The following is a 65,125-nucleotide window of genomic DNA, read 5'->3' on the forward strand; positions in this document are numbered from 1 at the left end:
TGGGGGGTGCTCCCTAATGGAGAGTGACCTGGGCGGCCATCCCCTGCCTCTCCCAGAGCACCGTCTTCCCCGCTGGCCACCCACCCACTCCACCCTCTTCATGCAGTGTGACTCCCCTTGGATTTGAAATCCACGTTCCTGCCACACGCCTCTCCCTCATCCTTCATGGATCCTGAGAGGTAAATTCTATTTCAAGCAAAAATGACATCAGAAAATCCATGTTTCAAAGAACAATCCTTCCATTCACTGTGAGTCTGGTTAGGTATCTGGAGCTCCCCGTCCCCCTCCAAAAGCAATTTGATTGAACAGAGTGGGTTAGGGCTGCGGCCCCACATGGGGGCCCTGGACCTTGCCCTGCACCCCCACAGTGGTGTCTGGGGAACAAGGGGAGCGTGGGTGTTGGCTTTACGGGTTGTGAATATTGTAACCCCTCGGGAACCAGCTCAGCTGGGGCAGGGGACACCTGCAGGTGCAGTGACCCCAGAAAAAAGCAAGGAACCCCTGCCTCTCCCTCTGTAGCTGGGGTAAGAGCCCAGCCCAGGCCTCTATCAGGAGGACACAGGAGGAAGGTCCAGACCAGGATGACCCAGGGCTAAGACCATGGCTCAGGCGTCCATGGAGAGGGGCTGGGCGCCATGGCAGCCACAGCCACAGGCCAGGATGGCATGTGATTGTTCACAAGAGCCAAACTTGGGGCCAGGGGGGGATGGCTCTGGCGGGAGGCCAAATGGTCCCTGATGAGAGCCACCTGTATAAAGAAGTCAAGAAAAAGACCAACGATGGGAGCCTTGGGCGAAAGAGTTGGTGAGCGAGAACAGGGAGGGTGCTGGGCCCGCGACAGGCACCGAGCGCTGGTAAGCATCAGGAAACGGCTGTTCGTATGCCTCGGCCACTGGGATGGGCTAAGCGTCAGAGCCGTCGCCAGGACCCAGTTCAGCTGAGCACATGGCCCACCATATGCCAGGCCACCCTGGGGACCCTGGAAGACCCGGTACAATGCTTACAGTGGTGTCTTCTCTAATAGCCAAAACTCAGGACGAGTTCACCAACAGCAGGAGGGAAAGACAGAAGAAGGCCTAGTCACACAGTAGGACACTACACAGCACCCAAAGCCATGCACCCCACAGAGGCTCCCACACAAGGCCAGGGAGACACAGTGCCTCTGAGATGCACCAGGCACATCCAGCTTCCTGAGCGGCATGTGGCTGCAGGGTGCACGTGGACATGGAAACACTGAGTGAAGAAGAGGACGTCACCCGGAGAAGCCAAGGCACCTCTCACCTGCCCGGGAGGGAAGGCACACGGGCAGGAGGCCAGGCCTGCTGCCTTGGCTGCTTATCGCACACTTAGAGCTGCACCTGCCCCAAGCAGGGTCTCACTGAGGATGCAGAGTGGGTGGGTGGTGAGTGGGTGAGTGGGAGAGAAAGTGGGTAAGTGAGCGGGTAGGTGAGTGGGTGGGTGGGTAGGTGAGTAGGTGGGTGAGTGAATAAGTGAGTGAGTAGGTGAGAGAGTGAGTGGGTGGGTGAGTGGGTGAGGAGTGAGTGAGTGGGAGAGAAAGTGGGTGAGTGGGTGGGTGGGAAGTGAATGAATTGTAGGTGGGTGGGTGAGTGGGCCTGACCTGAGGGCACACGGGAGGCCTCCGAGGCCCTGGACATGGCCCTCTGCCCTGGCCCACAGAGGCCAGACATAGCTCAGGGACACAGGTGTTGTTACGCTGGTCTGCATCTACTATATAGTTCACAGTGAGAAAGTATGATTGTTCTAGAAGACAATAGTGAGGGGAGAACATGTGAGAACATACCATAGACGTAGAATCACTAAAACATTGTGATTTTAGAGCAAAAATAGACAAATAAGTCAGAAAAAAATATTGCATACAGTCAGCTCAGGGGAGAGAGAGAGAACCATTATTTTTCCTTTTCTGAATCCCAAAAGAGCCCAAGCAACTGATCTGGACGGTTCTCCACTTCTTGGCAAGTATGGAGAGACGCCACGGCGTGCCAAGGCTGGCTGGCACACACACCCCCTCCACTCGGCGCCAAGTCCTCTGACCCGGCAGTGGCCGGGAGCCTTGCCCTGCAGAGTCCCTGGCAAGCCAAGCCTCCCACAGGGGCACAGAGCAGTGCGCTAATTAGCACAATTACCAAAGAGGTGGGGCGCCCCCGCTAACCCTGCTGCTCTGGAAGCAGGAGCGCGTGAGAGAGGGACTGTCCAGGCTGGGCACCTCAGCACACACACGCAGCTGCAGGACGCACAGTGGACCTCGGTGTCCCGGGAGCTCACCAGGGTCATGGTCGCAGAGTCGGTGACACACAGAGCCAGGCTGCCTGTCGGACTCCTCCCGGAGGCCCCGAGAAGGCAGCCTGTTGGCCACAGACGCTGCCCTTGTCACCAGAGCTGGCTGGGGAGGCTCGCCCACGGCCGGGGCAGGAAACAAATGAACAGGAAAGTCCTTTCCTTTCCTGTTAAGGCACCGTCCTTGCTTGTCCCTTTGTCATTCCTCTCGTTAGCCTACTCCAGAAGTCTGCTCCCTCCACTCCCTTCCTTCCTCTTTGAAAAGGTGCTGGTGGAGCCCACCCGCTGCTGGTGGGGTGCGCCCACGGCTCATGAAGCCCCCAACGTAAAGGCTTGGACTGCTTTGCTCCTGGTGTCCATGAACACGCTCCCCTGAGCCCACGGCGTGTGCACAGCTCTGCACACTGTGTGCACGCGTTCACAGCACGGTGTGTTCACAGTCACACACGTGTGCACATGCACTGCGCTGGCTTTTCCTGGAAATGAGTCCACGTCTTCGGATCACGTTTCAGAGGCATCCTTGACCCTCTGACCCCACCCCAGACCTTCACATCACAGATAAGAAACCGAGGTCTGAACTGAGGCAGAGGGCCCACCTCCCAAGTCCGGCCCAGTGGAGGGCGCAGCCCTGTGGCTCAGGAAGCCAGCGTCCCTGCCAATGTGTGCAGGAACTGCAGTGGCCGCCTCGTGACCCAGCACGGGAGGGGCCTGTTTGGTCTCCCCTAGAAACCTGCCCTTGTGTACACACTGCCTGGCAGGACAGGTCCCCAGGCTCTGACTCTTGAGCACTGCTACGGGCCCCAGGACTGGGCACTGCCTCACACGCCAGGTCCTGGCCATCCTGAAAGCACAGAGGAGCCTTGCCCGAGGCCCAACCAGGTTTGTTGTGGTCATTGCTCAGCCAGCAACTGTGCCACCATAGAAGACCCGACAGCAGGATGCACAGCGCCCCCAGGGGGCTGTGGATAATGGAGCTGCAGAATGGTGACGCTCAGGACAAGGCCAGGGAGTTCGAGGGCTTGCCCAGAGCCAGACTGCCACCTGAGGGTCCTCAGGCACAAGGACCCAGGCTTGGAGACGGCTCAAAAGCATGTCCATGTTTCAGCACGCCTCACAGAAAGCAGTGCTGGCGACCTGATCCCTGGGTGTCAGGTTGCCGGGGAAGCTGACCAGTGCCCAGCAGGGGGCAGAGCTCAGGGTCAGCCCAGTCCCAGCAGCCCTCTGGTTCCAGATCTCAAAACAGAAGCCCCTGTGCTGTGGATGGGATGGTGCCAATGACACCAGCCCCAGATGGCACCACCCCTCGCCAAGCTCAGTCAAGAGTTGTAACCCCTTGACCCTCTGCCCCTCCTCCACACAGGCCACTGGCGAGTGATACAGTAGGATCCCAGAATGACAGCAGCGGGCTCCAGAGCCAGGAGAAGTCCCCGGCTGCATGGCTGGGCTGACCTGTCTGTATCGACCTTATGGTACAGGCATCGCAGCACACAGCCACATCCACCACGAGACGCAGCTGGACACCCGTCTGACCAGCTGCTTCCACACCTCACGGGGGCTGAGGCATCTTCCTGTCCCAGGATGTCACCTTGCAGAAGCCACAAGCGTGCCCCTCACTGTAGGCAACACCTGCCACTCAAATCCTCACTCTCTGCCCAAGGTTCACTTCTTCTGAGGATGACTGGCTGGGCTAACACTGGTGGACATCTGAGAACCGTTCCCACTCACGGTCGGGCGGCTCTCCTCTACGGCTCCTATAAGAGTTCCACATTTGAGCATCTCCCAGGTCTGGGTGATTAACTTGTCCTCTTTTTCTATGTCTTCATTCTCTTTGCATTGATTAAAGCCTTTACAAAATTCCTTTATTACATCTATTTTGGAAGTTGCATATATATATATACATTTTTTTTTTAATTTCAGCATACACCGCTAATTTAAAGTCTGAATATTTTCCTCCTACTCCAGAATAACACAAGTGCCTGGTCCACTTGAAATCCCACCTGGCCCATATTGTAAAGCCACATTTTTTAAGAACCATCTAAAGAAGTCCTTAGGAGCCGGGCACCGTGGCATGAGCCTATAATTCCAGCAGCTTGGGAGGCTAAGGCAGGAGGATCATGACTTCAAAGCCAGCCTCAGCAACTTGGCGAGGCACTTAGCAACTCAGTGAGACGCTGTCTCTAAATAAAATATCAAGAGGCTGGGTGGACTGGGGATGTGGCTCAGTGCTTAACTGTCCCTGGGTTCAATCCTCAGTATAAATAAGTCCTTAGGGAGAGTCTGGTAGACTCTTGGTTTTGTGTATCTTAAATGTCTTTATTTTGTGAGCACTCTCAGTGACAGTTTAGCTGGGTATTTAGGTTCAAGGCTTTTTCTCTCCACAGTTGAACATAGTATGTTTCTGTCTTCTGCCTGTATAACTAACGACGACTATTTCAGGACATAGGTTTCCTTTTCAATAAAAAGCCCCAGCACCCCACCCGGGTTCCCCTAACTCCTAGGACTGAGCTGTGAACTTACTCTCCTCGGCACTGGCCAATGCCAGAATGTCTGCTCAGCTCTGAGTGGCTCTCCCCAGAGTTTCTGGAGTCCTGTCCGGCACATGCATATTTTAGGGACAAGCCAAGAATTCCGGGGAGTTTCGCTAGATCCAGGGCTCCCCCTAGCTATGTCTCCCTCTTTTCCGGACTTTCTCCCTAAATTTCCAGATATTCTGGTAGCCCTGACCTCTGACCTCTGCACACAAGACTGTTGTGTTTCTTGTCTGCAGCCCCCTTGGGCTGTCTCAGGAGGGCCCTGGGAAGAAAGTCAGGTGGGTGGCTCCCTTATCTCATGGCTCATGACCCAAAGTTTCGTTTCGTTTTTGTTTTCTTTTTGGTGGTGGTGGGGGAGTTTCATGTTTTATGTCACTTTTCTTTTTTTTTTTTTAATTTTTAATATTTATTTTTTAGTTTTCGGCGGACACAACATCTTTGTCTGTATGTGGTGCTGAGGATCGAACCCGGGCCGCACGCATGCCAGGAGAGCACGCTACCGCTTGAGCCACATCCCCAGCCCTTATGTCACTTTTCAATCAGTGCCTTTAAATAACTGTTTCTCTTTTGTCTGGAGTTTATAATCAGCAGACAAAAATATTGGGGGGAAACAAAGTGCCTGGTCAAGTTCATTAAACCTGAAATGGAACCACCAGTTACCTCCAGGCCCCAGTGAAGCTTCCCTCTCCTTAGCCAATGCTTGAAGAGAACAGTTCATCGCCCAGAAAATGCAAACAGCATTTGATGTAAAGAAAGCAAGACCCATGAGACACAGAGCTGCTAAGGTGTGTTCCCCCTTGACACCTCAGGGAGCTTCCAGCAACACCCGACCCTGCCCAGGTCAGAGACGTGGCACTTGGCCCCATGTACGCAGGGCCACAGGAGCCCAGAGCCAGTGGCCATGGGGCTCAGGTGCACGTGCAAGGCTGGTCTCTGAAGGAGCAGAAGATGGCATCAGTGTGCTGGCTTCTTTCTCCTCGTCCAGGACTTGGGGTCCAGTCTCCCCAGGCTTCCAGCTCCCAAGCTGTCTCTTGGCTGTACAGAGAACGTGACCTCTCCACCCCAGCAGGGCCTCGGAGGACAACTACAAGCGCCAGGCTCTTGAAGGCAGGACGTGCACCTCAGCAGGGAGGTGAACTTTGTGACTGGTGTTGCCGTTCCTTCCACCTCTTCTCATGAGCTGCTAGACACACAGGACAATGAGGTGGTCCCGTGTGCGTCTTAACTAGCTGCACTGAGTTTATGTAAGTTTCCACCTTTCGGTTCCACCCCAGCAAACTCAGGTTTCTTGAATTCAGTCCAACCCTCCACCAGCAAGATGGTTGACCTCGCCCATCCCCGTGGCCCGGCTTGTGACAGGCACACAGGTGCAGGCCGAGGCCCACAGGGTCACCACCTGATGGCCATGAGTCACAAGTGTGAGTCACAGATGCTAGCTCAGTTCTGAAATCAGAGGCAGATAGTGATGCCACCGCATGCAGACTGGCCACTGTCCAACGAGGCCTCCAGACACCAGGACACCTTCCTGCTGCTCAGCCATTCAGAGAGCACAGCTGAAGGCTCCTCCCGATGGCACAGCTCGCAGCTGGCAGCCTTAAGAGAAAGTGTGAGAAGGACCCAGACCAAAAGCCTTCATCTGGCAGAGGAATCGAGAAAAATTCACGAGGACCCACGGGGAAAGGGCACCCTTGGTGCTGAGGAGGCAAGGGCCCAGAGGGCAGGCAGCATGGGGCAGCTCCTCACCTGACCCCCCAGGCCTGCCTTTGACCTTGACTGCACAGTAGGTCATAACCTCTGGGCAAGGAGATGGAGGCCTGCTGCCTGCATCCCAGCTCCTTGTACATGAGGCCACATGCCTGGCCTCATGTCTCCTTGCTTCTTTCCTGGTTCACCCCCCTCCCCCATCCCCCCTCCCCCCTCCCCCCTCCCCCCCATGTGGTCTGTCACTGGCACTGACACCAAACCACCATCCAGCACAACTCTCAGCTGTCAGACATCGCCAAGCAGCGCCACACAAACAGAACTCGAGGACCCACAAGACGGTGACGGTGACACAGATTCAGGGGCCTTCGTGGCTTCATGGCAAGCTCAGCCAAACTGACCCACCCCTGCCCACTTAAGACATTAGGGTTCTATAACTGTCCTAGGTCAGTGGAGGCTGCCCAGGTACATCCACAGCCTTAGATGGACGAGCCGTCAACTCTGTGCCCACCCAGTGGTGGGAAACCAGCAGGGACGCCCTCTCCTGGCTTGCTCAGGCAGGCTCAGAAACGAGAAAATGGAGCTGAAATAATTCCCCCTTTAGAAACGCACTGCGGAGAGCCCACCGCGAGAGCCGACTGCCTGGCTCATGAGTCAGGCGAGAGCTCCCTCCGAGGACCTCCCCTCCACCCTGTGCGTGCTAATTTGCAGAAAGCTCCAACTGTATTTGCATGTTTTCCATGTAATTTAGCCTGATCACAATTGAGAGCAGGTGCAGCTCCAGCAGGCGACTTGAGCAATCAGCCAGGCCCAGCGGGCTGCGCAGGAGCCCACTTAAAGGGCCCCTGCCAGCCTGGGGTTGGCACGAAGGCACCGCAAACCCAGCTCACACATGAGGAGCCAGAACATACACTGCATGGCTGTCCCCAGTGCCACCTCCAACTCAGTGGCCAGCGACCCCCAAGAAGCTACAAAGGTGCCAAGGGATGCCCTCTGCCCTCTATGTGCTCAGGTCCAGGCACCCGGATGCTACTGCTGGCCACTAAGCTATGGGCCCTATGTGCTGGCTGACCAGGGCCCTGGAGCCCCCAGCAGCCAGCCCTGAAGGAGACGGGGGCGAGCTGGAAGTTCAGTGAGCCCCTTGAAGCCCCTCACTCCCACCTGCCCTGTATCTAACCTAGGTGGCATTGTCCAGTGGCCACACCTGATGGAGGCCCCAAGCCACACCCCTCCCCAATGCTTCTCCAAGCCACCCTTCCCTAAGGCCATCCTCCTTGGGCACCAAGGTCAAGAGCACTAGAAAGGTGGGCAGGGCTGGGAACCTGTGGGCTGGCAATGGGAGCATTCCACCTCACAGCCCTGAGGGAGGTTCCAGACGCTCACGCCCAGGGCACGGTGTGGGACAGGGGGCCTGGTGAGAGCCTGTGTGCATGGGAGTGAAGACAAGGGCCTGCTTCTAGGCGTGGGAGTGTGTGCAGGAGCCAGAGCCTGCATCCAGGTGTATGAGTGTCAGTGCACGTGTGTTATGCATGTGAGTGTGTGTGTGCGCGCGTATGAGTGAGCACCTGGGCAGGGTAGGGCTGTGGGCTTGGGCAGCATAAGGTCCCTCTCCCCAGTACCCTACCTGAGAGGGACAGGAGCGGGGAGAGAGGGGAGGGGGAGGTGAGGGGAGGGAGGGGAAGGGAGGGGGAGGGAGGGGGAAGGGAGGGGGAAGGGAGGGGGAGGGAAGGGAGGGGGAAGGGAGGGGGAGGGAAGGGAAGGAGGAGGGGGAGGGGAGGGGGAGGGGCGCATACCCGAGGAGCAGACTGCAGCGAGGACTCTGCAGCAACACTCCTGTGTAAGTAAGCCTGTGCTTCCCTGCACCATCCCTTGCCTTGAAGCAGCTCTGGGGCAGCACCTGCGTCCGAGATGGAGAGCCCCCTTGAGTGCTGGGCCCTGGGTGGTGTCCCTCAGCAGTCCCCATTCACAGAGGAGGAGCCGGGCTTGGGGGTTCAGTAACAGCTTGGTGGGGCCAATCTTGGTGGACCTCTCCAGGCAAGGTGCTCAGCCCTTCTGTCCTACCCCAGAGGGTAGGTAGCCTTGTGGCCGGAGGCTCCCCACTCACTAGCCCAGGACCTCAGGCCCCACGTGTCTATTCGTCCCCAGCTCTTCTGTGCAGGGTCTCAGGAAGTTGGCCCTGCACGGAGGAAGGGGCTTTTCAGGGAGGCCCAGTCCAGGGAGGACAGGCTGCCGGCCACAGGCCTGATGCTGTCCAGGAGCCATCCTGAGACAGGTAGGCCCTGTGCCAAGACAGAACTCCATCCCACACTGATGAGGGTCTGCCCTCAGAGGAGGCTGCAGCTGGCCCACAGCTCCCCACTGAGACCTCTGGGAAACCTCAGCAGCACCCAGTGAGGCCCTCAGGTCAAATCTCCCTCTCAAAACTGACCAGCTCATACCGCCAATCTTCAAGAACATCCCTGAGCTCAAGACCCTCACTGAAAGTCACAGTGACACTCTCCTCCCAGGGCTCTGGGGACACAAGGCAACACAGCCCAGGACCCTGCACCACACCAGACAGGAACAGGGCTTGGCAGCTCCGTGTCCTCCTTTCTTCACTCCCAGAAATGCCAGAGCGGCTGCAGGGGACCCAGGAGCTGTGGTGCTCCACACGAAAATTCAGCTAAGCCACTCTCGGCACAGCTCCCACGTTCTGCATTGCTGCCCATGGGCTGTGCACACACGTGTGGGATCACAGCTGCAGAGATGCACACAGCGCATGCACACTCGTGCATGAATGTGTATGCGTTGAGAGTGACACACATGTACACACACACGCTCAGGATCCCCATCACCAGGGACTGCACGCAGTAGCCAGCAGGTGCATGTGTCCGTGGCTGTGGGTCCCTCTCACCCCCTGCTTTGTTGAGCCAAAGGCAGACCTGTGAGGACTCTGCAGAGCTACCCTCAGCAAGGACTTGGAACCTGGGGCTCAGGCCAGCGGGATGGCCCTCCTTTACATCCTCCACACGCAGTGAGCGTGGCATGCTCCTCATCTGGTTGTGCTGGCAGAAGGGGGAGGACAGGGCACAGGTGGAGAGACGGAGTTTGCACCTGTGGGAATGGGTCCTGACTGTGCACTCTCTCTTGGGCCTTGAATTATATGCATCTACACTTTGGGGGGGACAGGGAGTGGCAGGGACAGGGTGTCCTAGGACATGTGCAGGACAAAGCAGGAAAGGCCACACAAGTTACGCCACATCCACTCCTCTAAATGTCCCCTTGTCTGTCTGCACTCCTCCCCTTTCCTCTTCTGGGAGGACATGGGAATACCCACCCCCCCTTCTTAGTTGATCACTAGCAGCCGGTTGAGTCCCATCTGGTCCCCAACAGTCCTACAGTTGGGTTCTGTAACTCCTGATAGACAAGAAACCCGAGCACCTAGGCAACTTGGCCTGGTCCCAGCCAGGGGAGGGGGAGGGGAAATGAAGTCACCTATCCTTGAACCGGAGTTATTCATGTCCGTGTCACATGACATTCCACCGCTCACGTTTGAGTCACAGCGTGGGCACTGAAGAGCTGCGGGTGCGGTCGGGAGCGCCCCTTCTCCAGGGTGGGGTCGTGACCTTACCCAGGAGGGGGACCAGGCCAAACGGGGAAGGGGCTGTTTTCCTCCTGGTGGTCGCAGAGATCCCAGGGAAGGGGAAGAGGTGGAGAGGCTCTAGATACGGGGCGCCGGGAATCGCACTGGACTGGGTTCCGGAGGGTGGTGCCACCATCGCGAGAACTGACAGATGGTCGCGCCCTGCTACCTTCCTCTCTCCTCCCCTCCCCTCCCAGGCTGCGGGATGGGTCGGTCGTGGGCACCTGGCGCCTCCCCAGCCGCGGCCCACCTTCGTGCGTAAGCCCCAGCTCGGCTGACGCCCGCCGCCGCCCGCGCTCCCGGCGGGGAGGGGGGAGTCGGGGAGCCCGCCTGGCTCCCGGGGGGGAACGGGGCAGGAGGGTAGAAGGCGCCCCCTCTCGGCGGCGCGAAGTAGGCCGCGGTGCAACAGGGGCAGCGGCCGCCGTGGCGCGGCAGGGAGCGCTGGACTAACCGAACCAGCGCCGTGCGCGCCCCCGCCGCGCCCCCGCCCCGCCCGCGCCCCGCCCCGCCCGCGCCCCTTTGCAGGCCCCCATCGCTGCCTTCCCTGGGCCCGCGCTGCTGGGTTCCCATCTGAGCCTGTTCGCTGGGCTGTGAAATGGTAAGATGTCCACTCTACTCTGCCTCTCCGAGCTGTCTGAGGCTGCTTAGGCCCGCCATGGGTGCACACCTGAAATTGCAGCCACTGGAGAGGCCAAGGCAGGCCGGTCTCAAAGTCCAGGCCAGTCTTAGCAATTTAAGGAGGCCCTGTTTCAAAATTAAAAAAAAAAAAAAAAAAAAAAAAAATCAAAAGTCCTGGGGATGTGGGTCAGTGGCGGGGCACCCCTGGGTTGAAGCTGGGGCTCACCAGGATGAGCACATTCCCTCCCCCACACCTCACATTGCTCCTGCCATATGGGCACGGAGCCTTCTGTCCTGGACCAGGGGACCCAGTCAGCATCCATCACAGTGATCTGCATCTGCACCCTGGGGACTCCATTCCAGCCCTGTCTTGTGCTGGCCTGGCATCCCAGTCCTCAGTTGGAGGACCTTAATGACTGAGGACCCGGCAGCCCTCTGCTGTGGACAGGGAGGAGATGGAGCAGACCTCACTGGCTGGAAGGCTTTCTCCTCTGCCTCGGAGGGGCCAGAAGGGGTGACCCCGCTCAGGCTGGGCAGGACTCAGTGATTCCTTTAACAGACTTGCACAGCATCTGCAGATTCCAAGAGCTCTCCTGCACCCCGACCTGGGTTGGGGTCTTCTAGGCATGATGGGTTCCAGGGGCTTCACCCCTGGTTTCCAAAGTGGAACTTTGCTAGCTCCTGAGGACCCGTCCACCACTGGGTGAAGGATGCTCTTCAAGGTCAGTGGTCAGCCCCCATTTTACAGATGTGGAAACAAGTTACACCCCCAAATCTCCAACCTGGAACTCTAGCCAGGCCCCTGAAAGCCACCACACTTCCCAGCAGGGACCCTGGCTCTCCTGCTTCTCTGTGTCCTCACTGTGGAGCCCCAGCCCTGCCTCCAGACCCCTCCTCTCCTTCTGAAGGGCAAAGACTGACCCAGCCACCAACCACCCTGACCCACTCAGGGGCAGATGAGGAGCCCACACGAAGCCGCTGGCTCAGGGTCCCCCTTTGCCACCCACAGGGCACAAAGTTCAGTTGCATGGACATGAGGTCAGGGGGAGAAGGGGAGTCTGGAGAGTGTGGCTGCCCGCCACAGGAAGTGCGCTGGCTGCTGTGTGGCGGTCCTCCCCCAGGTCAAGGAGATTACGGACAGCACCCTTTCTGGCAGTTTCCCTCGTGGGACAGGCACTGGGGAGGAAGATGCCAGAGGTCAGAGGAAGCAGAGCTCCCAGCCCTGGCCAGTCACTCCAGCTCCAGTGTGTCCTTGGACTTTTCCTAGCTGGCAGCCCTGGGAGGACTCAGGCCATTCCCTCACTGTGGGCAAGTAGCTCCCGTATGCAGGGCAAGCCTGGCCTGCCACCAACACGGGGCGGGGCCTCAAGAGATCTCTCTCCAAGGCCAGCCGAGGCCATGTAGCAGCACCCTGTTCAAAGAGGGCAAGATCTGGCTGGGGTTGTGGCTCTGTGGTAGAGCGCTCTCCTAGCACGGGAGATACTGAGGTCAAGTCTCAGCACCACGTAAAATGACTAAATAAATAAGTAAAGGTGTCGTGTCCACCTATAAATAAAACTAAAATTGTTGAAAAAAAAAAAAAAGAGGGTAAGACCCACACGGTAGGGTGGGCCCAGGGCAGGAAGGTGGCAGGAACCTCATGGTCTTCAACACAGGTGCAGAAATGGGCCCAGGGCAACTAGGGCTAGAGACTGGCAGGGGAGACCAGGTCTGCCTGTCCCTCCACAGGCCTGAGGGCTGCCAGTCAGCCCAGCAGAACACTGTCCTAGCTGCCTCTGTGTCACCCATGGCGGTGTGTCCCCAGGAGCTGGCTGGAAAGAGGGTCACCTGCCACTCCCCTGCCAACTGGGTCCAAACCCAGAGTCAGGGAAGACCCCCATGACTCACACGGAGGGCAGGTCCAGGCATGTGGACGAGGAAGAGAAGAGACAGGAAGAGCAGAGCTGCAGCCCAGGTCAGGGCACGGCCTGGACTTGGTGGCTATGTCCAGGCCCCTCTGGCCACTCAGAGAGGCAGGTCCCTCCCCAGGCTCAAACCCAGCCTGGTGCAGTGGGGACAGCCATAGGGGAGGTGTGGAGGTGGTAGCCATGGCGCTGCCCGCCATCTGTGCCTGGGCCTTCCCCAGGCTGGCACAGCTGTCCGGGGGAGGAGATGGCGCTGGTGGGTGCTGCTGGGGCTCAGGCTGGCGTTGCTCTCAACACTGCCTTTGTGCCAGCTCTGTGCATCTCCCACCCAGGACACCACAGGGGCTCTGGCTGTATTTTTTCCATCCCTGTCACCTGCAAAACTCAAGGACACCTGTCCCTATGCTAGAAGTAGGAGCCTGTGTCCCTGTGCCACCTGTGGGGTCGAGACTGGCAGAGCCTCGGGTGGAAGGCTCAGGAGTCCTTCACTCATGCGCCGTGTGGGCCCCTGTTCAGCTGCCCCCCGCCCAGCCGCAGGGAACCTGGCTCCGTGCCCTCACTTTCCCCATTGGCTGCCTGCCTGCAGGGCACCCTGTGGAGGAGGCGTGGCTCTGGGTAAGGGTGTGCACTCTTGTGGAATAAGCTGGACATCCTCCTGCGAGAGCCTCCGACTCCAGGGACCTCGTGGCTGGCCCTACATTGCCACTCTTCTTGAGTGGGAGAGGTGTTCCAGCAGGTGTCCTTTGGATGGAGGGAGGGGTTGGGGCTGGAGCTTAGCAAGAAGGGCCCTGGGCAACCTTGAGGAAGGAGACCCCTCTGCCCAGTGGTGTGGGCCCTGGGGTGTGGACAGGCTGTGAACAGGCACCCCATGCCCCAGCAAAGTCCTCACATCAGCACAGAGACCCTCTGGGGCCCTTCTCAGACCCCCACTCCCCACCCCACACAGCTACCCCCAGGCCAGTCAGTCCTGATCTTGGGGTGGGACCCAGGCCAGACCATGTAGTGGCTCAGGGTGCTGCAGCGCACAGCGAGGGGCAGGAGGACAGGAAGGGAAAGGACCCTGGGGGAAGGAGGGAGGGTGGTCCTAATCTCCCACCAAGAGGAGGCCGTGAGCCTCACTCCGGGTCTCCCCCCTCTGCTGGCAGCACCAGGCCTGCTGACTCACAGCTGGCCCTCGGAGCAGCTGGGCTGCTGTGGCCCTGAGCCCGGTTCTTTCTGCTGCAGCGTGTTCTGTTCCCTGAGGGGTCTGTCACCCCATCAGTGGATCGCCCCCTGACTTCAGTGCCTGGGGCCTCACAATAGGGGTGGAGCAGATTTAAGGGGCACTTGTGCCCATTTGGGCAGCTCCTCCCATTTCCCCCTAACTGCGGACTCCATGGAGTCCACATGTGTCACACAGACTCAGCAGGAACCAGACACCTCGTGGGCTCCCCAGCACACCTCCCTCCCCCTTCTCCCCTCCAGCCCCAGGTCCTTATCTCAAACTCACCCTCCCCCTGTGCCCAGGGCCCTCCCAAGGCTCCTCTACACATGGCTTTGGGGCAGAGGCCCTGTGTGAGGTTTGAGGTCCTGATGTCTTCCTGGCAGAGCCGGACCTGACCCATGACGCAGTGGCTCTGTCCCCCAGGAGGCTCCCGCGTCGTTTCCCGGTTCCAAGCACAAGTGTTTGGGGCCCTGAGAGTGGTAGCACCCTGGCCGGGGTCAGCGACTGCCCCCAGAGCCTGTTAATGGGTGACTCATTGATGGACACTAGCAGGGGTCATCTGTGGGCAGGCACCATAGATTGCCATAGAAACATCTAGAACAAAAACACAGACTTTCAAACATTAGAATGCAGGCTCAGCACTCAGGAGTCAGAAGTGGGTGGCCCTTCCATGACAGCCTCCAATGGCTGTGTCCACACCCAGCTCTCAAAGGGAGTGGGGGAGGGCAGGCTGCAGTGCTTTCTGTGGGTTGGTTGCTTTGTAGGTTTGGTTTTCATCCAATGTTTTACAAGCCATTCATTTTAATTTATCGAAAATCAATTAATCATAGACTTTCTCCTGAAGGACCTTAGGAAACTTGCCCTTCCAGTCAAGGGTCTTGGTGCCTGCCCGCTTGTTCAGCTGGTGTCTGAGCCAGGGCTGTCCCCAGGCCTCCTGCCTCTGGCTCTACACATTTCTGGGCCTCAGTTTCTCCATCTGCCCCACCTCAGGGGTTTCTTGGGCCGAAGGTGCACAGTGGTGTACATGAGCCGTCCCTAAGGCAGGGTCAGGATAACTGGGGATGTCCTCAGTACTCGCTGTGGGTGGTCCAGGGTCCCCAAGACACATCTAGTTCTAAACTTCAGAGCCTGGAAGGTAACTGCATCTGGAAAAAGAGTTGTTGCTGACATAATTAATGAGGGGGTGAGATCACCTTGGATTAGGGCAAGCCCTTCATCCAGTGACTGAGTCCTAATAAGAGAGAACTCTGCAGCCAGGGAGAAAGGCTTGTGAGCAGGAGACCCCCGAGGAAGGCAAGCATATGGAGCCAAGCTTGGAGCCCTGCTTCCACAAACCCAGGCCTGCCCCGGGCCGCCGGGACCTGGGAGAAGCAGGAAGACACCCTGGTCCTTCTGGAGGGAACAGAGCCCTGCAGGCAACTTGATTTTGGAATTCTGGTCTCTTGGTGAATTTCTGTTGTTTTAAGCCACCCAGCTTGTGGGCGCTTGTCATGGCAGCCCCAGGACACTGGTGGCACTGCAGGACCCAGGCTGGCCCATCACAGACACACATCTCACAGCAGCGAGGGCAGGGCAGGTGGAGAGAGGGAGTAGGGGGTCTCGGAGGAGATGGCTGGAGTTCTTCCCCTGCACCTGCAAAGGCCCTGCGTCCTCAGGTCTCACACTTCAATGGGGAACAGGAGAGAACAGCAGCGCCTGGGAGGGTCTCCTCTGTGCCCCCGAGCATAGGCACAGCCCTGAACACTAACACCCCCCAAATTTGGCCACTCTTGCTGGTGACAGCCATAAGCCACCCTGGAGTGCCTCCAAGAATGGCCATTCCTCTCACCACCATCTGGAAGATCGCGGGGCCACCATGGCACCCCTGGCTCCCTGCAGACTGCAGATGGAGTTTGGGACATCTGGTCTCCCGCCTGGTCTGACTTCCCCTCCCTCGAGGGTGCTCCCCACCCCTTCAGTCTGAAATGCTGTGGAAGCTGCAGGCAGAGGCCACAGGCAGAAGCCACTGACTCAAGTTTTTTGCAAAGTTGCGCTCTGAGGCAGACACTTTTAAACCAGTTGCCCGCTCCTGGGGGCGGCCAGGCAAGGTGCTCCTAGGCTCAGGCAGAGAACAGGGAGCCACCCTGCTCCTCACCGCCCTGCTTCCTGGTGCCCTTGGGGTGCCCTTGAATGTGAGGCAGAGATTTTTCCTCAAGGTGGAGAAGCAGGAGGCTAGAGTGTGTGTGGCTGTCTTTCAAGACAGGGCAGCCAGCGCAGTGCAGGGCAGGGACCACCCGAGCTGGGCTGGGCCCACTGTGGGGGTGTGCGTGGGCATGTGCACAGGTGCAGTACGTGCACAGGCTCCTGTGTGTTGTTTGGGTGCGTGTGTGTGCCCATGCTCACATGCTGTGCACGTACGCTGGGTTGTGTGTGCTGTGTGCACGGGTACATCCATCTTTTGTTCTGCTCTGCTAATGACGGCAGCTGCACGCTGGTTGGGGCCTGCCTGCCTCTTGTGCGAGCTCAGTCTGTGGCCAGGGGTCTTTGAGGAAATCCCGGTCGCGGGGATCCCTGCTGTCAGCCGCAACGCTAACACTGAGGAAGGCTTCAGGGCAGCTGCGGCCTCTGGCCAAACCACCCCTTCCCTGCACCACCAGCCTGGGGGGGACTCCCCTTTCCAAGTGCCCACTCCCACCCTGAAGGCAAGGAGCGTTCTGGGGGATGGGTGCTACCCTGCAGAGAAGGCTGTCTGCCCTCGGAGCATGTCCTGTCCCCAACCTCCATGGCTCCCTGGCTGCCCTTTTTTTTCCTTCAAACTGGGGCCCTCTGACAAGGGAGCACAAGTCCCCATGGCACCTGCCTGCCAGGGCCCCTCCCTGCTCCCCCCAGGCCTCCGTGACTGGCAGGCAGGAAGACGCTACACTAAGTGGCTGCCAGTCTTCCTAGGAAGAGCCTGACCCTCTGGGACCCTACCGGACTGACATCACTGTGTCTGGGAGGAGCCCCACCAGGGCCTGGCCTAGCTCAGCACTGACCTGCAGCCTTTCCCAAATGATTTGGCAAACAAGCAAATGAAACTAAAAAATGCTTATTGTTGAGAAACACCACTGGTTTCTCACGGCTTTCCTGTGTCCCTGGTTGGGCTCCCCAGGGTCAGGGTGGGTCTCCTACAGCCCCACGTCACACAGCCCAGAGGCTCCCAGAGCCAGGCCCCTGCAGATGTTTGTTGCGGCTGCTTCCCTGTTGTCTAGACCGGTGAAGGTGACCTCTAAGGCTGATGCTCTGCCAGTCTCCTGCCCACCAAGGTCTTGGCGCCCAGGCAAGACCTCTGCTGCCACCTGGTGGAAATTCTGAGATGTGCTGTGGTCAATGGAAAGAATCTGATATTTATTTGGTCCACCACCTTCCCTTAACGGGTAAGGATGCAAACTAATGCTCAGAGAGGCTGATAAATCTGCCCATGGTCACACAGAAGATACCAGGAGAACAGGCTTCGCATCTCTCTTCATCAGAGCCTCCCAGCTTTCAGGGTACATGTGACACTGTAATACTCTTACACCTAGGATTGAGTCCTGGTTTTGAGGTCAAACAGACAGGTGTGGCCTCCAGCCAAAGCCCTCACCTGCTGGGGGCCTCAGACAAGGGACTCCAAGCCAGATTCCTCCATCTAATGGAACTCGGGTTACAGGATGCTGTGCAGGTGACATAAAGACTCTCAGTCACCCATGTGTCTGGCATTATGCCTGACACTGTAGGCACTTTAATGTTTTTGCCACTGTTGCTGCTGTTGATGATGACAGTGGTGATGGTGATGGTGACTGTGGTGGTAATGATGGTGATGGTGACAGTGGTGATGGTAACAGTGACAGTGGTGATGGTGATGATGGTGGTGGTGATAATGATGGTGGTGACAGTGATGATGGTGGTGATGGTGATGATGGTGGTGGTGGTCATGTAATGGTGATGATGGTGATGGTGATGATGATGGTGGTGGTGGTGACAGTGGTGATGATGATGATGACAATGACAGTGGTGGTGATGGTGGTGGTGGTGGTCATGTGATGGTGATGATGATGATGGTGACAGTGGTGATGGTAACAGTGACAGTGGTGATGGTGATGATGGTGGTGGTGATAATGATGGTGGTGACAGTGATGATGGTGGTGATGGTGATGATGGTGGTGGTGGTCATGTAATGGTGATGATGGTGGTAATGGTGACAGTGGTGATGATGATGGTGACGATGACAGTGGTGGTGATGGTGGTGGTGGTGGTCATGTGATGGTGATGATGATGATGGTGATAGTGGTGATGGTGATGATGATGATGACTGTGGTGGTGGTGGTGACAGTGGTGATGGTGATGATGGTGATGACTGTGGTGATGGTGGTGGTGGTGGTGACAGTGGTGATGGTGATGATGGTGATGACAGTGGTGGTGATGGTGGTGGTGGTGGTCATGTGATGGTGGTCATGTGATGGTGCTGCTGGCGGTGATGGTGGTGACGGGGAGCTGAGTCTGGGCCCATTGAGAAGATACAGGGCCAGAGGTTTCAAGGCTTTGCCACTTGATGTACCAGGGCCTTGCTGCATCTCTGATGAGCCTGTGTCTTGTGTGGACAGTGGGTGACAACACTGCCCTCCAAGCCTTCTTTAAGACAGTGTCAGCCTGGTGTCTGTGGGAGTCTTGTGACCTTGGCCCCACAGTAGCCGTGGTGGCAGTGAGGCCACGAGGGGCCAGTGTAGGAAGACTGTTGATGCGCAAGCCCTTGGTGAGGAGGAGAATGGGCTGCAACCAGCCTAGACGGGAAGGGACATCCAGAGTCTCAGGGCTGGTGCTCCTTGGCCGAGGAGGGGACCCCCAAGGCCTCTCTGAAGGGTCCCGGTGGGCCTACCCTGCTCCAGAATCCCAGACATCGCTAAAACAGCTTTTGTGTCCCCAAGTTTAAGAAACAGGGAGCATCGGAGGCCCGGTGGGGAGGGCCAGTCACACAGCCACATCTCGGGAGGCCTGAGAGGGGCCTGCCTACCCTGCCTGAGCCTCTGGGCTGAAAGAGCACCTGTGGGAGCAAGGGCTCGGGGAAGCCTGCACCCGCCTGAGGTCTGCCGGCTCCCGGGCCTCGCTCTCTGCCTGAAGACCTAGCCCAAGGGGTCTCGGGGCCAGAGCCTCCTGGGGCCTCCCTCCTTGGCTTGCAGGTGCTGTCTTCCCCCCAGGTCCCACAGGTCACCCTCTGTGTGTCTGTGTCCTGATCTTCTGGTGAGGACCCAGCCATGCCAGATCAGGGCCACCCTGGTGACCTCATGCTGCAGAGCCTGTCTCTGTGCAGTGACATTCTGAGGGGCTGGGGGTTAGGACTTCAGCACCAAGTGTGGAGGGTCACAGTGTCACCTATAGCAAGACCCGCAGGGGTGCAGCCAGACCCAGCAGGCTATTACCTGCCAGAGCTCAGGAGGAACCAGTGTCCTACAAGGGTGCACTTGGGGGCTCAAGTTCATAGGCTTAACCAGGGGAGCAGGGGTTCCAGAGCTTAGATTTTCTAGCCCAAGTCCCAAAGTGTGGTAGCCATTTTGCACCTACCACAGGGCACCCGCTTCATGCAGAGGTGGGCTAACCGGCAGAACAGCCGGGGTGCTTGGGAAGGGCAGGAAGGAGGGTCTTGGGCATCTCTTCCAGGGGAGCCATTCTGTACATGAGGCCAGGCCAGAGCACAGGACACACATGTCCAGGAGGTGAGGGGTGTGTGTGTGGTGTGGTGTGCTTGTGTGTATGTGCCTGTGGTGTGGGGGGCCTGTGTGTGAGATGTGGGATGTGTGTATTGTGTTTGTGTGTGAAGTGCGTGTGTGATGTGTGTCAGGTAGATGTGTGTGTGTGTGTGGGTGTGTGTGGTGTGAGGGGTGTGATGTTGGCATCTGAGATCTCTGGTGCCTGTGAGTGTGTGGTGTGTGTGTGAGAATATGCTGTGCTTGCTACTATTTGTGGGGCATGTGTGCATGTGTGTGGGTGTGTGCAGTGCACACCGGGCTCTGTGTGTGGGTGTGGTGTCTGGTGCCTGCCTGTGGGGTGTGTTTGTCACTACTTTGCAGTGGCAGTGCGCTCTCCTGTCTGCCTGGGGAGCAGTGGTCACTCAGACACACCCCTCTCCTCCCAGGAGGAAGGTGCTGGCACCATCACATGGCCAGCCTGCTGGGCGCCATCATGGTCCCAGAGCCCTGTGGCCTCTGCCCCCCCCCCCCCCCCGCGTGACTGGAGTGCTCAGGCCCTGGTGGCCCTGGCACAGCTTCTCGAGGACTCCACCTGACCTCTGGCCTCACTGTCGGCAGCCCCCTAGAAGCCCCTGACCTATGCCACTCCCCGTGGAGTCTGAGGCTCTCCAGAGAGTCCCCTCCCCACCTTGGGGTCAGGGCAGAGAGCAGGGCCAAGCTGCTCTGGGTGGAGGGTGGAGGTGCTGCCGGACACTGCTGGTCCCTAGGACCCCTGAGGGCTGGTGAATGCCCTGGGGATGGGGAGGCTGAGCAAGCCACGCCTCTAATGCAGGACCAGGGCCTGCTGCCCACTGGAAGTGGGCTGTGCACCCCACGAGGTGATGAGGTGACGGGAGAAGCCCGGGGAGGCAGGCCGGAGAGGGGCCATCTCCCACTCCTGCTCCCGCAGAGCCCGCTGAAGAGAGGCCCTGGACACAGGACAGAGGAAGGGACACTGGAGGCCCTTGGCAGAGCCAGCAGGAGCAGAGGCCACCCATTCCTCCCTCTGGGTGCTGACCCCCCGGCCCTCAGGGTTGCCCAATGCAGACAGCATGACCACCAGACGGCAAATTGCTGTGCCACCTGCTCTTTATTGGCTGCCATGGGCTGCGTTCTCGTGGGTGACCGGAGTCCCCAGGAGAGGAACTACACAGAGGAAGGGTGCAGGAAGACGGTCTGAGAGGAGCAGGCTGCAGAGCCAGGGGCCCGCAGCACCCCCGGCACCACAGGGAAGTGGGCTGGGCCGCCGAGGGGGCCGCCGAGGAGGCCACCGGTGTCCGGATCCATCCAGAGGGCTGGGCAAGGGCACCCTTGGGGCTGGTCACCCCCTCCTGCCCTCTGAGCAGAGCTGATGTCCCTCGGGAGAACAAGGTCCCATCTAGAGAAGTGTGTGATGCAATCACTCCCCTGGCGGGCAGGTGTTGGGCCTGGGACACCCTGAGGTCACGGCTCCAAGCTCCCGGCCACTCTCTCAAACCCTCATTCCTCTGAGAAGACGGGGGATGAAGGAAAGGAAAGGAAGGGAAGGCAGAGGCCTTTTCTGTGGTCCCCCCAGCTGGAGGGGTCAGGGGCCGAGGGGGGCAGCCGAGGCCGAGGCCTGCTTAGGACGAGGGTGCCGAGCTGGGCTTCTCCTCCCGCGACACGGGAATGGCTCTCTCGCTGTGGCCAGCGTCCAGGCCAGACTGGACCTTGGGGCCTGAGAACGTCAGCATGCCGTCTGCAGACAGGGAGCAGGACAGGGCCGACTGGTCCACGTTGGAGGGCAGGCGGTAGCGGCGGTGGAACTCCCGGGAAATGTAGCCATGGTCATCCTGGGAAGAGGCCGGGGAGGGGCGGTCAGAAGCAGCAGGGCAGCTGCCATCCCCCACGCTGAGAAGGGCCCTCCCAGACCCCCTGAGGCAGCCGGGCTGGGGTGTCCTCACAGGGGCTGAGCTGAAGAACTGGAGTGCCGCTGTCCAGACCTCCAGAGATGTATGGACTCATGTCCAGACTCTCTCCAGCCCTGGAATCTCGGCCCAGCCTGTCGGCCCCCTGACCTCCGAGAGAGACCTTTGACGAGAGCAGAGCACAGCAGCTGGGACTGCCCAGGGCCCTCTCTGGCCTGGCGTTGGCCCCCAACGGGATGCCTCATGCCACTGGCCCGGCCTCTCCATCGGCTTTTCCCCTGAGGGTGACCCAGGAGGACTGCTCAGGCCGGGTCTCTCACTCCCACCTGACCGGGTCGGAAGCCGCGGGGGCAGAAGGCCTTTGCTTCTGGATGCCCTGACCCCAGATTCAGCTCCTGGGCCCTGCTTCCTCCTCCAGGTGCAAAGACCTGAGAGCTGGGAACTGGACGAAGAGGGACTGGACAGGGAGGGGGCCTCCCCTAGCCAGGGCAGGGGGGGCAGCAGACAGGGAGCCCCCAGGGTCTCCATATGACCAGGAGTGGGCGCAGGGTGGTGACTGCAGGGGAGAAGCCCCCACTGCCCCCTGTACTAGCCACGGGACCCGGCAGGCAGGGGACCTCCTCAGGCTCTGGCCCTACCCTGGTTACCCTGAGATACTAAGTACAATGTTGAAAAGGGCCCCGGAGAGGTGACTCAGTGAACGTCCCTAAAGGCCAGCTGTACTGTCCTCACGGGCTCGCCCTCCAAAGAGAGGTTGTGAAAACACGTGTTGGCTCAGAGGTGCCCACCACAGGCACTGCCCTTTCCCGGGTCCTTTCTAATCCCATCCTGTCGTGAAGACCCAGAGCAGCCCCGACAGCCGGGAGCAGCACCCAAGGCAAGGACTCAAGATGGAGCCGCAGGCCACATTCACGCCGCTGCCCCGCCTGCTGGGCTCAGGGGGACAGTGCCCAGGGTCCCGGAGGCCTGCTGTGGGCAGGTGGAGGTGCCGTCCCGGGCGCGGAGCTCACCTGCCGCTCGTTGTGCTTGCCATGGATCTCCACGAAGTCCTCCAGCACCTTCACCGTCAGGTCCTCGGGAGAGAAGTGCTTCACATCCAGGAGGATGACAAACTTGTCCCGGTCGGATCGGACCTGAAACCCAGACCCGCATGTGGAGCTCCCCAGAGGGCCACCAGCTCCAGGATGGAGCGGACACACCACCCAGAGCGATTGGCAGCTCTGGCACCGGCCACCGGAGCTGGCACCAGCCACCGGAGCTGGCACTGTGCTGGCCTCCTCCTCACAGGCCAGCAGAACGGAGTGCACAGGAGCCGGACTGCAGCACCCGGGCCAAGGGCAGCTGCGCCACTGACCCCAGACCTGGGGGTAGGAGTGTTTGACCACTGCTGGGCGATAGGTGGGCTGGCTGGTCCCTGGGACATCACCGGGGGGTGTGGGTCCAGGTGAGCTAACTGGCTGTGGCTAATTGGCATGGCTGGCTGGCTGGTACACAAGTCTGCTGGCTGGTGATGGTCAGGGTGGCTGGTCACGGGCTGAATGGTTGTTTGGTGAGGGTCGGGGGCTCTTTAGGTTGGAACGCTGGTTGCTCACGAGTTGGCATTTGGAATAAGGTGGCTGCCCCAGCTTCATCTGGGCTCCGTAAGCAGCCACCGGGGCCCATCTTCCAGGTCCACCTGCTGCTGCAGCCTGCGCAGCACTCTGTCCGGCTCACAAAGCCCTCTGTCCCTTGCTCTCCCCTCCCTGCCCTGGCTCCTCGGCTCCCTCTGGCCACTCTGCTCCCGGGCGTGGTTGGTAGTGCCTGGCCTCTGGGAGCCTCCTCCTTTAGGAGGCCTCTGGGCCTGGACCTGCCCCAGCTCAGCAGGGAGAGGGAAGTGGCCTCAGGCCTTTCCTGGGCATGGCTGCGCACCGGTCAGCTGGGTGAGAGCCCAGTCTCTGAGCTTTGCCAGCAGCAAAAGGCAGCTGCTCTGCTGAAGTAACCCTCTCTCTGGGCCTCAGGCAGCACACCCTCCCGCACCTGCAGGGCCAGCGGGAGGACAGCCCGCCCCGGGAAGCTCACACCACCCTCCGACTTGCCTTGGCGGGGTTGTTCTTGGGGTTTCCAGCATGTGGTTGGTGCATTACAACCACATGGGTCAAGAGCTGATGGGAGGAAAAGACAGCAGTTGGGCCTGGGTTGGCTTCCTACTCCAACCCTCCCCAGGGGCGCCTCTGAAGGTGACGAGGCTGGGGGAGGCAGGACGGTGGCCTACAGCCACCACCTGCTCCGGGGAACAAGATGAGTGCACCAGGGGCAGCAGGTGGCCCCTGAGGAATCCCTAGCTGTCCTCTGCCCAGGCCGGGCCCTCCTCTAACCAGCCAGGAGAAGCCAGAGGCCCCAGGACCTTACCTCAGAGATGCCAGAGTCCAGCACTGTGCGGAAGAGGGACTGGCGGTAGTAGGGGCTGATGGTGGAAGACAGGAAGGGCAACAGGTCATACTCGAAGAGGCCCTCACCGAAGAACTGGTCGAACAGCCGGCTGGGGTAGAAGGGTCCCAGCGCACGCTTGAACCAGGGGTGCTGGATGGTGACGTCCATGTTCTGCTTCGGCACTGCGGGGACTGGAGGCTGGCGACAGGGCAGGGCAGAGGCCTCTGGGCAGCGCAGTGGGGAGCTGGGTGGCCAGCCCTCCCTATATACGCCTGGACAGAATGGAGGCATTAAAGGATTTCTCTGGAAATGCCTGAGCTCAGGAGGAAGGTTGCAGAGTCAGCAGAGCCCCGCGGGGCCCCACGCCTGCTACCCCAACCCCAGAGGCACACGCTGCCCCAGCCCCAGAGCCCAGGCCTGAGCTGTCTGGGCACCTTGGGGCCACCAGGAGGACAGGTGCCCCCATGTTCACCACGGGGAGACCGTGGAAAGGTCATCTGTATGGGTCAGGGGCAGCACTGATTCTTGGCACACCTCTGTCCTGACTGTTCCTCATGGTGGCCCTTGGAGGGGAAGCTCATCGCTCTGCTTCACAGACAAGGAAACTGAGGCACAGAGGTTAGACAAGCTGTCCCCAAATCTCAGCTCCCAGGTGACAGCACGTTTCTCCAAAGCAGAATTACCTCTGTTGCTTCTTACTGGTCACAAAGATGAGGCCTCCTCACATAAAGCTCAGGAAGACAGGAAATAGAACAAGCCAGCCGAGATTTGGGGTGCCTGCAGGAGCCCTGTTCAGCCTCAGGCTCACTCCAAAGACTGTGGGCTTCCTGCAGGGGCCTGATTGAGCGTGTGGAGAGGGGACCTGCGTTCCAGGCCCTCCATGTGGCTCACCCTCCATGGACATGGCCCCCTGCAAAGCCTGGAGCCTCAGCATGACCACACTGTGGTTGTAAACTGACCACCCATCACCAGGGTCACTGGCCACAGGGTCCTGCTGTTGGCAAGGCCTGGTGAGTACTCTGCTCCTGCCCGTGGCCCTCTCCAGTGACTCCCACTTTAAATGCTTCTAGAAGTTTCTTGACCTTGGGCAGCATTATACTTCTGCTTCCTACACCCCTACAGCAGAGGACAAAGCCCTGCTCCCACAACCCGGGCTACCTTTTGGCACGCGTGACCCAGACCGTGAGAAGCTGCCGGTTCCCCTTTGTGCCTCCTGCTTCCTGGCCCAGCTTCTAATCAGCGTCCAGTCCATGTTTGTGGAACAAACTCTAGCCCCAGGGCTCTCAGGATCTTTGCAAACTCTCTGGCCCACGGACTCAGAAGGTCATCAGAGAATAGACACCCGGCCATCAGGATGGTACATCCAGGACAAAATTGGTGTTGCCAGTGGGGACCCAGGGCCTTTGCCATGCAGTGTGAACAGGTGGGGGCTTCAGTGAAGGGGGCCTCAGGTGGCCTGTTGGGCTGGGGTCACACCTGAGCGGTGGCAGGGGTATGGACAGGGTGGGGTGCCAGCTGCCTGTTCCTGGTGCAGAGGGTGGGGTGTGGGGGGCAGATGGAAACCTAGTGAGTCCTCCAGGGAGTGGCCAGTGGGGCCAGGCCCCAGGTCATGGCTGGGCGGAGCCGTCCTGTAGTCCCAGGCAAGGACAGAAGCGTTCTTTCTGTCTCCACTTAAACTCTGCTCAACACAGATGTTCTGTGCTCGTTTTGATTTTTTTCACGTTGCCTTTAGATACGACTCACCTCGGCAGCTACGGTGCTTGGCACCTCCCTGGCCCTGGGCACAGAGAGAAGCATGTTGCTCTGCCAGCCTGCGCTGGCTCTGCCTGTGGGCGGTCAACAGCTGGGGCCCTCAGCAGGGATGGAGACAAGTGCCCCCTGATGCTGGCCTGAGCCTCGTCCCAAGGGCCACATGGCTCAGCTGCCGAGGGTAAGGCCAGGTCCTCTGGTCTCAGGTGCTCACACTCCTGTACCCCCACCCCTGTGGGCCGAGAGTCCCGGGGGCCCTGGGGCATGGAGGGCCAGGCAGAGTCTTCAGGGTGAGCCAGGCCTGGGTCTGTACAACTGAACCAGGAAGATTGAGACGGGGGGCTACAGCGCCAGGGCCCTCAGGGCCACGTCACACCTGCGTTCGGGGCCCTGTGTGAGTGTGCTGTAGCTGCCCTAGGAGGCGTCACAGACTTGGTAGCTTAAAACACACTAATGCATCATCTTGAGGTTCTGGAGGCCAGAAGTCTGCACTGGGTCTCGCTGAGCTAAAGCCAAGGAGAGCCCGGTGGTGCCTGTGCTGGACTTAGAACAGGTGGGGGCTTCAGTGAAGCTGCCCTCCAGCTTCCTCTGACTGGCGGCTCTTCTCCCACCTTCAAGGGAGGCGTGGGTGGTCCGGTCTCCCATCACCCCTCTGGCTGTCGCTCTCCTGCCCCTGACCCTGGATGAGCCAGGATCATCTCCCTGAGGCCAGCAATCCAGGGAAAGCAGCCTTCTTCCCTCTGCCAGGTAAGCAATAGACCAGCTCTGGGAACTGGGGCAGGGAGGCCTTGTTTCTCCTGCTAGCAAGGGGAGAGCGTGAGGTGTGGCCCAGGGCTGCCCTGGCCCTGTGTCCCTGGAGCACAGACTGGTGGGCTACTATACCACTAACCAAGAGGACCCAGGCCCACAGAAAGGCCAGTGGTGAGGGTCAACTCGGAGCCTCTGACTGTACTCAACCTGAACCTCAGTTGGCTATCATCAGGGGCTCCTGTTTCTTCTCCAGCCCACTGGCCTGGGTCCTGCAGGCCTCCGTCTGCTGCTTGAGAGCACCTTCATTCCTGCACAGACTCTAGCTGAGCCCTGTCCACACTATACACTGTCAGGCAAAGCCTGCTCTGTGGAGCCGATGGTCTAGAGGGTGAGACAAAGAAGCAGGTGGCATCCAGGGCTCAGCAGGGACAGAGCAGGACCAGGGGGGAGACCCTGGGGCTCTTCCAGCAGACACGCTTGCAGTGTCCCCACCCACCCTGGGTCTGGGCCAGGCCCCTGGCTGTGGGCCTGGGTTCCTTCTAGAAATCATGGTGAAGATGCCCACTACAGTTGGGGTGTCAAATGTCCCCCAAGGCCCCTGTGTCTTCAGGGAGGCCCTCCTGCGAGACGGTGGAGCCGTGGCGGGGGGTCTTTAGGTCACTGACAGTGCCCCTGAAGAGGACTGTGGAACCGTGTCCTTTCCTCTCTCTCCTGCTTCCTGGATCATGAGGTGGGCTCCACCATGCACCCGCCATGGTGTGCTGCCCCCGCCAGAGACCCAAAGCTATGAGGCCACCTGTCCTGGACTGGACCCTCCAGAACCACGGGCCCAAATAAACCTTTCCCAAGTTACCTGCCTGATGCTTGTTGCTCTAGTGACAGAAAGCCACCTAACAAACACTACTTCAAAGCCATCAAGTATAGCGGCAGGTCCAGCCACGAAGGTGCCGTGTCTGGGAACTGAAGGTCAGGTTCTTCTCATTACTCCACGTCCTGCCCATCTAAACCGCACAGACCAGCCCTCGCCGTCGGGGGCCTAAGTTGTACACATCACACACACAGCAGGCGACCCTCACGATTGGAGCACATCCTCTGGGGTGCTGTGAACACCGACTGAGCAAATACAGCAGAGACTCAGCCCCTGCCACAGGGGAAAGCCGAGGTCACGCTCCTGCGAGGCCCTGACCCACCAAGACAGAGCCTAGCTTCGTGTGTCTCTGATGACACCTGATTTCTTATGTGTCGCTGATCCATGAATATTGACTGCTCCGACAGCACCAGGAGGCAGCCTGACTGAGACTTCTTTACGCATGCGTTTTCTCCATAAGAAACGTCACCGCTTCCTCGTGTGCAGGACAAGGATAGCACTTCAGCGCTGTACTTAGGGCACTGAAACAGCAAAATCACCAAAAACAAACAAACACACACAAAAATGCAGAACACATAGCACTAAAGACACCTCAAAAGGACACAAGCTGACTTGTCAGCCTCAGCTGGGAACACGCGTCCTGCGGGGAGACTCGGCCACTCGGCACCGATCTTGGAGGGCAGGTACACTTGAGCAAGTGTGTGTGACTGTGAGAGCAAGCAGGCACCGTGGACTGAACTGGATCGTCCTCGCCCCAGGGCCTCTGAAGGTGACTTATTTGGAGACGGGACTTTGAATTGAGGTAAGACGGGGTCATGTGGTGGAGCTCACTCCAATCTGTGTCCTCACAGTGGAAGTCTGGACACAAGAGAGACACCAGGAATGCAGGAACGCAGGGAAAGACCACGTGGGGACTCAGCAACAAGACGCCCTGCCAGCCATGCGGAGCGGCCTCGCGAGGAACCTGCCCTCTCACGTCTTCACCTTGGACTTTTAGCCTTCAGAAGAATAAAAAATAAAGTTCTGCTTAAGCCAACCGCTCTGTGGCACCCTGGGCCCCTCATCTGAGGTTGGGCTTTCTGTCATTTCAACTGCTTGCAGTCAGTCATGGTCCAAAAATATTAAATGAAAAATTCCAGAAATAAGCAATTCATGAGTGAAAAATGCACACTGTTCTGGGCAGCATGAGGAAACCTCTCGCCTGCTCCATCTGCTCCCTCCTGACCCAGGGTGGAGGAGGCGCCAAAGGCCCAGGGACCAGGCAGGGGTTGTCGGTGTCAGGGAAGGACCCCACTGATGTGGGTGGGTGGTGTGTGTCTATGGCGTGTGCATGCTTTGTGCATCTGTGTGTGGCATGTGTGGTGTGTGTATGGGGTGTGTGGTGTCATGTGTCTGTGTTGTATGCGGTAGTGTGTGCATATCTGTGCACGTGGCATACGTGGCGCATGTGTATAGTGTGTGTGTCTGTGATGTGTGTGTCTGATGTGTGATTGTGTGTGTCGCACGTGCTGGGTGTGTGACTGTGTGCATGTGGTGTGTATATTGTGTGCATGTCATGTGTGTGCATGTGGTGTGTGTTTTGTGTGTGTGGTTGTGTGTGACGGTGTCTGATGGAGGACAGCCGTGACCTCGGGGTCTTTTCTCTGCTATCCAGAGACCTGTGGCCCTGCCCAGGCAGGCGGGCGCTAAGTGCTGCTGTGGTCCCTGCATTGTCCCCACGGTTTTCTCCTGTCCTCAGCATTCGCGCTTCCTGCGCCCGCTCGGCGCCAGGCCCCCCCACACACACACACAAAGGCCACACTGACTTAGGCAGAGGATTCCCAGAGCCAGCAGTCTGCCGCGCGGCCACAAAGCCCCAGCACTCCGATTTTCCACTCCAGGGCCCCCGGCTCACGCTCAAATCCCCGCCCCCGCCCAGGGTGAGGGGCATTGTTGTGATCAGCAGGAATGCGCCCAGCTAAGCCCTGGCCCCAGCTCCTCCCGGTCAGCGGGTCAGACAGGACCTGGGATGTCGGCTGCAGACCCCACCACACCCCAGAAAGGAGCAAGGGGCCCATTCACTTCAGCCCCTCAGGAATGCGGCCTCTGGGCTGGGTGCAAGGGGAGACCCCACAGAGCTCTGAAGGTGGCACCAGGTGATGTGGCCCTGTTTGGGATTCAGAGACAAAGCCCATCCCTGCCAACACACGAGGTCACAAAAAACACGCCGCTTCCAGCCCTCCCTCCTGCTTGCCTACACCTAGTGTCGTGGACAGTTTGGCCACGGAAGTGAAGAGCTGTCTTGTCAGGCTTATTTTCATTACAAAAGTGCTCACACAGTCTCCAAAGTAGAAAGAAACAACAGTACAGGAGGCATCTACAGGTTCAACCATCAGGATGATTCGGCCCCCATTGCTGCTCTCCACCCAGGATTGAAGTGTTTTAAAGCAAAGTGCAGACAAAGCCCTTGCCCCCCACAGATTTGAGGTTCTTCTCTGAACAAGAGGCACAAATTCCACTTCCCAGTTGGCAAGATCTATGAGAACTTGACACCCTCTCAACCCTAGACACTACCTAAATCTCCCTCCTCATTTCAAATGCATCCTTTTTCAATTTTTAGAATCATGACCCCCCACAAAAAACTCCGTTCACGGCTATCACTGCTCCGCAGACCCCCCCTCAGGCTTCTCTGCATTACTGAAAGGCTGCCCGTGGTTCCTTCCACCCGCAGATGGAGCACAGGGCACGAATTGATTCTCTCACGGGAGACAGATCTTGCATCAAGGCAACCAGCCCAGCTTAATGGTTGTCTTAGTCTAGGCTGTCCCCAAACTGAGCCTGGAACAAGGCTCAGGTGTTGCCCTTCACTGGGAGGTTGGCAGCTGACCCGAGGGTAGAGTTAACTGAGGAGGCTAAGGGTGCAAGGACTCAGTGGTGCCGCGCGCTGCCCGCCACTCCAGAGCACTGCTGGCTGCCACTTCCTCCCACAGCCAGACCTGGGTCACAGCCACCGAGCAATGACCTCCCCAGCTTTCTGATTCTCCCCTGGGGTCCAGAACCCTCTGGATCAGACAGGTCAGCCTGAGGCTGAGGCTCTGCTGGGCCGGTGGGTGTTTGGTGGACAGTGGGCACAGCGGGTTCTGGGTGCTCAGGAGTTTGCCCCTGAGCTCCGGCATGTTGTGCAGAGCTGAGCAGTGGCCCCACACAGGGGCTGCGACTCTGCCCAGTCAACACTTCAGCTGACAGCATGGAGCGAGGCTGACTGAAGGTTCATCATGTTTGTCCCCACCCAAGAGGTTGCAGTGCTCAGGGCCTGGGCTTCTTCGACTTTCAAAGGCACCAACAATTCCTGAGGAAATGATCTAAAGGAGTTTGAGGACCTTCAGAAAACTGCACACCAAGTGAAGCAGGCACCCCTAGTTCAGGTAGTCTCCTACCTGGAGTGTGCACTGGGGACATGCCTGACAACACATGTCCCCAAGGTTGCTGCTGTTCCAGAAATGGACCTGCTTCTCCCCACAAAGCTCCCCAGTCAGGTCAGCTAGGGGCCAGTATGTAGGGGCAGCAGCTAAGGCTCCACAGGAGCAATGGCAGGACATTCCTGGAACCACAGGTGGAGCACGGGGGCCCATCCCAGCACCTGACGTCCTGCCCACGGTCTCAGCGTGCCTTCCTGCAAAAACTGCCTGCTGCCAGTCCCGTGAGTGAGATCTGCAGGCCCTGGCCCGCCCACCTCTGGCTTCTCCTCAGGCATCGCAGAGAGCCACCTTGGTTATAGCAGCCTGGAAGCATTGGTCCCCAGGCTAAGGGCCAAGCCTGGCAGTGGACCATGTATGCACGCCGATGCCGGGTGTTGGTGACAGAGGAAACACACCCAGGGACAGGTGTGCAAAGTTCCCCGGACTCAACAGCTGGCTTGCTGTCAAGGCTGGATGGACAGCTCCCAGGGTGAGGAAGCGCTGGCTTGCCTTGGCACACTTCTCAAGCTGCTGGCCCAGCTTTTTCTGCTAGCACCCGCTGGGAAGCTGCCTGAAGGAGGGCTGGGCTAAGGTCTGCCCTCCAGGAGCCGCAGCTGCCTGCTGTGCCCACCTGGCATTTTGGCTCCAGCTCTGGCCGGCCATGTCCTTGTCCCCAGGGCTCCTGATTGCTGCAACGGGAGGACCCCAAGAATCCATGATGGTTCTTGGCAAAAGGCTGAACCCAAAGGTATACAAAACTCCAGCTAGACTCCACAGGAAATGCTGCAGCGGGGAGAGGATCGAGGGGCCCGGGGAGCCAGCAGAGACAGCCAGAATGGCAGCCGGCCTCTGTCGGTGCCTCAGAATCCCAGGGGATCCCCTTAAAATGCAGCCCTTGAGTCAGGGGCTCCGGGTCAGGCTGAGATTCTGTGTCCAAAAAGCCCTCAGGAGATCCTAATCCTGGGGTCAGTTGAGCACCATGCTCAGAAAGGGCCAGTGGGAAAACCGACCCAAATCCAATGAGTTCTGGGTGTGGGGAGAGAAAGGAGAAGGCTCCTGCAAAGGCTTCAAGACCTACTACCAATGCCAGCTGTGGGCCTCCTCACTGGGAAAAGGTTTTTCTTAAACAACTGGAAAAATCTGGACACAGACACACACACACACACACACACACACACAGACACACACTTTTTCTTTGTAAGTTACCGCTGGTTTTGTCAGCTATGGTGATGGCAGAGTTGTATAGATGATCCTGTAAGAAAATTTACTTTCTAGACGAATATCTGAGGCAGGTTGGGGTGGAATGGCATGGTGTCCAGAGTTTAAAGTGCTTCGGGGGGCAGTAAGGTAACAGGATAGCTGCTGTGAATACAGGTCTTTTGATGACCACTGAATGTGCATGGTGGCTGGACAGGGCATCACTGTGCTATCTGCTCCTCATGGAATTGGGTTTTGGTCTCCAAAGATGAGGCTGCTCCATACAAGACATTTACAAACAGCCTCTTTTACATCCCTCTCCGTTTCCTGAATGTCAGTGCGTGGGCCTCTGTGTCCCTCCAGGCCCACTGGATTAGACAACAAAATAGATATGCCACTGCTTCATGTATGTTTTAAAGAAACTGCCAGTAGCAGACCGTGATCCTGGTTCTGTGGCACCTACGATGTCAGGCTTGAGTGAGAGGTGTCAGCCTGACTGGGACATCAGGACTTGGAATCTGCAGGTCCGCTACGTCTGACTTCCATTCTAGTTCTCTTGACCTCTTGGGAAGCCTGGGCTCACCCTGGGAGAAGTGCTGAATAATTACCTCCCGGCTGCAGGAGGGAGGGACTGGCCTGTCATCGTGCCACCTCAAAACAGGAGCTTCACGCCCCCTAGTGTCCACTGCCACAGCAAGTGGGGGCTTCTGGTTCCAGGATGAAAGACAGTTCTTTCAAAAATGTAACCCCAGAGACGGTAAAAGTCTGAAATTTGCAAATTCTAACCACAACTATTGCTTCACAAATACTCGCACTGCTCCTAAGAGTTGGCATATCTGAAACCAGGTTTCAACAGCCACGGAACTAAAGTGATGTCAGGACACAGGGTTACCAGACTACAACAGCACAGCCCACTTGAGGCAGCAGCTCCGCTTCTGGAAATGTATCTCGCAAGTACATGGTGCAGGTAACGGCAGAAGGCTGCTTACAGGAGCTGTGCTGGTGTTCGCAGACAGCAGACACTATCAGGATACGTGGGTGGTTTGGATATGAGGTGTCCCCAGAGTCCCCATGTTAATGCCAGCATGGTCAGGTGGAATGTTAGATTATGAGACTGTGAACTGTTAGTTCATCCGAGTTTGAATAGACTGACTGGGTGGTAATTGTAGGGGCATGGCTGGAGGAGGGGGTCACTCCCTGCAACCTGCAACCCCTTCCCCTTCTCTGTTTCCCAACTGTCATATCCTGAGCAGCATTCTTCTGCCATGTCTTGGTCAGCCTCATCTTGGGCCCAGAGTAAGGGGGTCAGCCAACCATGAACCGAACCTCTGAAAATACGAACCCCAAATAAACTTCCTCCGCTAAGTTGTCCTGGGCAGGTCTTTTGATCATAGCAACAAAAAGCTGACTAACATAAAGTGTTGGGGGCTTTGGGCTTTTTCACATCCGAAGCATAACATTCCACCTGTGGCCCATAAGAGCTCATGCCCATCTCACGATACCAAATGCATTTAGTCCATCTCCACGAGTACCCATGGTCTTAACAGTCCCAGCATTGCCCAAAAGTCCAAGTCCAAAGGCAAAGACTCAAGGCAAGCTCTTACTTGTGAGACCCTGTAAAAATTTTAAGAATTCCACGTATCCAAAATGCAATGACACAGAGTACACATTCGCTATCCAGAGAGAAGGAAAGGGGCCTAGAGAGGGGATGGGACCAAAGCAAGACTGAAGCCCAGCCACGCAAACAAGTCCTATACCTCCGCATTTGGCATCTGGGGTTCATGGCACCCAGGTATAATCTCCAAAGGGCCTGGGCAGTCCTGCCCCTTTGCCCTTGCTAGTTGCAGCCCACGTGGCCTCTCTCTCAGCCTGGCCGCTGACGTGGGCAGGCAGTCCATGATATGGCATCTCCTTATCCTGGGGGTCTCCACTAGAGCTTTGGCTTCCTTCCCACAGCCTCACACATTGCCCTCGCAGGGGCAGCCCATAGGGATTCCAACCGCATTATACTTTGTCTGGACTCCCAGGCCTTCCTTTGAAACATTGGTGGAAGATTCCATGGCCCCCTAAATCCAGCATCTTGCATTTCTGCAGAACTAGCATTACATGAATGATGCTAAGTTCTGTCACCAGCTCGAGCAGTAGCCAGGCCCCCTTGGACCATGGCTGCAGCAGCCTCTGAATGCCCCAGCAGCTGAGCATGGTGAGACAAATCCTGGGGAAGCGGCTTCCTAGCACCCTTGTGCAAACAGGGTGCCACCATGGTCTGTTAGAGGAATTTTCATTTTACACGCTAGAGCCTGCAATGGATATCAACTTTCAAATTCTTGAGCTGCCTCACGACATCTTTTTTTTTTTTTTTTTTAAAGAAAATACTTTATTACGTCATGAAAAAAGGCATCGATCAACTAGATTCATACTTGTTTGAAAAAAAAATGAAAATTTTATTAATTAGACAGTATGTGGGCATCCTGTTCCACATGGGAATGAAAAGATGCAATAGGTTCTCAAAGTATTGCACAGTCTGAAAAAAACACCAACAAAAAAAAAGGGGAAGGGGTGGGAAAAAAAAATCACATGATATTGGGAGCCATCTCACATTATGAATAATCTACCAAGAAACATTTAAAAAAGAAAACCCTTTGTTTCTACAGTAGCTTTGAGTTTATAGTTCTTGGAATGACTGTATTCCATTGAAGACATCTCAGTAACAGGAAGCTTCATTTTAGCAATCCCATGTGCAAATATTAATAAAAAAATATATAAAATAACGCAATTCATCTCTTGCCATCACCACCCCCCTTGGCAATCATGACATTTTTGAGAACTGTTTTGCTTGAAAGGGGGGTGTTAAGCTGTAAGTTTTGCCTGAAGCTCCATCTCTGCAGCCCGTTTGAGTGCAACATCCACTAGAAGCTGAAATCCACTAAAATCCTGGTTGAGGTCCGGTGGAGTAGGGGGAGGAGTGTTGAAAAGACCGCTCTGAGTATTTGTACTCAGTCCAGACTTACATGTGTCCTCCGGATACATGAGAGAGGTGTCTGTAAAGTTGCTGGCTGCCATTTGCTGTATATCTGTGGTTTGTCCCATACCAACCGACTGGCAGAGAGGGAAAGGCACATCTTTCAATGCAGTCACAGTGGTATGGCAGATCACTGATGGACGAGGCAAAATTGATCCCGGGGACGATGGCTTGGGAGACAGGGGCCTCCCTAGGGTTGGGTTTGGTCCAGCTGTGCAGGAATGAAACGGGCTCGCCTCTACAGCTGGCATGAAGTTTTTGATACCTATTGCAGCCTCCATAGAGCTAGCTTCAGAAACCTTGGCCCCACGGCGGGAAATTGTGAACTGATTTGGATCTTTGCCATCCTTTCTCAGCATGTCAGGGAGGAGCCTGCGTCGGGCGTTGATGAACCAGTTACAGACCTGTAGTGTGGACAGGTGAGTTTGCTGGGACAGTAATGCTTTTTCTTGCTCTGAGGGATAGGCATTGTACCGGTGCTCATACAGCCAATCCCGCAGAATCTGAACAGACTCCTTGGGTAGGTTACCCCTTCTCCGTCTCTTGCCTGAGCCAGCTGAAGAGGAAAGGTCCAGGGGTATGTCCATGCTGTCCTCATCCTCCGTCTCACTGCCAGATGCTGCAACAACACCTTTCTTGCTCTTCATTCTGTAACTCCCCTCCCAGCGGAAGGCAATGCTGGGGTCTCGAGGGGCCAGGAGCCGGGACACAGCGGGCAAGCCGTCGTCCTCCTTCACTGCAGACTCTCCAGCAACTTATAGGACGTGCTCCAGCCGTTATTGCTAAACAAGGCGCTTGGATCCCAGGCGCCTGCTCCTTTCAGCGGGGGTGGACTGGACCGAGCAGCGCGGCCGCTCTGACCTGGCCACTGTCACCCGTCCCTCACAGGGGTGGCGGACCCTAGAAACACTATCACGCCTGCCTGCTGCGCGTGCACCGCCTGCATCCCTCGCCCGGCGGCGGAGACACCAGCTGAGCGTTCCGGGTTTTTCCTTTGGGCCTTTCTTCCTGAGGCCTCTTGTTTTTGACAGCTGCCCCACACTCCTCAGTCCCTGCTTGAGCCGCACAAGACAGCCGCTTCTCTCACGACATCTTTTCTATTGCCTCTGTGAAAACTACCTAGCTTCTCTTCAGTGGTAGTAAACTTCAAAAGCTATAACTTCCTTGGCCCTGATTTTACATATGCTTCTCTGGCCAAACCATACACTTTTTCAATCCTTTCTTTCTGCTTTCTGCTCCTGATTCTAACAGTAAACCTGGCTAAGAGCTGGCAGTCATACCCATGCCACCATCTGAATGCTGCGTAGCCTTGGGATTTCCTCTGCCAGAATAAGTCCGTCACCTTTAAATTTGGCCTCACACCATTCTCAGCACATGGGAAGAATGTAGACAAGCACTTTGCCAGAATGTAATACTTATGCCCTCTAGCCCAATTCCAAGTTGTTCCCTCTGAGACCTCATGAGCACAGTCTTTACTGTCCACATTCCCCACATTCCACATTCTTGTCTTCTAAACTTCTGCCAGAATTGCCAATAAGCTCTGCTTACGACATTCTAAGACGTATCTAGCCCATACCTCCAAACTTTCCAATTTCCTCCCACAGACCAGTTCCAAAGGCTTCTGAATCACATAGTTGGGTAGTCATAGCAATGGTCTCACTTCTGGTATCAATTTCTGTTAGTCAGTTTTTTCGTTTCTGTGACTAAAATACCGAACAAGAACAACTTTGAGGAGAAAAAAATTGATTTTGATTCATGGTTTCAGAGGTCTCAGTTCATGGTCAGTCAATTCTTGGCCTGAGGTGAGGCGGTCCCTCATGGCAGAAGAGTGTGGCAGAGCTGGTCAGTTCTTGGTGGCCAGGAAGCAGACAGAGAGTGGGAGGAGCCAGGCAAAAAACATAGTCCCCAAGGCATGCCCCCAGTGACCCACTTCCTGGGCCACATCTCACCTGCCTATATAGTTACCCCCAGTAATCCATTCAGGTGATTAATCCATCAAGTGAATCAATCCACTGATTAGGTTACAGCTCTCATAATCTGATCATTTTACCTCCTGCATTTGGGGAGGACACCTCATATCCCAACCACAACACTAGGTGTGCATCATCAGTAAAGATAAGGGCACTAGATTCTGCTGCATGGAATATTCTTCAACCACTTAAAGACAAAGTCCACAAATTCATGTTCAAAACATCATTATTCACAGGAACCAAAAGATTGAAATTATCCAAATGTCAATCAATGGTATAAACCAAATGTGGTCTACGCAAACAGTGGAATACTATTTAACCTTGAAAACAAGGAAATCATGACACGGGTACAACATGAATGAAGCTTAAGGACATTTTCCTTAGTGAAATCAGCCAGACACAAATAGACACACACTGTAAAACTCCCCTTATATGAGGAATTTAAAAGAATTCAAATCAATAGAGACAAAAATTAAAATGGTGATTGCCAGGGGCTGGGGGAAACTGTGAGTTAGTGTTTATTGGGGACAGAGTTTCAGTTTTGCAAAATGAAATAAGTCCCAGAGATGAAGGTGGTGATGGCTGCACAACAGTGTGAATGTGCTTGCTACCTCTGAACTGTGCATCTGGAAAGTGCTAGTACTATGCTGAGCTGGTGATACACACACATGACCCCACCCACTAGGGAAGCAAGTTCAAGGCTAGCCCCAGCAACTTTAGTGAGACCTTGTCTCAAAAATAAAAAGGACTGGGGATGTCGCTCAGTGACTATGCACCCCTGGGTTCAATCTTCAGTATCCCACCCCCAAAAGTTGTGAGTTTTGCAAATTTTAGGTTATATATATCTTTTTTTCCACAATAAAAAGTGAGGACATTCTTCACATTGTGATATACATTACATAAAACTAATGTAGAGAATAATGTGTATGGTATGCTAACATGACCAAACATAAAACCTACAATCAACTGTTTATAAGTACATAAAATGACTCTGGGTCCCCCATGAAACTGGCAGTACTGGCCACTCTTCCTGGGGACTGCAGGAGGCTGGATACAGAGCTGGCAGGGGATTTCTCCATTTTGAATTTCAACCCATGAGTATGTACTAACCACATGTAAAATAAGACATTAAAATAAAAACACAAAGCGTAAGAACACACACACACACACAAAGCCTAACCACCTTTATAGAAAGCTGTAATGTGGGTCACCTGTGTGTGCTGACCACGCTGCCTGCTGGAATAGAGCCACTGATCAATCCCATTCTTCACATGGATGTCCATCAGTGTCTTAGCCCATTTTCTGCAGCTATAACAGAATTTCAGAGATTGGGTGATTTATAAAGAACACAGATTTGTTTGGCCCACCATTCATTCTTAAGGTTGGAAGTATAAGAGAACAGTGGTAGTATCTGATGAGGGCCTTGGTGCTGCCTCATCCCATGGTGGAAGGCAGATGGGCAAGAGAGGGTGAGAGTGAGACAGAAAGCAAGAGAGGGCCAATCTTGCTTCCATCAGGGCATTTATCCCATGACGACTAGCCCACTCCCAGGATAACAGTGTTCATCCATTTACAAGGCAGTGTCCTAGTGATCTACTCAACTCTGAAGGGCCTCTCCTCCAACACACTGCACTGGGGACTCTGCTTTAATTCATGGGACTTTGTACATTAAGACCACAGCAACTAACCAAGTGCAGTGGTGCACACCTATAATCCCTGTGACTTGGGAGACTGAGGCAGGAGGATCGCAAGTTCAAAGCCAGCCTTAACAATTAGGCGAAGCCCTAAGCAATTTAGTGAGACCCTGATCAAAACAGAAACATTTTTTAAAGGGTTAAGTGTAGGGAGCCAGTCTGAATGATTCACATTCTCTTTCCCTGAGCCAGAGAGGCTCTGACCACCACTACATAGTGACCTGGACATTGCCCTGGTCCCGGAGATTGAGGATGCATCTACAGATGTAGGCGTGTTGCCCCATGGATTGAGCTATACTCACCTGTTCCTTTGTGATATTACCCCCTTGCCCTGTTTGGGATAGAATGTTCCATGGAAACTCCCTTTGTGTGTCCCCTTCTCTTGCTCTGCCTTTGGGTGTGGCCTTCCTAGATGTCAGTCAACCTGCTGACAGCGGACATCATGAAGCTAGACTCAGCCCCCTGAAACCTGACCCCTGGCCTCATTTAATGGCTTCTTCTCAATAAAAAGGGTCAGCACACACTCGCTCTCTCTTTTTCTGTGGACCCTTAAGGTCAGAGGAGCCATCACAGGAACCCCAAAAAAGGTATCTCTGTCTTTTGTGTGGTTATTTCGTGCAGCCCAGTTCCCCCGGAGTGACCCTGAGTGTTGACAGCTAAGGATGTGGCTCAGTAGTTAAGTACCTCTGTACCAAAAAAGAAAAAAATCCCAGCAACTAGCTTACACCAGCCCCAAAACCTAACAAGGAACCGCCACCAGACCACCTTGGCTGCTGAGGTCCTCTGAGTGCCCAGGTCCTCTGCACAGCTCTCAGCGTAGCCTGAGCTCAGCTCATTCCAATTCCTGCTTGTCTTTGCTCCTCTCTTGGACATGGGCTCCCTGCAGGCAGGGACCTGGCCTTACCAGGGCCTTGAGTGGCATGTGACTCCCAGGAGATGCTCCTAAGCGTGTGATGAAGAGGCAAAGACTGGAGGACTGGAATCTCCCAGGACCCACGCCCAGCAGCTTCCCTTCCTAGAGCACGACAGCTCATTCACCACCTGCCCCGCACACGCCTGTGGGGTTTTGCTTGGTCCATTAACGGGCTGATGCTGACTTCTGCCCTTTCTCCCACATTGTCAGGCACACCTTGCCTCCACAGAGGAAGGCAAGCCCTCCCTTCTTGCTCTGTGAGACTTTGTGCTGTAGGACGTGTGCCACCAGCACGTGCACACACCTTTTCTTCTCTTCTCCTTTGCACATGAAATGAGAGAGTAGACACACTAAGCTGGCTTTGCAGCAGAAAACATCTCTGGCCAGAAAAAACACTGCAGGGACCAAGCAGCCTCTCTGCCTCCAAGAGGTCATCCCTACCCAGGTGAGGGAATCCATGGCTGACAGTAGCATCCAGCTGGCTCTGGATGTCAGCTTCAGGAACTTTTAGCACCTGAGCCACTTCCCTCTGGCCCAGCTGACACACACAGCAATTGCAGGTACCAGTCAACTGGAGCCTGCCACCATTACAGTGACGGAGCTAGTCTTCAGTCCTAGCTGGGTGGCTGGCCCACTGGCGGCTGGGCACCCTCACGCATCTGCAGTCAGCAGCAGGTGGGCCTGTGGCCATGGGCAGCCTCGGTGCAGGAGGCCCTCATGGGCAAACACCTGGGCCCAGGCCCCTTACACAGCAGCTGGAAGTTCTGAGAGAGAAAGACCACAACACTTTGGCAGCCCAGGCTCATAACTGGACCAGTCATGTTCACCACACTCCACCACATTGGACATTGCCCAGCCCAAAGAGGACACTACCACCACCATCAGGAGAGCTGCAGAGTCACATTCCTAAGGAGCAAGGAAACAGTAGGAGTGCAATTAAAGCTACTTTGCAAACAAAATATCCAAATACACCATCCAGAGCCCAGTTAACACATAGGAGCAAACATTGTGGCTCAATGGCAGACCCTTGACCTATCACACATGAGGCCCCGGGTTCAGCCCTCAGTACTGGGAAAAAAATAAAAGGAGAAAATACACATTGCACAAGCCTCAACTGGGGTCTAGATCAGGACCCCCAAATTAAATACATTAATATTTCTACAACCAAATTCATCACTGCTAAGTGGGATAAATACCCCATAAATAGTACTACAGCATGTTTCTGATTTATATAGGTAAAAAAGTGATTGATAAATACCAGATAATACACACTGTAAACGTTCTACTACTTCTCATTCCCAAGGAAAAGGTGGTCCAGGAAACTTCAACTCTACATAGGTTCCAGTGAAGCTGCATGCCTGTGTGTGAGCATGCGGAGGGCCATGTCTGGTCTGGGGTCTTGGGAAGGACTGGCAGTGTCATATGCTGTGGTCAGATTTAGAGGTTGCATTGAACCAGCTGTGGTGGAGCCCCAAGTCCTGACCTCAGCACAGAGACCCCAGTTGCCAGGCCCATGACGGAGCCTTCCCCTTTACCTACTGATCCAGATCGCTGAGAAGTGTCCCTGAAACTAGCAAAGAGCAGGTAACATGTGATGACCATACAGTCTGCAGGATCCCCAGCATCTGCAATGTCTCCCCCATTCTAGAAATTTCTCCATCAAGGGAAGAAGGCAGAGGGCTTCATCACCATGTGGGATGTTTCCTCCTGTTTTATGACTTTGGGGTCAACAATGAGGTCTGCTGTTGCCTCCTTCTGCCACTGGACCGTTCAGTTTCAAGAACTGTTTGAGGTCACAGGCTGAGCACACTAGCAGAGCTCTGCGCTCTGGAATGTCTTGTTTCACCACCAAGTCTTGGAGCATTTTTATCTCTACCCCTCATCCCTGGTGCTGGGGGTGCCAAGCGAGCACTCCTCCCCTGAGATACACCCCAGCCACAGAACATGTGTGGGAAGCCCTGGTCACTGTTAATGGTATGACCCCTACCCCAAAAAAAGCATTTATGTTTGATCTTCATGGAGTGTAAGACTCCTTTCCAAATGAGAAGTAAATGCCAGATTCAGGACCATCTGAAAGACAATCAGGAAGAGAAGTGTGGAGGGCTGGGCCCAATGACAAACTGCTTCCTCTCTCCTGGGCCAGCTTATCTGCACTGAATCCAGGGCACTGACGCAAGGGATTGCCAAGTATGCAGAGAGTAGTTCTCAGGTGTTCATCTGCATAACAGGGAAAGGGGTGCCCGCCCACGCACACCTGCGGCTGCTCCCTCACCAGCATGGCCCCGCCTTCCTGGAAACCAGCACAGCCAAGCTGCTGCCTCAGCTCCAGGCACTTGTTCAGACCACAGTTTCCATGGGACCTGATTTCAGAAAAATCCATCCGTGTAATTTTCGGCTGTTCCTTGAAGAGAAGCTTGTGGGAGACTCAGCTCTGCAGACAGTTTCACACCTTGGCACTTGTTGAATATTCATGCTCACCTTTAAAGCGCAGCTCCTCCTGCGCAGTCCAGCTGGTTTCACCCCCAGCCCCTCCCTACTGTGCACCTCCATCGCCGGCTCGCTCCATCCACTCCTGGCAAAGTCCCCGCGTACACTGGGTTCTCTGTTTCCATGGTTCTTGGTCATCATGTTGCTGTAACCCTCAACTACTTGTCTTCTGATTTCCTAAGACGGGGGCGGGGGGGGGGGGGCTTCCCAACTTCAATGCGACTTTCTGCCCCATTATAAGGACAGTGCTTCTATGTGCCCTTCTCACAGTGAGCAATGGGGTGCATTTAACTCTTCTATGTATTCAAAGTTCAATTAGAATTGCCAAAGGACAAGTAAGCTTTTTAAATTAAAACACACATGTCATACTAAAACAGCAGCGGCACCTGACCAGACAGGGATGCTACCAACACCTTAGGGCGGGTCAGTTTTTGCAGCAATTGAATTTTGGAATCAAATTGACAGGCGGACAAAATCTTTCTGCTTCCAGAGCTTTCTGCATTTTGGAATCACAGAGAAGGGGCTATGCACCTGTTCTATCAGGAATCAGAATAAAAAGAACGAAGATCTTCAGGTACCTAGAATCCAGCAGGAGAGAGATGACCATGTGCAGCAGAGCACTGTTGACCTATGACAGAGAGCTGGAATTTCAGGAGCACCTCTTGGGTGCTCAGCTCAGAACACTCTTCAAGGCAGGTGCAGCTGACGCGACCCCCCAACAGAGAAGATCACAGCCAAGGTCCCAGGAGATAGGCCAAAGCAAGCTTCACCCCCACAAGTAAGCAGGGAAGGCTGTGAGAACCCAAAATGAGCCACTCACCTGAGAGGTTCCTGGGGAGACCTCAGGCCAAAGTGTCTTGTTGAAAGGAGGGAGGCACTGTGGTCAGCATAAACAAGACTGTGCAGGTGAGCGGCACAGACAGACAGGTGGACAGGGGCCTGCCTTCTCAGGGACTTGGGAGCAACAAGGGCCCCCCAGGAGGAAGTATGGTGTCAGATCTGTATTCTCCCCAATCTTCCATCAGCTGGACAAACTGTCACCTGGAAAGGGGAAAAACAGTGTAGACACTGCTGTTGTGCCCCAGGTGTATTGAGAAATAGCCAAGAGGACAGAGCGGGCAGAGATGGCTGAGAGAGTTGGATAGCCAAGGATGGCCCTGGCAAGCTGAAGGGTTAGATGTTAGAGCAGAAGTCTGGCAGCAGGAGGAGGAGACAAGTTGAGTTTGAGGTGTCCATCAGACTTCTAAGTGTAGATCTGTCTTCCCATGGTGTCTGGCCAACCTGCCACTGAATCTGTCATAACAGACTTCAAATGTCATATGGACAGATTCAAAGCCAGACAGGTGGCTGAAAGACAGACAAATGGATGGGTGGACAGATAAGTGAGTGAGAGGGACTAGATAGATGGACAGATGAAGAGAGGGAAGGACAGACAAATGGGTAGATGGTGCTGGTGGCCCTGGTCTGGTCATCTACCCTGGTTCTAGTGATTACCTCCTTATGGGAGCTTTCTATTTCAATTCAGCTCCCATGCACAGAACTGACCCTGCCTTCTTCCAGGGACTCCACCAGAGACCCATTGCCAGGTCCAGCTCCCCAGGAGACCCGCTTCCTGCATGGTGTCCTGCTGCTGCCCACACTAGACACAGCACTGCCTCTTGGACTGGCATCTGTCTTTTCACTTCTCTGGTCTCACCTCTGAGCCCCTGCTCTTCTGCGAGGTATCACGGTGCTGACGTAGCCCTTCGCTAGGTTGGGGGTGCCTCTGCTACACTCTGCCCTAACAGGCAAGATCAATAAACTCAGATGGTCCACGTCCTGCCCACTGTTGCTAAAAGCTTGGTCCTTGTCCCTGATGCCAATCCAATAACATAACGAGGACACGGTTTTGAGAAAAATGAAAAAGATTTATTGCTTTGCTAGCAAAGAAGAAACACAATGGACTCTTGTCCCAAAGCCTATCCACAGGAATTGGGGGCTTATATAGAGGTGATTCACAGAAAATGAAATCAGGGAGGAGAGACCAGGAAGGAGGAGAACGGGGAAAAGAAGATCAGGGAGGAGAAGTTTAGGAAAAAGAAGATCAGAAAAGAAAAAAAAGGAAGTAAAGTTTCAAAGCCACAGGGACATAGAAGCATCAAGTGAACCCCTATTAGCTACAGCCAGGTTCTCTTGCCACTCAGTGACAGAAGGCAGCAGGCCTGGAAATTAGGTGGCTGGGGTTGTGGCTCAGCAGTAGAGCACTGGCCTCGCATGTGTGTGACCCTGGGTTTGATCCTCAGCACCACATAAAAATAAGTAAGTGAAATAAAGGTCTTGTGTCCAACTACAACTAAAAACAAATAAATGAATAAATATTAAAAAATAAAATAAAGAAAGGAGGAACAGAGTCCCTCCAACTAAAGGTTCCAACCTGGGCAGAGGTGGGGGTGGGGGGAGTGTCTGAAAGGGTGTCCCAGAGGCAGGTCACTGCTCTTCCAGCCACACCTCTAGATGGCCTTGGGCAGGCCACAGCAAGAGTGGGGGATCGGGTTTCCCATCTGGCAAGAGTAAAGGGCAGGGCAGAGGGCTGGGGGTCCAGCCGGTAGGAGTGGGGGGAGGGCTAGGGGTCCTGTCGCAGGAGTGGGGGGAGTGGGGGGTCCAGCCCGCAGGAGTGGGGAGAGTGGGGGAGGGATGGGGGGGTCCTGCCCCAGGATTGGGGGAAGTGGGGCAAGGTCTGGGGGTCCTGCGACTGAAGTGGGGGGGAGTGGGGGAGGGCTGCGGGTCCTGCCGCAGGAGTCGGGGATAGTGGGGAGGTACTGGGGGTCCTGCCCCAGGATTGTGGGGAGTGGGGCAAGGGCTGGGGGTCTTGCCCCAGGAGTGGGGGAGGGCTGCGGGTCCTGCCGCAGGAATGGGTGAGGGCTAGGGGGTCCTGCCCCAGGAGTGAGGGGAGTGGGGTGAGGGCTGGGGGTCCTGCCAGCAGGAGTGTAGGGTATGGGGCGAAAAGGAGGAGTCGCCCCGAGCGGCAGGCGACCGGAGACGGAAGGCAAGCTTAGCGCCGTGCGCGGAGCCCGACACGACTTTGGCGGAAACCGCTCAGCGCGGGTTAAGCGGCGTGGCGCACAGGCCCGGCCCAGGTAGAGCGCGGGCGCGAGGGGCGCAGGGCGCCGGCAGGGGGCGCACGAGCGCCCGGGGCGAAGGATCAAGTGTGCGCATGCGCCGAGTCCTGCCCACACGTGGGCGGTGCCTTCTCGGATTGGGTAGCGCCGCCACGTCGGGCGGGAGCGTCGTCGCGTCCGGTGACGTCTCCCGCGGGCGTCGGCAGGGTTGGCGGCGTCGGCAGCCGTGTCGGCGGCGGCGGGTGGGAAATGGCGGAGTACCTGGCCTCCATCTTCGGCACCGAGAAAGACAAGTGAGTGAGGGCCGTCCTCCGGCGCTCGGGCTGGGCGCGGGCAGGGCGCGGGGCCGGGCGGCGGGCAGAGCGCGGCGGGCGGGAGCGCGGCCTTCCGGCCTCGCGCGCCTGGGCCGCCGCCTCGTGGGCCACGCAGCGGGCGGGTGGGGCGCGCCGCGGCCTGGACGCCGGACTCCCGCCCGCCGTGGCCGCCGAGGGTCCGGGCCCGGCCGGCGCTGACTCGTTTTCTCCAACTTTCAGCCTGCGGCACGCCGGCCCCAGCCCCAGCCTCGCCAGCGTCCGGTCGCCGGCGGCACGGGGTCGTGGTGGTCGGGGCAGGTCCGCGGAGCCCGCCTGCTGCCCGCCCCAGCCATGGCGGGCCGGCGGCGCGACCCTGAAGTGGGAAAGCGCAGCCAGACGCCGGATTAGCCGCGCCGCCGCCACGGAGGCCCTGCTCCCGGAGCGCTCGGGAGTCGCGCTTCCGATGCGAGCAGAGGGGGCTTTGGGGTTCTTTGGGGGTTCGGTTTTTTTCCTCCCTGTAAAGGCTGCATGTCTTCCCTCATCAGCTATTAGGTTAAAAGTGAAGAATCAAATTTCGCTTGTGTTTGGTTGCCGTGTTGGCACGTGTTAATTTCAGTGTGTTGGCTGAAGTTTAGGGTAAAGAGAAGTCTCCAGACGCTTTGAAGGATAATTCCTACTTTGAAAACCCAAAGCCTAAGCGTCTGGCATAATCTACTCCCAGTAAGTGGTCTTGAGCGCCATGCAAAGCTTATGCAAACATCTGTTTTTTCTGGTAAGCCCCTAAATTTGTCATAGATGATATTATTTGATGCCACTTTTTCAAATACTATTGAAATGTTTCTGTTTTCCAGGCTGGAGGCTGCCCTGTCAAATGTCTTCTTTACACAGGATAGAATCCCCTGTCTTGTTTGGGAGAGGGGATGTATTTCGTTCTAGAAATCTCACGCCAGAATCAGCAGTCATAGTCACTGGAGAAACATACATTGGATATCAGCTATGGGACATGCTGGGAACTCAGAGATTCATAAAATTTGGGTCTTGTCTTTAGGGATTGTAGTGGGAGGGAATGTCAAGATTGATTAAAGTAAAATACCTTAAAATATTTGAAATGCTGTGGAAGAGTGTGTACCTTAAATGCTCTGAGGTATAGGAGGTGGCTTGGGAAACAGGCCTAATATGTCCTTGGACATGGAAGCTGCAGGACTTATGCATGCAGAACCAGGGACATCAGTTCACCTTTTCATGTGTATTTCTGTGTGCTGTCACTGGGTGTTGTGAGAAGCTGTCCTGGGTGGCTTGTTACTCCAGTAACATTTTTACATTCCTGCTTTAGGCATATTTCTGCCTCTTAAGGCAGAATCACACATGTCATGGTTTCAATTCAGAAAGTTTATTATCTAGGTCACTTATGTTCTCATTTCAGGGAGTTGCATGGGCTTAACTTCAGGAAACAAGATCAGCTCCTAAAAAATGAAAGCTATGGTTTCTATTAACTTTTTTTTTTTTTCCTTTTTTAATTAAAGTTAGAAGATAGATGTGGGACTACTCTACCAATTTTAAAAAATATATATGTAACTATGCACGTGAAGTTATGGCCATTTTCTAGCTTCAAATATAAATCAGCCTTTTTAGTGGTTGGTTTGTGGTAGTAAACCTTTTTTCTTATGGCATTTCGTTTTGGAGTTATACTAAGAAAATCACTAAAGTTACCCCCCCCCAAAAAAAAAGTTTTGATTAATTTACTAAGCTCTAAATAGCGAATTGGTTGAAATGAAAGCCCATCACTGGAAGTACAGGAACAAGGGTTATTTTATCTCTATGGGATAATTGAATATTAATTGTTCAAGCAATGATTTTGCTCATTCTGAGATATTTGTTAAATAAGGTATTTATTTTCACTTGAGTTCGTTAATATGTTATTATCTGATCAAGTTCTAAAGTCAGAGTTACTTCTAAGTTTGAGAATTATACATAGTGATTATTTTCCTTTCTTGATAAATTCACAAACCTTCCCATCTTGATTGCTGTCTGGTAATAGCTAACAATCTTCATGGCTAATCAGTCATGTTTTTTTGAAAGTTGAGGCCATTAGTCATAATTTGGGGTTGACTTCCTGAACATGTCCTTGCTAAAAAATTGCATCTATAGAGTAGCACTTTCACTCTGCAAGGTGAAACTTGAATGAAGTACAATTTCATAATTCCTCACAGATTCGCCACATTACTTGGCATTATCGTTGTGCAGGTGCTGATTGCAACTTGTTCTGGTTGATCAATGTATAAAGACAGAGATGATCTGAGATAGTTTCTAAGACATGCTTGATCCCTTGATTTCCTGTTTACTTCAGACTTATTTGTAAATTTTCTCTTGGTCTTATGGGTTGTAGGAGAACCTGAAATTTGTTTTCTGTTTTCCTTGGTGGTAGTACTAAATGAGTCCTGTGTATGAAGCACATACATGTTGTATCTGATTCTCAGAACAGTATCAGGTTGGCTCCTTCTCATTTTACAGACAGCATCTGTGACCTGCAGAAGTGGCGAACTTGTCCAAGCCAGGCAGCTGGTAGAGTTGGGGTTTCTCTTCTCCCTATACCCTGCTGGTGTCCTCCAGAATTTTATCATGGACAAAATAGAGGATAGGGCTTAGGTTTAACCTATACTAAATACTTGATTTAATTAAGAAAAACCAGAAGAGTAAAAGTGAAAAGGAGTAATCCTAAGATATTGCGAGGAAGAGGAAGGTGCCACCCAGAAAAACTGCCTGCGCTTTTGTGAAGTAAAAGGAAAGTAGTTGGATGGTATATATATCACGTTAATGGCATATTCCCTTTTGATATTGTCACAGTAAAATAATCAGCTCTTGTTTTCCCTTGCAGAGTCAACTGCTCATTTTATTTCAAAATTGGAGCATGTCGTCATGGAGACAGATGCTCTCGGTTGCACAATAAACCGACCTTTAGCCAGGTTTGTTTGTTTTTTCTTTTCTGTTTTCATGTAAATTTACCAAAATTTTGTATTTTTCAGAGGCACTTAATGGTTTCCATACATTGTCTTTTTTCCTCTAGTTTTATTTTGTATTTGTGTTCATGTGTCCTTTTGTTTAAGTGAGAATGAAGCAGGTGAACCACCCATAGTGGGAGGTCCCTTATTCTTCTTACTAGAGAAACTTTTTAAAAATAAGTTAAATGTTTCTGTGTTGGCTGTGACTGATGTTCACTGCCCTGCCGTCCCTCCCCTGATGTATATGGTTTGGTGAGGAAAATGCCAGCTTTGACTGCACCTCTTGTCCAGGCTGTGGTGGATGCAGAGTGGGCTTTCTGCTCTTTGCTCTCTCTAGAGAGTGATTCAGCCACTGGACAAGGGATGTTGGCATGGTTGTCTGTCAGCAGGCCGACACACTGTGCTACTGAGTTCCTCTGATACCCCAGAGAAGTTCCCACTTTTACACCCCAAGTTGAGCAAGCAGCAAGTTGCACCATGTTGGAACCATTAAGATGAAACTTAATAGTAGAAGATAAGCATACCTTGTCCATAGCAGGCCTGTTCAATTAATTGAGAGATGCCTGTTATCTTGAGCTGAGTTCAATCTTGGGGGGGGCGGGGGGCGTTGGTGATTGTTTTGTTTTTGGCAGATTGAAGAAAAGGCAAGGATCTGTGCCCTACAAGGGCTTACTGATGGATTGAAAGGACAAAATACTTCTAATAGTAGCAGAAAGTGTCATTAAGTCTGTCTGGACTGAGACTGAGGAGCCCCTTTCTCATCACCCCATACACAAGGTGCACTTCGACCCTTTGGTGGCTACAGTGCATAACTCTCAGAAGCTGCTGGACTCAGCCTTGAATACACACCTTTCTGTTGATGTTTTATCCTTCTCACAGACTGGATGTATTCTTTAATAAGACAATCATCTGGTAGAAGTGAGTTGGAAGAGAGACATTGATGTTTTAAGTCTCTGGGAAAACCCTACCACATAATGTTTTTTAAAAAAGAAGCACATAATGCCTTTTTCCTCATGATTACATGGTTAGTGTAACAAAAATCTCCTCTTTAATAACCAAACATGTCCCTGTTTGTTTTTGTGAATTTCAAAATATCAGAGAACTTGCTTTAAGTTTTCTATTATAATTGTGTTTTAATTTGAATTATTAGCTAAGTCTCCCCAACTAAACTAGTGGCTATAGATTGTGCAGTAACTAAGTCTTTGAAATCTACCCCGGTTTTTTATTCTGGGGAAAGTACACATCAGGTATCTGGCTGTTTTCTCCTTAAGAATGCCCTTTAACTGAGCCAGAACACTTGATTTTTCTTCTTTCTGAATCATTGATCTCTTCAGGAGGTTAAATGTGAAATTGATTTGAATACTGTGGATTAGAACATGGAGGTGCTTCCATTAAAATTTGATGGGATCAGCAGTATGAGGTCAGTATCTTGTGTTGGTTTGGTTTGTTAGTTGGAGGTAATCCTAGTTGCCCCCAATTTTAATGGAACCACTTCACCCCTTTATTTGAAGTTTTGTGCAGCAAACAGCCACTGCCTGGAGGGAGCCCTGTAGTGAGTTTTATCATTGAGTATCCAGGCTCTGTTTAGCTTGTAGTCAGTGCTCACACCCGCGATCCCTGAGGAAGCTGTGTAGAATCAATTTTTTGGAAACCTCCAAGGCCCAAGATGAGTTGACTCAGGGTAGCCCCTGATGGGTAGGGAGGGTGCTGGGCCCTGAGTGAAGTTGGCTGTTTTATTCTCATGGTTCAGGGTGAGCGTTCTGAGTTCAGCCCTTCCTCCAGGTGGGTTCCAGCTCAGGCCTGCAGGAACGTCCCTTGGTACCATGCCTCTTTAAAGATAGCTCAGAGTAGAACTGACTGGGTGACTAAAATACTTGGAAAATGCTTTCTTGACACCCCTGTTATTAAGAATGAATATTTATTTTTCTAAATCATGCAGTGTGTTGGTTCAGCTTGTAAATCTCTAGCATAATTCAGGGTGGGTTTCTTTGTAAGCTTCTTACAGTGATGTGGACAAGATTCATGTAATATATTAGCTTACTAACTCAAACATGGTTTGTTTTTTCAGACAACTTGATTTTAAGAAGAACGGTACAGTGTAAGGTTTCAAGTCTGCCTGATCCAGTTTTAAAGCACAAGGGCTAAAAGGATTTTTTTCCTTAAAAGAAGGATCGGAAAAGAGCAAATGTTTTAACTATTGTATTATGTAAACAGAGATCCCACCAAGAAAGTGTAAATAAGAGTCAGGTATCCATGACAACTTGGTGTGCCTGTTTTGCTAAGACCAGAGAACTTGATGTACTGCATACAGTTGAGTTATGCATTTGGTTGAGAAAAATAATTTTGTGTGGGGAATATGATTATAATGTGAGTTTTTTGACATCTTCGTGTCTGCTGGCTTGAAGTACAAGAAAATGTTAGCGTTCTATTATTTATCTTGTATTAAAGCACTTTACTATTGATAACGGGGACCACAAAACAACAGTTACAGTTTCTTCTTGGTTGCTGGCTGACTTGACCCAAGTCACTGCTCAAACTCTGTTTTCATAATATGATGGTTTTGGTGTACTCTGCACAAGACAAAGTGTCTGACTTGCGGGAAAAAAAACAACAAACGTTTAGCCATTTGCAAACAAATTGTCTCTTTGCAATTGTCTAATATATGCACAGCAGCCAGTAGAATTCCCCTTTTTATTTTTTTTTCCCCGCAGACCATCTTGATTCAAAACATCTATCGTAATCCCCAAAACAGTGCACAGACGGCTGACGGCTCACACTGTAAGTCCCACAGTTGGAGAAATTTTTTTAAAACGATGGTGTTCAAGAGCCCACTCTTAATTGAGACATAATGTTGGCTCTGAGCTGCTGACATAGAGCTGTTGCAAACAGGACAAGGTGCTGGAACAGCGTGGCGCACACAGCCAGAACTTGATATGGGCCATGTTCAGGAGGCTCTCCTAGGAAGGGTCACTGGCGGCCTCTTCCATTGACTGACATCTGTCTGGAGAGCGTCCGTCCACGTGAAACGGGTTTTAATGTTAATAGCCGGTCATTGGTCTTTACGGTGACTGAACCCCTGGCCTTTATTAAGTTCTTTCTGTAAAATTTAAAATGCTAGGAATATTGAGGAAATCAACAAGGTAAGTTGCCCAATAAGTGTGGGTTCTATTTCACCATTATAATTTTTCCTCTAGGAAGTGGAGATTTCATGACATGTAATTATTGTATTTCTCGAATTATTAGCAATTTTTTCACCCGTTTATAGAGGTGCTTTTCTTTCTCAGTTGTTAAGCTTTCTGTCACACCTGAGGACACTGGTAGTCACCTGGCAAGCTATTTGCATTCTTACTTGGATTGGAATTTTAAAGTGGAGCGTTTTTACATTCTATAAACAGAAGTACAGTATTGGCATCTCATGAGATCTCTGTTGCACTGCAGTGTTAGGGTAGATCAAGACAGCCACCAACTAAGGGAACATCTCTGCTTCTGAAGAAAATAACCTCCTCTTTTTTCAGCACTGACTCTCACCTGAAGCGATCGCCAAAGGCAACCGGTTAAGTGTTTACATTTAATTTTCCGTAATATAAAGTTGTTGCGTTTTGTATTTCAGACCATTGCCCTCTTGAACATTTACCGTAACCCTCAAAACTCTTCCCAGTCTGCTGACGGTTTGCGCTGTAAGTTCATACAAGTTCCTTCCCTGGTTCCCTGGGCTTGCGTGTCAGAGCTCAGTGCCCACTCCATCTGGTCTGCTGTGCTAGTGTCGAGGACCACGTTCACTAGAGGTGGCAGGAGTGTGTCCCACTGATCCCGTGGAAGCCTCTGTTGGAGATCTGAACTCCGGCCCTTTGTGCCAGAGCAACAGTGACTGGAAAGGGCACCCTTTGAAACAGTTCGGACCTGCTGCTCTTTCTTTCTCACTTGGACTGTCATCCTGGGATTGAGTTCAAGTTCTGCTCTTCCCTCTTAAGAGCAGCAGTATCTGAACGTTTCTCACTTTCTGAACTCTCAAAAACAAATTGATTTGAATTTTTTTTAGGTTTTTTTTCTCATTAGCCTTTTCACTAAAACTCCTTTTTGGAGGTCTTGCTTTTAATTGCAAGAGCTTGTTCTGTATTACCCAGTGAAGGTCTGTAGCTTGTGTAGACCTCTCAGTTTTCCTACCACACCGTGTGGTGTACTCCATTCAGATAGGCGCAAGACACTGTTTGGGGCCGCCTGCTTTGCCTAGATAAAATCTCCAACTGCCGGAGTTAAGTGCTGCTTTGGGGAAATAAAAGGCACTTAGTGGGGAAACAGATCTAAACTGGCATTCAGTAAACATTACCAGTTTCTTCCTGTATTGGGAACTCTGTTTAGGTTGTGAATATTTATAGAGTGGAAGTTTGTAAGTGTCCAGCAATAGAACCATTGGGAATTAGTCATTTGTGGGTAACTTGAAATGAACTCCTGGACTCTAGTTAGAATAAGGAGTCCAAACCAAAGGGTCAGACCTCTCACTGGTTTATTTTAAAGTAAAAATTAATAAAGCTGTCCTTGGATAGCACAGACCTAAATCAAGCACACCCTTAAACCTGAACCTCTCCATTGTAGGGTAACCTACCTTGGGTAAATGGTCCTGGGGGCAGGGGGCCATTGCCCACTGGAGCTGGCCCTCAAGTAGGGGTGCCTTGGTGCACCTTTCCATGTGAGGTGGGATTTTCTTGTAAACTTCCTGCTGAGATGCTAAATGTTTTTGTATGCTAATACTCACTTGATAGAGATTTCTCTCCCTGAATCTGGTAGTTGCAGGATTTACTTGGTAATCCTTGGTTTAAAATACCTGGTGTTTTGTTTTTTGGTTGTTCGCTTTTTAAAAGAAATAAGGTGCCAGTAGTGGAGGGAAATAAACATTTAAGTATGGACTTTTGTTAACCCTGGGGTGAAGATACATGAGAAATAGATGATTAACAGTTATTAATAAATCTCTGCCCTGGTTGTTCACTTGGGGACTGCGTATGCTTCATTGACCATAGTGTTGCATTAGTTTTCTTTGTGTCTTTATTTGCAATTCACAGTACTCTTATTTTGCATATGCTACAAACTGAAAGTTTAGCTGTTATTAAATGTTCCAATTCTGGGGTCCATCCAGATTGTACAAATTAAATGGACTTATAATTTTGGGTTTTAGAAAGAAAATCAGTTCCTAAATGAAATCACTGGCTCTGCCCTTTCATACCTAGGATAATTAGCTTCATGTGCAGGAATTGAAGTTAAACATGAGTCCCAGTTTTTGAGTGATACTCTTCTAAGAAAACTAGTTGTTTTTCAAATTTGTGTTATTAAAATTTGTATTATTTAAAATATATTGAGTCATTTAAGTAGTTTCCATTTGGTTACTATGTACCGATCTCTGCCTTTCAAGTTATTTTCACTAAAAAATTCTAAGCAAAATGAGTGTAGCCAGTAGTTCAAAAGAGCCACCACAAAAAACTTCTCAAAGCTGCTAAAACTTTTAAGTTCTTTTTCTTTTCACATTCTTTCTGATACGGAAAAGGAAATGGATTGTAAATAATGTTCAAATCCACCCCTGGAATGGGCTTCTGGCTTCCTGCTGTTTTGAGTTCCACTCAGGGACCAGGTGCTCCTGACAGCTGAGTTGGGCCTTTTGTGGTTCCAGTGGCAGGTTGGCTGTCAGAAGTCATAGGTGTTGCCTAGCACATTCATTCAGTCTTGGATTGTAAGGCAAACTGAGTTTCTGGAAATTCAAAAATAACTAAAACACAGCCTCCATTAATTTAAAAAGAGGACTTATTCTCAGAATAGAAGATAAGTTAGCTATTATCTTTGAGAATGAATAAAAAGGGTTTTGAGTGAGCTCAAAGGCAGCCCAGTCTGTGTACACACACCCCAGTCACAGATGCCCTTGGTGGGCTGCGCCAAGTGAGGTAGCGAGCTTTGTCAGCTAACCTCTCATCCAGGAGCGTGGCCGTGGAAGGTAACAATTGGAGACCCAGCCAGCCCAGCCTTGAAGCCAGCTGGGCCTTTGGCCCTGACCTACCTGTTTGGAACATGACTTCATTGACCTGCCAGCTTTACGATTTCTCAAATTTAGATCACGAGAACTCCAGAATTCTAGAATAGTAAAATTTGATAGCAAAAATGATGATGGGAATAGAATGTAAATTTGCAAAATTATCCATGTAATGGGTATGATTTCACTTAGTGCATGTGAATTGTGAAGGGTGAACTTGATAAAAATAGTTCTGGGGCATAAAAGAAGAATGCTTTTTTTCTGTAAAGCATCATGACTTTACGTTTACTCGGGGCATCCAAAATACTGAAGTTGTAACTGGTTAATGGTCCTGCTGAGTCTCTGATCGCTTGGGTTTTAATCGCATCAGAAAGAACTTTCTAGCCTTCTGTGGCTGATAATGTATAGAAAAAACTAGTTAGGCACATAAGCTCTTAATCGTTTGCCCTGATTTCAGCTTTTATTTTAATAAAGGGGAAAAGTAGTGTGCTTACTTGACCTCTATTCTAAATCTTAAAGGAAGGAAACTTATTTTCAAGTCTTAATTTGAGAGTCACCCTTCCCTCGCATTTCCTGAAAATACAGCCCTTTGATGCTGATTAAAACTGGTTGTGATTTTTAGTAGCCAAAATTGAGACTGCCGGGCGTTCACAGTCTCAGCACGCTCTAAGTCACTGGCAAGCCGGTGCTCCTGTAGCGTGCAGCGCTGGCCTGCTGTTCCTCTAGACAATCGTGTGTGTCAATGTAGCAGTTGAACTTTAAAGAGGAGAGTTCTGGGCGGCCGCCTTCTAACCAGCAAGATCTCTCTTGTTTGTAGGTGCCGTGAGCGATGTGGAGATGCAGGAGCATTATGATGAATTCTTTGAGGTGAGACCATGGACTGCACACCTCCTCACCGTATCTGCTTGGAGGGATTAACACTCACCCCCTGAACACACATGAGTGCAGTTAGTGACACCGGGCTTGGCTATTTCACAGTCCTTAAACCACTGTGTTCTCCCTTCAGGAGGTTTTTACAGAGATGGAGGAGAAGTACGGGGAAGTCGAGGAAATGAACGTCTGTGACAACCTAGGAGATCACCTAGTGGGGAACGTTTATGTCAAGGTAGGACACTGGTTAGCTGGCTGAGCCTGGTGACCAAGGACTGTTGCCCTTTGAGCTGCTGGCCTTAAGATCATGAATGTGGGAACTTAGGAATTTTGATGTGGTAACTCAGCACTCCCAGTCGTGGCTTTGATATCGGAGGCCGCCAGCCTACACCCTGTCAACAGGATTGGGAGGAAGGACAGTGCACCATGGTTGTCATCAATGGCAAGGGACATAACTGGGTTAGAGCTGTTTTGACTGGGGCAGTTTTATGTTTTGTGTCTTTTTCCTTTTTGTTTAATAAAATGCATTGCCTATGCAATCACCTTTGCTCTTAGCATGTTGAATTTGAAAATGAATGCAACATTTAGCATGGTCTTAGGCTATAATGAAATTAATTGTTTAAAAAAAAAAAAAGGAGCCATTGACTTCTGACTTCTCAGTTGTTCTGCACCACTATACCACCCTAGAAATTTCACCTCAGTGTGTAACATGTAGCAGGATTGATGACTGAAAATGTGTTACTAAGGTGAGTGGCAAGCAGTTTTGTTTTTGTCTTTCCAGTTTCGCCGTGAGGAAGATGCAGAAAAGGCTGTGATTGACCTGAATAACCGCTGGTTTAATGGACAGCCAATCCATGCTGAGCTGTCTCCTGTGACCGACTTCAGGGAAGCCTGCTGCCGCCAGTATGAGATGGGGTGAGTGCAGGGCAGACAGCAAAGCCGCGTGTGGGCTGCGCATGCTCCAGCCCTAGCAGTGCATGACACACTTCTGGCTTTGACCCACAGAGAGTGCACACGAGGAGGCTTCTGCAACTTCATGCATCTCAAGCCCATTTCCAGAGAGCTGCGGCGGGAGCTGTATGGGCGCCGTCGCAAGAAGTGAGTACTCAACAGCATGTGTGCTGTAGAACTTAATTTCATCCAAGACTAAACAGACTTCATTCCATTCTTTAAAAGGCACCTATTATTTATGTGTATGTGCGTGTATTCTGTTTTTTAATGTGAAATATGCTTTTTGAAGAATGTTCACGATTTTATTTCTGAAGTGGAAATCAAACCTTAGTCACCAGGAAATGTTAAGAAGGAGACCACTGAAATTCAGTGTGTGCGATAGTTTACTCTCCAGTTAGGTATTGTAGCTTCCTTTAAATACCATGTGCCTATTGGTTCCTTTTGATTTTGGGGGGAGTTGCTTCATTTTCTCTTGATGGGTGTCAGTTCTCTGTTTCTACTACTGACAAAATTGGGTGCAGCAGTTAAGTCACAGCAGAGAAAGTCAAGGCATTAGGGGTGAATAGGAAGAGTCACGCTTTTGGTTAGGCTGAATTCTGATCTTAGAAGGGTTCTCATCCCTCTCTTGTTAAACATGTGTCAGGAAATGGAGTAGTGGGGATCCTCTGTCGCTACCAACAACAGGAAGCAGAGGAGAAAAAGAACTCTGCTCTCCTGCCCCAAAATAGGCCTCCTGGGCTCAGTAGTGGGTGTCCCTGAGGGGAGGGCCTGCTCAGAGTTGGGGGCAGGGTGCGTGTCAGGATCATGTATTATGGTGCTTTCCCGTGATCATGTGAGTTGTTACTGGAGGAAGACGTAGAAGGTGGAGGGGTCATACTTAATTGATGTTAAGATGCACATCTTTGTCCCAAGACTATCTGAAGCGCTTCTCCCTTCAAAAGGGCTGTTGGCTGTTGCATTTTCAGGAGTGTTGGTGCTGATTGCATGTTCCTTTCCTTGATTGCAGGCACAGGTCCAGGTCCCGATCCAGGGAGCGGCGCTCTCGGTCCAGAGACCGTGGTCGTGGCGGTGGAGGCGGCGGAGGAGGTGGGGGCCGCGAGCGTGACAGGAGGCGATCGAGAGATCGTGAAAGATCTGGGCGATTCTGAGCCATGCCATTTTTACCGTATGTCTGCTAGAAAGTGTTGTAGTTGATTGATCAAACCAGTTCATAATGGGAATTTTTTTTAAAAAACAACAAAAAAAAACACAAAGATGGGTTTCTGAATAAAATTTGTAGTGATACAGTATTCCTGGTGTAACTTTTTTCTTTTGGAAAGTTTTTAATTTAAATTTTCTTTATGCCAGTGATTCATTTTCAAGGTAAAGATTATGTGCACATCTTGCTTTGGGTATAAATGAAAGTGTTTTATATTTTGCTTAAATAAGCAAAATACACCAGGTGAGACGTTCGTGCAGGAAAGTCAACTCCAGGTACATGCCTATTAGGTGGCCCAGAATTTCTCCTCCCGCCTGGTCACGAAGCCTGTGGAGTCTGTCCTCGCCAGTCAGGAGCCACCCCCTTTCAGCACATGTTCTGGGGCACAGGAGCCTGCTCTGCGGTGAGGGGGTCCCAGACATTGTCGTTTCCTCTTGTTCAGTTTTGCTGGAAGAGCAACAGTACTTGTTTGAAACAGTGACAGGTAAAACAAACGTGCTGTTGTGTACTTTCACATTGGTGTGTGTGGAAATGAGTTTTGTCTGTTCATGGTATGGCCAGAGGTGTGGGGGGGTCAGTGACAGCTCCTGGTGAGTAGGGGGTCACATTCCCGTCCCTGTACTCCCCCTGACCCCGGATGTCAGAACAGGAATTTCAGTTGGTCTAACGTTCGGATGTAATTGTGCAGATTCTTGTTTCCTCAACTGATCTGAGAGGGGCAAGGTGGCAGAAGTTGTACTTTGTGTCTAATAACTACCTGCTATTAGCTTTTCCTCCATTTTAAACATCTATTTAAAATGTAAATGGAAAATGTCATTAGAAGTGTTTTCAGACATTGTTGTTGAAGATGAGCTGTCTGGAAGAGATGGCCCGAGACGCCAGAACACTGTTGCTGCTGTCTGTCGTGTGCCTGGCCAGTTGGTGAAGTACAGCCTAACAGTGTAGGCTGGTGCAGAGGCAAATGAAGCCATACTTCTCGGTTCAGGATTGCCTGTTTGCCAAAACAACCAGTGATTTATTTTACAGTCACAATTCAAAACACAGGAAACAATACTTTTACAGTTTCCAATGCTTCGTCCTTTGGGATGGTCTTGTATACTGCCATGTCTTGTAGGACTCTGCCATGGCTACTCTTCAGTTCCACTCGAGTCTACTGGTTCCCAAGCTGGAAGCACAGTTTGTGTAAATTCCCCAGAAGTGTGGTGCTCAGCAGAGGGTTTCCAACTCTCAGATTGCCCATTGGGATTTTCTAACTTCCTTTCATCAATTTCTCCTTAATTTTGTAAAAGAATATATATATTTTTTCTGGAAATGAGGCTTCATGGGTTTGTGTTCTGTGCACAGGGACTTCTCACTACCTATGAGGAAGGCACAGCCCCTGAGTAGGCTCAACTTGCTCTCTGAGAGCTGACTACCTCAACTCCAGGGCTTTTTGGCATTCATGGGCTTCACTAGCACAGTAGGGTGTGGTGACATTCTAGGTACACACCAGACATGGCGTGAGAAGGACCTGCTGAATGCCTGGTTAGCACTTTGGATATTCCAGCTGATGGTGCAGGGGATAGCAAGGGCCTTGCCATGATCTGCATGTGGTCATAATGGTCAAGTTCTCATTATGATTGACGGCTTAGTCCTTGGGGTGGCACTGTCTGGAGTGGTAGAACCCTTGGGGGATGGGCTCTAGTGGGAGTTCCTTGGATAACTGGGGTGTGCTCTTTAAGGGGATTGTGGGACCCTAGTTTTTCTGACTTGCTGTTTGGCAGTGTAAGTTAAGTTCTTCCACACATACGTCTGCCAGGGTGTGCTGCCGTTGAGAACTGAGCAGTGATAGCACCATGCCCTTGAACCTCCAAAACTGAACTAATATTTCCTCTTTTTAAAGTTAGCTGGCTTGGGTGTTTTATTATAGTGAACAGAACTACACGACAGGCTTTTGCCTGTGGTTCACTTGAGCAACTTGGGAAGGGGTCTAGGAGAGGCCTTTTGTGGGGCAGCATTATTCCAAAGGTTTTGGACATAGCAAAACTGGAACTGGGCCATGAGGAATGCGTGTTGAATTACCTTCCCTCAAAATCTCTACATAGGCAAGGGGAGTTGAGGTTGACATAAGACAAAGTGGGAAGATGGATCTTCACCCAAATTAACCCACTTGCCTTTCTGAGAATCGGAATCTCACTTTGCAGGAGCAGAGACAGGCTGGTGCCTTGTGCTGTCATAGTGTCTGTGATCAGCAATGCTGGTGTTCAGACTCCAGCATGCCAGCCTGCCCTGCCCTGCCCTGCCCTGCCCTGCCCCTGGAGATGGAGCTGCCTCAGGTGAATGCTAAGGTGGCTGATGAGGCCACTGACAAGGAAGAACCAGGGCCCGGTGCTTCACATCTCATTGCCCAAATCATTGCTGCCTTTTTAATCAGAAATCCTTTATATGGAGTGAGTGTGGCACTGATAGAACCCATGGCACAGAGGTACATGCAGGGACCCCAGCTCTAAAAGTGGCACAAAAGGACAAGTTACCACAGACTAGCAGCACAGCATAGTACATGTGCCACAACAGAGTGGGATTCACTCCAGTAATTCAAGGATGGGCTTTTTCAAGGCTGATCTGTCCTGTGCATGGCTTCTTGAAGACACCCAGTTATGCTTATGTTGTATTTCTTCCCCGTCTGATTAGTGCATGATGCATACAGCAAGGTATGCTTGCTCCTCTGTGTGCTCCACTGTGCTAAAGATGGCCAGAAAACATGAGGAGAGGTTGAAGGGCGACAGAACTCATGGCTCTGGTGGGCCATGGGAAGACCTAGCTGGGGTCCTGCCTGGTGGAGGAGGGATTGCGCCGCAGTGTGTGTGAATGTTGGAGGCAGCATCCGGCTGCAGTTTGGAGTGATGCACGGAGGGGGGGCAAGAGTGGAGAAGCCTGACCAGGCAAGAGCGGGTGGGGGGGGATTCTCCATGTTCTTAGCACTCTGATGGGGTGCACTGTGGGTGCTGTTTTAATTTGCATATCCCTGGTGACTAGTGACACTGCACCTTTTCATGCTGTTGGCCATTTGCATATCATTATGAAGGACTTCTTCTTTAAGTCTTGTCTATTCAAAATGTTGACTGAGTTGGCTGTTTGTGGCTCCTCCCTCGGGCCCTCCGCAGAGTGTGGAGATGAGTCCTTTGTTGATGTACACTGCACACACTTGCCCCAGTGTTCGGATTGATTTTTACCTTCCCAACTTCCTGCTGATATTCTACCCTGAGCTTTTTTTTTTTTTTTTTCCGTGTTCAAGTCCGATTATCTCCAGTCATTTCTTGTGTTTGTGTGAGATTGATTTTTCCTGCGTTCAGGTCAGCTGCTCCATCAGGGTCACTGCATGTGGCCACTTTCCTCACTGAATTACAGGGCTCTGTATGCTAAATCACTGACCACGGAGACTCTGGGTTCTCTTGGTCTTTCCTTTATCTGTGTGCTGTGGACAAACAGGATGTGGGCCAGCAGGACTGATGGTCAGTCAGGCAAAGACAAGAGGACTGAGATGCCTCCAAGGAGTTTCACCTGCGTAGATTTGTTTTTCACTTTCATCAACTTTTATTACTGATGGCACTGATTAAAGAAATAATTCAGGTTTTAAGGCCAACAAACTTGTAAGACCACCCCCATGCACGTGTTGGCCTTGGGACAGCCCACCTGAAGGAGGACATGGGTCTGCGGAGTGTGCGCTGTCACCAGGACGGCTGCCTGTTGCGAGGCTGGGAAAGGGATGAAAGACTAGGTCCCCAGGGTGTGAACCTTTTAAACAGGTAGTGTCCTGCAGCCCAGAAAAGACACGCAGAGTCAGGGCCTTGTCACCACACATTCGGACAATTCAGGAAAGAATCGTCCTAGGAAAGATGGGGCTGAGAGGCCAGGTGCAGTACTGTGGATGTCGTCTCCTGGGAACACAGTAACCCAGTATTCCTCAGTGTCCTCTCTGCCCACTGGGCTAAGAAGGTGGTCACTCAGGGTAGGCCTCTGCTAAGGAAAAGTCCCGTCATCCATAAAGCCACATCCCTAGTACCCACCAATACTCCTCGGTGATCCCCCTAGTTCTCTGGATTAGCAGTTGACTTCTACTCCTAGAAGGTTTTGAGCCACGCCCCAGTGAACTAATGACCACCTACAGCCAAAGTGAACCCCCCGCCCCAGCCACTGGCTCAGGTAGTAGTGGGCCCCGCTGTCCATGAGGCTCCCATCCCAGCTGCTTTGTAGGAGACCCGATGAGAATGAGCCGGCCTTCTAAGACTGCCTGAGATTGAAAATGCGGCCCTTCCCACTGTCGGGTCCCTGAGAGAGAACAGACTCCAAACCTGAAATTGCCTTTCCCCACTTCAATCTTCAAAAAAATGGAAGTTTGAGGTCTTTGAACTATTTTTTTTTCCCCACCATATCTCAATCAAATAGTCCTGAGACCAGCCAGGTGGCAGTCCTCCCTGTACCAAGGACAGCAGGACAAAAAAATCCAGAGCCGCTGCAAGTCCACGTGGCCCTTTCAAGAGAGTCCAGCATTCAGAGCATGGCAGGACTGTGGGCCTGTCCAAGGGGGTAGTTTCTAAGTGGTGAGGGCACTGGAGGAGGTGACCCATCCCTCGTCCCCAGTGGGGACCCTCGTCTAGGGACAGACAGCAGTCTGGCTCAGAAGTGCCGTGTCTACAGTGCGCTTCCCCGGGCGGGAGCACCCTGAAAGGGCACATACCAACCTCAACAGCCAAGCTTCAACGTGGAGGCACTGCCTGTACTGGCTGGTGGACACTGCTCAGGGAACTGGGATCCTGTGAAGTGTCCTTTTGTTGTAGGTCGAAAAAGGTCAGTGGCTTAGTCTGTTTTTTGTGTTCCTGTAACAAAATAGCTGGGACTAGGCACTTTATAAGAGGTTTAACCCAGACTTGGTGGCATGTGCCCATAGTCCTAGCTTCTTAGGAGGCTGAGGCAAGAGGACCACTTGTCTCAAGGATTTGAGACCAGCCTGGACAACATACTCCCCATCTTAAAACAAATTAATTAATAGATGTGTTTGGTCACAATCCTGGTGGCTGGGAAGTCTAAACAGCATGCCAGTGTCCTTGTGAGGGCCAGTGGCTCCATGGGAGCCACCACAGAGGGACCTCCCCAGGCCCCTGTCCCTGCACCTGCAGAGCACTCTGCCCCTCTGGCCTTCCCTGTCGCTGGAGGCTCCCCTGGTGAGAACGTGGTACCCCCACTGTCCCTTGAGCCTTGCCTTCCTCTAGCCCTGGTCTCATTTCTGCATCCCCTTTTGTGACAAAGGGAAGTGGCTAGGGCCATGGGGGCCACATGTCCTTGTCTTCTGACCTGCCCGCTCCTCAACCCTCTCTGAGATTTCTACCCCATTGAGCCACAGAAACCACACTGGCCAGGGCTGCCCCCACCATCAAATCCAGCGTCCTGCCAAGCGCTCCTCCCTCCTGGGCCCTGGCAGGGCCTGGCCGGCTGGAGCGCCCTTTTCCCTGAGCATGCCCTCCACTCGGCCTGCCTGGCCACAGTGGTCCCCGACACTCCAGGAAGTGAATGTTTTCTGGCCTCTCACTTTACCACCCCCACCTCCAGGTGGCATCTTCCCTCCCGTGGCTTCAGGTAGCACCAGTTAACTGACTCCTTCCAAATTCAGGCTCCTCTCCAAATGACCGACTAGTTTACCCGGTGGCTACTGGGCACCTCTGCCCCTTGGTGCCCAGCTGCTGGGACTCCACATGTGTAGTCCTGCACACCATCTCCTGGCCTTTCTGGGCAGACCTCACACTGCAGGCCTCTGCCTTCCAAATGCTGCTCACCAGCCTGGAGCAAGGCCACCTGCTAAAGCAGTGGACAGGGGCAGCCCTTTCCCCCACACAGGCAATTCGCACAGACACAAGCCTGCTCCCGAGCGTGCGAAGCCCCAGCAGGATGAGCCAGAGTCGAGGAGATGGGTGGGGCACACGGCACAGCACTTCCCGCACATGTCTAGCTTTTGGAATGATGGTAACGATTCACACGCTTGTAAAAACAAAAGAGGTGAAGGAGCAGGGACCCCAAAGCCGAATACCAACACAAACGAACCCCGCTGAGGGGGTGAGTGCCCTGCTCCTGGGGCCTTTGATGGCAACACTTGGACCTTGTGCCTTCAGCTAAAGACACAGATAATGACGCAAAGCTGACTCTCAGCAATGGTAATGTTTTACCCAGAGGCAAGAGTTCCAGTCCAACACTGACCCCGCACATTGTGAGATTGAGCAAGCGGGTGTTGGGCCGGACAGCATGAGCTGAAGTGGGGAAGTGGCAGTTACCAAACCCAAGTGCCCTTACTGACTCAGGAGAAGCCGGGCCTAGGAGGAAGACTTCTTTGGAAAGCCAGAATCCCAGAGGATGGGGCTACGGCCATCGAGGCCATCTTAGTGCACTGAGGCACTCGACAGGCTGGACGGGAGAGGAGCAGGGGCACCAGGCAGGGAAGAACTCGGCTGGAGACTTCCAGCTGCTGCCCCGGTGGCCTGGACAGGAAGATGTCCTGGTGACTCTTATCTGGGTGTCTTCAGCCCTTAAAGTGGGGAGAGAGATTGGGTAAGCTCAGGTCAAAACAACCAGTATTGTTGTTCTGGACAAAATATGCCGTCAGTGATTAATATGCTGTATGCAGAGCCAAGCAGAGACCTGCCTAGAGACAAGACAGCAGAGGAGACAGATGTGAAGACACAGCGAAGGCCCTGGAGAGTCACCAAGGTCACCATTATCATAAGCCACACGTCATGGTGACATCTAGAGCAAAGCCAGTGTGGGATCGATGAAGCTTTGCTCAGCTGCTGGTCAGCTGGAAGCTAGGGAAAGTGCAGGGTGTGTCCAGGCTCCCCTGGGAGACAGAGGGTGAAGGAACCCTCAGCTAGGTTTGGACCTGAAGGAGTCATGTGAGCCCCCCAGAACCATCTTTCCAGCTGGTTCTGGGTAGTAACTGGTTCGGTGTGTATACGTGGGGGTCTCCCTGTATTTACTAAGAGGGTCCAGAGAGGACCACCCAGTAGCCGTGAGCACATCTGGGGCCTGATCTGGGTTCTAACTGCCACGGTCAACTGAGAGGAAGGACTGCTGCCCCCACCCTTAGGCAGCCAAGACTAAGTGCAGAGGCCAGGTTGCTGGGGATTGAACCCAGGGTCTCACACGCATGTACTAGGCAAGAGCTCTACCACGGAGCTACATCTGTCTCCTGCCTGTGTTTTAACTTCATTTTTGAGACAGGGTCTCACCAAGTTGTCAGACTGGCCTCAAACTTACTATCCTCCTCCCTATCTCAAAATAAAAAATAAGAAGGGCTAAGAGTACAGCTCAGTTGTAGAGCATCCATGGGGTCAATCCCCAGTACCAAAACAGAAAAAAAACAACCTGCCTCCATCAGCTCCATTCATTTCTAAAAGATTAGCACTTTCTCTTTTTTCATGGTACTGGGCACTGAACTCAGGGACACTCTACCACTAAGCCACAGATCTGCTCCTTTATATTTTTCTATTTAAAGACAGGGTCCCACTAAGTTGCTGAGGTTGGTCTCCAATTAGCAATGCTCCTGACTCAGCCTTCCAAGTTGCTGGATTATAGGCATGTGCCACTGTGCACAACCGCTGGTTACGTCAGAAGTCCAAAGGCGGGGCTGGGGTATGGCTCAGGTGGTAGAGGGCTTGCTTCATATGCACAAGGCCCTGGGTTCAATCCCCACACCACAAAA

The 65,125-nt window shown here is 53.2% G+C and overlaps 2 protein-coding genes and 1 pseudogene across 5 annotated transcripts; 1 reads left to right on the forward strand and 2 right to left on the reverse strand.

Annotated features, from left to right (window-relative positions):
* Nucleotides 1-21,196: 21,196 nt before the first annotated feature.
* Nucleotides 21,197-24,058, reverse strand: Cryaa (crystallin alpha A). 3 transcript variants are annotated; one of them, XM_027929258.2, is made up of 4 exons: nucleotides 23,870-24,058; nucleotides 23,557-23,622; nucleotides 22,492-22,614; nucleotides 21,197-21,406 (listed from the first exon to the last, which is right to left on the reverse strand). In XM_027929258.2, the coding sequence occupies exons 1-4, from the start codon at nucleotides 24,056-24,058 to the stop codon at nucleotides 21,197-21,199; spliced, it is 588 nt and encodes a 195-aa protein (XP_027785059.2). The 3 variants fall into 3 exon arrangements, with proteins under 3 accessions (XP_027785059.2, XP_027785058.2, XP_027785060.1); XM_027929257.2 differs by having other exon boundaries at nucleotides 23,545-23,622; XM_027929259.2 differs by lacking the exon at nucleotides 23,557-23,622.
* Nucleotides 24,059-34,308: 10,250 nt separating this feature from the next.
* On the reverse strand, nucleotides 34,309-35,836 carry LOC139706759 (homeobox protein TGIF1 pseudogene; annotated as a pseudogene).
* A 9,418-nt stretch (nucleotides 35,837-45,254) lies between these two features.
* U2af1 (U2 small nuclear RNA auxiliary factor 1) lies at nucleotides 45,255-57,490 on the forward strand. Of its 2 annotated transcripts, none has more exons than XM_027929111.3 (8): nucleotides 45,255-45,368; nucleotides 48,244-48,331; nucleotides 51,079-51,145; nucleotides 55,198-55,247; nucleotides 55,387-55,485; nucleotides 56,032-56,165; nucleotides 56,256-56,348; nucleotides 57,208-57,490. In XM_027929111.3, exons 1-8 carry the CDS (start codon nucleotides 45,325-45,327, stop codon nucleotides 57,347-57,349), a joined length of 717 nt encoding a protein of 238 aa, XP_027784912.1. In that variant the 5' UTR covers nucleotides 45,255-45,324; the 3' UTR covers nucleotides 57,350-57,490. The 2 variants fall into 2 exon arrangements, with proteins under 2 accessions (XP_027784912.1, XP_027784911.1); XM_027929110.2 differs by lacking the exon at nucleotides 51,079-51,145 and adding an exon at nucleotides 51,978-52,044 and having other exon boundaries at nucleotides 45,256-45,368.
* The last annotated feature ends 7,635 nt before the right edge of the window (nucleotides 57,491-65,125 follow it).

The sequence above is a fragment of the Marmota flaviventris genome, chromosome 8 (assembly GCF_047511675.1).
Source record: "Marmota flaviventris isolate mMarFla1 chromosome 8, mMarFla1.hap1, whole genome shotgun sequence".
Taxonomy (NCBI): Eukaryota; Metazoa; Chordata; class Mammalia; order Rodentia; family Sciuridae; genus Marmota; species Marmota flaviventris.

Coding starts and splice junctions, on each gene's coding strand:
- Cryaa (XM_027929257.2), bottom strand. CDS start 24,058: ATGGACGTCACCATCCAGCACCCCTGGTTCAAGCGTGCGCTGGGACCC. Junction 23,623..23,869: donor TGGACTCTGGCATCTCTGAG/GTAAGGTCCTGG, acceptor TCCTCCCATCAG/CTCTTGACCCATGTGGTTGT. Junction 21,407..22,491: donor GCAAGCACAACGAGCGGCAG/GTGAGCTCCGCG, acceptor GCCTCTTCCCAG/GATGACCATGGCTACATTTC.
- U2af1 (XM_027929111.3), top strand. CDS start 45,325: ATGGCGGAGTACCTGGCCTCCATCTTCGGCACCGAGAAAGACAA. Junction 55,248..55,386: donor ATTATGATGAATTCTTTGAG/GTGAGACCATGG, acceptor TTCTCCCTTCAG/GAGGTTTTTACAGAGATGGA. Junction 56,349..57,207: donor TATGGGCGCCGTCGCAAGAA/GTGAGTACTCAA, acceptor CCTTGATTGCAG/GCACAGGTCCAGGTCCCGAT.